The sequence below is a fragment of the Phalaenopsis equestris genome, unplaced genomic scaffold, assembly GCF_001263595.1.
Source record: "Phalaenopsis equestris unplaced genomic scaffold, ASM126359v1 Scaffold000006, whole genome shotgun sequence".
In the NCBI taxonomy this organism is placed as follows: Eukaryota; Viridiplantae; Streptophyta; class Magnoliopsida; order Asparagales; family Orchidaceae; genus Phalaenopsis; species Phalaenopsis equestris.
Window position 1 is genome coordinate 1,141,650 of NW_018164448.1, and position 67,497 is coordinate 1,209,146.

The window sequence follows — 67,497 nt, forward strand, 5'->3', positions numbered from 1 at the left end:
TTTATCCAAGCCTCCACGAGGCCAAGAACGATTTCTCTCGTACAAAAACATATTTTTTATAGTTAAGTTTATATTAAAGATCCAAAATAGACATCGAAGCTCTCCAAATTCATTTTTATGTTCAAAACTGACAAGAAATTCCACAAAATATGAGTCTAGACGTCCGACAGGTGTGGTCACGTTAGACCCCGACGTAGTCACACCTAAAACTGGCATGGTCACATTCAGATTTGGCGTGATCATGCTCAGATCAGACATGGTCATATTGGACAACATTATATGGCGTGTTTTGACCTCGTTTTGTATGTTTTACACTTGTAACATTCATAACATCGAGAAAAACATTTCTCAAGTGTAAATCTGTGATAAAATAGAGAAAAAAAATGTAAAATGTATAAAAAATGCAAGTAAAATCATGTAAAATGAATACATGCAACTTGAGGGCATAGTTTTCTATCGTGAAGTCATTGGTTTTAATCATGCATATTACCTCACGTTTTAAAAATCAGACCGAAAAATCGGTTCAACTGGTTTGATGTGAACTAATTAGTGAGCCAATTCTAGTTATGTTGAAAACCAGCTACGTATCGAACAAGAAAGAACTGATTGCAACTGGCGGTCGAATTGGCCAATTGGCTCGGACTGATGGTTGAACAGATCAACCAATTAAAGTATAATTTTTTATCTTCTCCCACATTTTTATTGGAAATCATGAATAATGGTTTGAATATTTCGATATCATGAAAAATGTGTCTCGCTCTAATCATTCATATCTTCACCTTTCGTGAAATATGCATGACTATTAGTCTATCGTCTTTTCTTTTTTGCGTTTTTTAATTTTCTTGGTTATATTCCCCTCTTGTTGACATTTCATACTAAATTCCATAATTTTTATGTTATTTAAGTTATATTTAATATTTTTTATATTTATGACGTCACTGAACTATTGAACTTTGAACTTTGAACATTCTCTTCTACCAGTCCAAATCACAAAATATTTGCCAGCATTTTGAATTATGGTCAAAAGTATTAAAAAAAAGGTTGAGTGCAAGCATTATTAGGAACATATTTCAAAATATAATGTCACTATTTGTTAATTTCAGCAGCAAAATTTAAAAAGGCGTCAATATTGCTTGTTGCATTAATAAAAATAAGAGCTTTCAATGGGCTTATTGTTGCATAATATTCTCTCAATTTTCCAAGCAAGATGCTGGCCCATGATATAGTTTAACTGGCCGCCTTGCAATTTTAAACTCTATTGGGCTTCCTCTTAGCCCAGGCAATTATAAACGCCCAAATTAATGAATAAAAGCACAGGGCAGAACTTGGAAGGACTTGTTTGATAAAATTAAGGGGCAAAAGTATACATCTTATATTATTTAGATAAAATTAAGGAGATTGCAAATATATCATCATAGTTGAGGAACTCCATTTTTGTCATCAGAGTCCCTCTCTGCCTCTCTCATTCTCAACAGTTGTTACAATGATAGAAATGCGCTAAATAGTATTAAAAAAGAATGAAAACTAAACTATGTAATAAGGCAATAATTTCTAACCCTTAAGTAAATTCTTCTATCATAAATGTAACCACAATTAATTTACTCTAGAATAGTCATTATCTTTCTTTTCATTGCAAGGCCATAAGAAAGGGACTATGATTGGTAACATGAGCATTTGCCATAATCATAATTCTTTGAGAGTGAATCAAATTACTATGTCGCTTGGTGAATCTCTCAATGAAAAATTCATCTTTTCTTAAGAAACATAGATATGATGTGTTTAAGCAATACAAAAATTACATTAAGAATGACTACATCCAATTGACACTATCCATCAGCCTACATTAATGTCCTAAAGTGTTATAATTGATGCTAGTTGCCTATCAACAATGATGCTTGTCGTGACCATCTTATGACTTTAAGATTTATTACATTCTACACTTGCTTTACCAATTATTCAATCTGTCATTTTATCATGATAATGACTAAATTGACTGCTAAACATTACACAATTTATGACTTTCTTGACAGATTATCATTTGATGCATGAAGAATTTCAATGATTAATGTATCTTGGCCACCCATGTTCAACCCCCATCTCTTTAGTCATTGCATTTTTGAACTTACGAAAATAATGATTGTGTCAACCATTAATTTTCACCGAGCTTCCAACTCTTCCTATTAACTTTCATCGAATTATTGCCAAAGAAAGATTAATGCTATACATATACTAACCATCAATGCTCAATGTTTGTCTTCCTAACTGATCCGTCTTCTTTTTATTTGTAGAAAAATAATGCTAATTTTCTACCTTGTTCAGACTTTCGATAAATTTCATGAAGTTTTCCAATGTATATTAATGGCAAACGCGAACTTTTGATTTGGCTATATCAAAACTCTTTCGTTATTGTGCACTTTATGTTTCTCTCTTTCTCTTTCTCTTTCACTTTCTGTTTCTCTCGCATGCACATGACAAATCTGGATTCAACAACATTTAAATACCCAAATTTTGAAGGGTATGTACGTAAATCTCCCAAAATAACATATACCTATATATAAATTATTGAAGGAAAGGTTTAATATAATTTACTAATGAATCACCGCCATCCAAAGCATTGAATACACCATTTTAACCACCCAAATTTTAAATTTAATATTTAAACCACCCAAAACATTCACTTATTGCCCGCACTAATGCTAAAAGAGGGTGATTATATTGAAGAAAATGGCTAAAATATTATACTTAATATTTGGTAGTTGAAATGTTATATTCAATATTTGAGACGGTTAGTCTGTAAAAACCTCTTGATTATAATGTCATTCTTCAAAGAACATTAGATTCATATTCATATTATTATTATTATTATTATTCATGCATAAAGTGGCATGTATATAAAAATTGAAATTATGGTGTTAGATATGTAAATTCGTTGGAATTGAGGGTCATGTACTTGAATCTTCACAAAAATTTAAAGCATTATTGATTCTTCCTTGATTTTTTTTTATCATTTAAGTCCAATCATTATGAACAAATTGTTGTCATTGTTAGCTACCTTTAACTTTTCTTCGCTTAAAAAGCCAAAAATGACCGGTCAATATTTTGCTATGCAACAAATTATTGTGGCAGCATCGCTCATTGTTTTTTAGCTTGACGGAAAATATATTAGCCAAAGTTAGTCTAAACAACCAAAACTTTTCCATCGAAACATTAAATAATAATAATAATAATAATAATAATAAATGAATAGATGGATAGAAAAATAAAAAATTTTAATAATAGGATTTAAATAAATACGACTATGAATAGAAAATAAGAATTACAATTCAATTGATATTTTTGTTGGACAATTTCTATTATAATGATAAGCAAAAGTTTATAATTTTATAATCTCTTCTTCTCTGATTCGGAGGAAGAAGAACATAAATTCTATAAATTCAATAAAATGGTGAGCTACTTCGAGTGAGCAAAATATCGTAGGCTATCTTCTTGATTTGTCATCGAGGGATTTCTGTCATTTGACATAAATCTCGAGGTAAAATTTCAAACTAGAAATATTTCAGTTCAAATTAAAGATCATCATGATTTCATTAAATTTATATGCAAACAGATTATCGAGAAGACGAATCTAATGATGATAAAATTGGTTCAATTTGAATCTAAGCAAGTCTTGATCAAGCCATTAAAGTACTTTTGGAGGCTTCGAAGAATTAATTAAAGTATTAAAATATTAAAAAAATTACGTAATATGAACAATTAAATGGATTTGCGACGACAAGAGCTTTAAAAATGATTTCAAAGGTATGATTTTTTTTTTATATATTTAGACCAATTTAATAGCAATTGTGTGTACACGAAATATATAATATTTTAATCTGAGAACATGTTGACATGTGAATACTTAAGAGTTGAGTATGTATGTAAATACAAAAAATAAATAAATAAATAAATAAATCATATATACTACTTATCTTTTTCTATTTAATTACATATCTAACACCTCAACTTCAATTTTTTTATATTTGTCATCTTTTTTATGAATGAAATTTGATTTAATTTTTAAAAGTCTTAAAAAGTGATTATTTTTATGCCATCTTATATATGTTTATCGTGAGTAGAGCTTATTAGACTTAAATTAAGTCAAAGTGAGCTCGAGCCATGGCAAGCCCACTAACTTTCTATTTTTTTTCATAGTCAAGCCCGCCCATTCTAAGTTAGCGGGTTTATGGTGAAGTCGTATGATCACCTGCCCAATGGTTAGGTCTACCTGTAACCGTCATTCTCAAAATCAGACTCCTGAAGTGTTTTGATTGTGCACGGAAAAGTGTTTTTCTCTGTGTCGAATTCTTACATTTTTTTTTCTTAATTGGGGGATATTCAGACTGGACTAGACCCCATAATTTTTTACATTTCTGATTTTCTTAACCAAAAAATATTCGTGCCTTCCCGTGCTACTCTTCAATCATCTATATGCATATTACATTTTTGTGCAATATCAAGACGTTAAATTATTACTCTATCACTGTGAATCTTTTAGCACACAACACTGAATTTTATATTTTCCACATAAAAATCTTATTATCTCTCCTCATTTTCATTATAGTTCGTGCATTAGATTATCTTGTTAAGACCTTTTTTTTTTGCCATTGAAAATTTGTTAGCTTGCAATAATATTAAAGTTAGATTGAATTTGCAAGATCACTTTGACTTTTAAACACTTATAATTAGAAAAAAAATTTAAATGCAAAATGCCATGAAAAAAGATAAGGGTTTAGGACAGTCAATTAAAAACTCATTAACTACTTAAATTATACCATTGACCCTATGACACACAACCTCTCTCTCCATAACGGACCGTTAGAGTTCGTTAGATCTTTCATCTCTCCCCAAATATATAATACAATATAAAATAAATAAATAAATAAAGTAAATACAATGCCGAATTATTTCATATTAATTAGTGAATATAAAAATTTCCCCAACTAGTCTGAAAGTGAAAGGACTGAATATATACAAACCGACACGATGTATGAACAAACAAATGCACTAAAATTTAATGAAGCAAAACCAATTCAAACCAAATAACAAATAAAATAAAGCTTGAATATGAAATGCTCAATAATGTTGAGTACTTAATGAAGATTCAATCATGGACTACCTAATTATCAATTCCTTAATCTGAATGATTGGCATTTTATTGGACTATGTGGGTGGGGGGAACACGCGTACAATGATAGTGGCATTTAAGTTGGCTCAAGCCTGTACTTGGTTGACACGTTATTTTCTTAATTTATAAAAAAATAGCAACATGAAATGGATTGAAAGTTATGGGAATGGAGCTCCCATTTAGTAAATATTATGAGCTTGGAAGTTCCTCAATGTATGGCTGATCAAATTTCTGCTCGAGCTTGAGCTTCTTACAAAGCAAAGTTCAGGCCAGCTCATAAATTGGCTCGGCTCATTCGCAACCTATTTTTTCATTGTACATTGATGTAGTAAGATTTATGAATAAGTTAAAAATAATAAAAATAAATAAAGGAATTTAATTTTAGCTATGTCTATTCAAAACATATTTTGAACACTACAAATTTATTTCATAATTTTGAGAAAAATTGATCTAATTTTCTATCTTAATCACAATTATTTGTTACAAATTTATTAGATCAAGAATTTCAATTTTTTTTTGGTTAAATATTATAAAACTTAAAAATTATTAAGAAATAAGAATTTATGCTTCCTTTGTGATGTAATGATTAATTAAATAATTATTTTAAACATAATAAATTAGAGTTTAAGTTATAACCTGGATAAATTTATTTATTTTATGTTCAAAATAATATAATATTATTATACATATTATATAAATTTACTTTGTTTATTCTTATAATATCGATGTCAAGACTCATTTTGGTATAATTCGACTGTCATTTGTGAAATTTTGAAAGAATATGATGTGATGGAGAAGATATTGCAACAAAGCAAATTAGACTTTTACAAAAATTGTTTATTATTGAAATTTTTTTCTTGAGTAATTTTAGGTGAATTTTTAGAACTTAACTTTCTTTTCTCATTATTTTGCAAACATATATAACATGTAATGAATTAAAAAGAAAAAATCAAAGGGATAATTTAAGTCCTTTCGCTTATTTTATTGTTTGGAGGTAGAATTTGAAGGGGCTGTTTGGCTTCAAGTGGAATTTAGCTTAAATAGGATTTAGTAGCTTTTGCAAATTTTGGATTTATCAAATCATGAAGGGGTTAAATTCTGAAAACAATTTAGCATGCTGGTAAATCTTGATAAATAACGAGAAACTATTTGGTAGCCTTTAATAAGATTTAGCAGGATTTAGTTAAAAAAGCAGTTTTTCACATGCAACCCTTCTTTTAATTTTTTAAGTTCTATAAAATCCGTTGAGCTGCTAGATTTACTAAATCCTAGATTTACGGTGAATCGGCATCATATTGGGATTTACTAAATCTTATGATTTACGGAGGTACATTTTGTTGTTTGGCGGGATTTAACCAAATTACTGCATAAATCCTGCTTAAAACTGACTACCAAATGACCTCCAAGTATTGTTCAAAGTTAAAAGTGCCTATAAAGTTCATTTTGAAGATGTGAATATTAGCCATATCTTTGGCACTTCAAAATTTTAGAATATAATATATTAAAAGAATATTTATATATGATGTGTCATCAAGAAATTGGTATAACCAGGCACGAATCTTGATGCATTTTGAGCGAAAAATATGTTAAATTTAAATTTATGATCATTCGAGCCCTATTTTTATTATGTTTATAATCAAATTGACCGATTCGATGAAAGGAATAGAAAGAGCCCAATATCATCTAGTTATGGGGCATTAAGACACTTATATATTAAAAGAATTACTTGTGATCAATGGAATGAATGTGAACTATCAGATGGAATATTTTGAGATATTAAGTAGTCTTATAAAAAAAACCACTCTAAAAAACTATAAATAGTCCCTCATTATTCACTTTAAAGGGAAGGACAAGGGTAGAATGGGCTTATTATTAAAAATTTATCTATAGAGGTCCTGGAGATTATCAACAATGACTTGAGATCGTGGCCGGCCACCAAAGGTCATCGTCTACCACCAAAGATCACTGCCTACCACAAAAAGGAACAATAAACAATTAGTCATTGTCTAGCAATTATTGCAGTTAATTATGACAATTATAAGTATTACTACAATTGTTGTTACTCAACTATAGCTTTAGAAACCCTAAAATGACTGCTATTATGCGCCTCTAATTACTTCTTTAGTAGTCAACTACAACTTTTATAGCCTCCAACTACGATTTCTATAGCTAACTACGTATTCTATAGTTAACAGACTTTTATAACCACAGACAAATTTCTTAGTCAACTACTACTATTATAACCACCAAATAGGACTGTTGTCATTCAATTATAATTGTTGTGGTCCTAACTACCTTTATACAATTGTACTTAGTAGGTTATCTCATAGTAGTTGTGATTTTAACATAAGCTTGATTACATTGTTGATTGTTTTAGTCGGGCTATGCTCATTGGTTTATTTACTTTTCAAATATTTTCCACGTAAAGTATCAGATTGCTTTATACACTTTTATCTATGTGTGTGTTGGGAAATTATATGAACTTAAGCATACGATTTTTCTACTATTGAGAATTTTCTAGCACACAATAATATACTAAAAACCATATAATTCACATGTACTTTTATATCTAACGTCTAAACTTTCATATGCATGCATAACACTCAAATCTTTAAGGTCGCCACAAAAATAATATCATTAATAACTTTTTAAAAGTGAAATGTATCTTTTCATGCCGAGGTTTATGACACCAAAGCATCATGAATATAAATATCAAATTTTAGGTATTTGCTATACTATATATATATATATATATATCGTGCGCTTTTGGGTGACAAGTTAGTAGACAACTGTCAGTCGTGTTGAACTCTATCAAGCGTAAAAAAAATAAGTTTTAATATTCTGATAGCCATTTAAACAAACTACATATATTATTAAGTTTCTTGTACATAACAATTTTAAAAAAAATTCAATTTTTCTTCTGAATTGACACTGAAATTTCTCATGACAAGGTACAAGTAGGGCTATCAAAAAAACTTGTTGTTTGCCAATAACTCATATTCGGCTCGTGTTTGAATCGTTTGTTAAGTAAACAAGCTGAAAATGAACAATCCTTTTGTCGATTGTGTTTGGCTTGTTTTAGCGTGAAATAAAGAAATAATATATATTATTTATATATGTGTGAGTCAAAATCATCTATGCTCGGGTGGTCATGTAGTTTTTCAATTTTTATTACATAGAAATAGTGCAGATTCGAGTTCAATATTCTACATCTAATTTTCTAATTAATTTAAACAAGTCAAACACGAAGAAAAAATATACAAATTGAGTTGAACACGAACACACTATTACGAGTAGATTCAAACATGAGCCAATTTTGAATAAAATTAATTTTGAACGAGCTAAAGATAAGCCCGGTCAGGCTCAAATCCTTTAGAACCTTAGGTACAACTGCTTGTCATTTAGCAAGAAAACTTGTCAATTTGATATGTCTAGAGGCATTGCCTAAATAGTACCAACGGGGAGGGAATATCAGTTTAATAGGCCCATATCACGCGTGACATAGTAGGTTCGCTAAAACAATAAAGATGAGTGTAGATCAAATGCCGACAAAAATAGGTATCGATAAAGTGCAACTCCCTAGGGACAAGCCACAAAGAGTTTTCAACATCACATGAAAAAAGAATGAAAATCAAGAACAATTTAAGAGTTGATTGAAAGTGGATGCTTCTAAGAGGCAACTAGCAAAGAGGTATGTCTTCTAAGGGAATTATGACATTCAACTATTATTTATTTCTTTCAAATATAAAATATTTTAATACATATATTTATATTAGTGCATTTACATAATTATTATATTAACTCTTTTGCATTTATATATCTAGCACTTAGCCTTTCATATTACCATACGTAACACTCAAATTTTTAATATTACATAAGAAAATACTATTATTACTAATTTTTCAAAAACATTTTTCTCTTCATATATAGGTTTATGACACTAAAGTGTAATGAATATACAAAATTTGATATAAGATATAGAAATATAGATAAATTGGGTGATATATATATATATATATATATATATATATATATAAAATTTTTAATTACATTTTATTCGTTAAGAGAAACTTTCTCGTTAAATATGCAAATTTTCTTTTTTGTTAGGAAATTCTTGCTTTCAATTTACAACGTGAACGTTTACTTTGCCTTCACGGCAAAAGGACGGCGTAAAGGGTGAAACAAACGTGGCTTCCAAAGTTTGATTCATAATAAACTATATTATAAAAACTTAATTATTAATATAAAGAAAAATTTACATATATAGCACACAATTCTTATGTATTTATATATCTCACACCTATATATTTGCGTTGTGTGTAAATATGAAAGTTTAGATGAGAGACCCATAAATACATAAGAATTGTGTGCTTTATATGTAAATGTTTTTATTAAAAAAAAACAAATAATTTTTTTATTTTTTATTTCCCTCAAATTATAATAATATATTTTGGCCTGATTGGCCGGTTTCGCACTCACAATAGGCGACCATGACAATGTAGCAGCAAGAATGAACGTGTCAAAGACTTAAAACATTTGGGGACATTTACATATATACCATATAATTTTTATTTATTTACATATCTAATACCTATATTTTAATATTCACATTTATAACAATCAAATTTTTAATATCATATAAAAAAATATCACTTTTATTGGTTTTGTAAAAATCAAATGCACATTTTTATAAAAATAAATATATATGAATTGTGTGGTATTTATGTAAATTTCCCAAAAATATTATTGAAAATTGCATAATAATATTTTAGTTGACTTCATCTTTTAAGTAAATAAAATATGTTTTCTACTTTATTTTTAAGATCACTTAATTGTTGGTATTAGTATGCAAATATTCCTAATAAAAATACAAGACATTCCAAAACATTCCTATTTATAAAACTAAAAATTAAATAATTTTTTTTAAATTGTCAAACTAGCGCATTTATGCGTGCCAATTATTGAAATTTTGATAAAAAATAAAAATAATAATATATTAGAATTTTACATAAAATTTGATATTTTACATAAAAAAGTTAGATTTGTAAATAATAATTTTAGAGTGTTTTGAATGGAATTATTTAAAAAAAATATTTTTTTAATTAAAATTGAATTAAGAATACTCATAGAATTGTTATGAAAAAATATAAAATGGTAGCAGGCATCATGATTTGCTTAAGAGACATTTACATACATGCCACTTAATTTCAATGAATTTATATATCTAACATCTAAATTTTCCTTTTTTGCATTATCACCGCAAAATCTCTCTTATTATTTTAACTCTAAAACAATAAAATATAGGTACGTAGATAATAAGATGGCATATATGTAAAAAAAATAAAGTTTAAATGTTAGATTTCTATTGATGTGTCCGAGGAAATTTGTGGCGATAGAGTAACGAATAATTACATTAGTATTGTGCGAGAGTTCAACACACACACACTTAAATGAAAAAAGATAATAAGTAGGAAATCCATAAGTTTTTATGTGGAAAATTTGGAATGAGAAAGAATCATGAGGCATTGCTCAATTGAAATATTTTAGTGTGAGTTTAGTGATTACATGCACAATTTGTTATCTCCTAGGCAGAAAAGGGTTACACAGTTTCATAGATTATAATGTTTGTGCGAAGAAAAACTTGTTGTCTCACGGTAGAGAACGGGCGGTGGCTGAAAGTGGTCAATGGTGGTCAACGGGTGGTAGTCTGAGTGGCTGAAGCGTTGGCTATTCGAGTTGGCGACGACTAGAGTTGGCTGGAGGTAGAAATGACGGCGACTAGAGGTGGCAACAACAAGAGTTGGTTGAAGGCGGTGGTGACGACGTCCGAAAGTATTTTGTAGGTGTTAGATATGTAGGTGGTGACGACCAGAGTTGGTCAAAGGCGGCTGCGGACGAGGTTGGTTGGAGGTGACGACGTCCGAAAGTAGCGGCCACAGAAAGCAATGGTGGCTGGAGTTGGCCGGATTTGCAGTGTATGATGTTGTACTATATCTCCCTCATCTGCAAGCTCTGATCTCTTGCCTTGTTCTAGGTTCCCATTCATGAGGGGCTTATAGTTCTATTTATAGAGTGCAGTTAGCAAATAAGGAGTGAATTCATACTACTCTTGATCATATGTCCTACAGAGACCCCTTGATCAAAAGGTGATCGATGAACATTTTAATGTCGTAATGATATCAGCATAGAGAGATATTCGGCTTGTTCGATTCGTTTTGTCAGAACGCTTGATTTGACTATAAACATGTCATATTCAAAATTTGTTTAATCTCTCATTTATGTTTGGAAAGCTTCCAAAAGAGATTTATCAGCTTGATTTGAACTTCATTTGACTCAGATTGGACCGATTTTGGTACAATTGGGTTCATCTGTCAAGCTGATCAATTTGATTATAAGTTCTCTAAAATCAGAGTTTTGGATGCCTTTAATCAAAATTTAAAGGTCTCTTGCTCGAAAAACTCTCGATATTCATGTCATATGTCGAGATTCGTGTAGGATGACAGATGCTGACAACTTGGAATTGAGTGCTATATAAATATTTAAACTAGTTAATATATTACTAAATCTGATGGTGAGGCGGATTTTTTTTGTGATGTTGCATAATGAGACCCATAATCCAATGTTGCATTTTTTAATATATTTGCTTATTGGCTGTCCATTTAATGCGATTTTGTTTGTCTATGTAGCAGTTCTAGAAGTATTATTAAAATATAAATTTTGAATATTTGACATAGATATTCAAAACTGTTTTTTTTTTAATTGACTAATATTTTTTTAAATATTTAATTATAATTTTTTCATCATAATATATTTTAAAAATGTATTTATTATATTACCAATATTCACTTAATAATTTTTTCATCATAATAATTTTTTTTTTCTTTTGGATAAAATATTATCATTTTCTCTACAAAATACTTAATTAAATTAGTCAGAATTAATATTTATATTCTTAAGATAAATGAACAAGATGTGGATCATATTTTTAAAATTTGTAAATATATTTTAATTCCGCTTGAATCATATTTGAATGCTCATTAAGAGATAATTTTGAATAGAGTATGTATAAGGTTCAAACAAGACTCCAACCTAGTTCAATATGATGAGACTACAAACTTTTTTTATTGCTATAGGTAGAGCACATCATGTGCAATTATAATAGGGAGTCCATTAGAATTCATAACTTGTTAAATGACAAATATTATGATATAACATAAGTAAATTGATGCTTAATTTACATGAAAAACATCATGATTGAAAAAAGATAACAATTCCATGATCAATTTGGTTTGAAGGCATACTTAGACGTTTAGTTAGACTGTAAAGTAAGAAAAACATGTGCATAAATTATATTCGTACTTTGTTTGAATTACAATCAAATAAAATTTAAACATGATTCAAGCAATAATTATACAACATAATATATGATATTCTCAATTTATATTTGATCATAATTTGAACAAGACTTCAAACATGTATGTTTTAACGAGTATCAAAACACACTCTTTTCTAGCTTTATATTTGATCAATGTCAGAATAATATAATCTATGGTACACAATAAAAAAATAAAGAAATAATACCTATGAATGCTTAAATGGTCGATGAATAAGAAAATATTCAAATTTTACCTGCGTGATCTCTACTGAAAGAGGAAACTCAAGTGAAGGTACAATAATGACATTAATGGAGAAAGCTTTAGTGAGAAAGGCATGAACATTGGTGATTGAAGGTGAACTCAGGTGACCAATGATAGCTGTAGTGACTTCAACAGTTGAGTTTTAGTAGTTAGCTCAGTATCTTCTCATCTTTTTCCCATTTCAAATGAAGAATGATAGTTTATTTATAATTTTGAGAGGAAGATTTTGTTGAATTTGACAATTCTCCCAAAACACTCAATCTGACATTCCACATGACTGTTTTTTCAATATTTTAGTCTTTAATGATAACAGAATTGAAAGATCTTAGGCTCATTGGATTCCTCTCATCGAGACCCTTGATTTGACTATAAGCATTCTAAAATTTGAGATTATTTAGTCTTCCAATTAACACACTAAAATCTTTAACAATACTTCTAGTATTCGATGGGCTTTTATTTGGACTCAAAATGAATCCATTTCGGCATCACTGCTTCGTATTGTCAAGATACCCAACTTGATTATAAATTTATTGATGTGAATTCAAAAAATTTCTTACTCAAAATGCATCAAGATTCATGTCTGTAACAAAAATTTGTTGATGACACGCAGATCACTCTAATATATCAATATATAAATGTTTCAATAATTATTTTTGCTTCTAAGCGAACTTTTGATCATATTTTGTGAATAAATAAACATATGGACATAATTCTCCAATTTCAAAAGTATACTTGCCACAAATCTTGGCCTAAGCAAAAACTTTAACCGGAAATATCTACTTACTATTAGCCTTTGATGATCAAGATTGTGATGAAATAATGTTATGGTATGACTCATATAACATATCGGGACAGACGCTGAATCGAAGCGGAGCAGAGCGGAAGAATCTGTTCAAATTGGGAAGTTACGTGGGTTGGGGTGCTGGGGCAAAACCCCGCGGTATGGTACAGAGGTAATGTTGTAATTATGTATTGTGCCTAGTTTTACTCCTGGGGTTATAAATAGGCATGTTAGTAACCCCATGAGGTATTTCTGATTTCTGTAAACACTTTTCTGATTATTGAAAGGAACTCGCCGCTCTGCTCCCGAGGACGTAGGCATCTTTGCCGAACCTCGTTAAATCTCTGTGTTCTTCTAGATTTGTGTCGATTACTGTTTTTCTTCGCCCCTATTTTTTACAAATAACATGATGTTATTCTTATTGCGTAGTATTTTTGCATTATCCCCTAAAGATTTTTCGTGCAATATTATCTTTCTACTTGTATACTAATGAATGCATATGGAATAATGGAACGTAAATGATGCACAAATTCAAATAAAATTTCATAGTCCAGCTTCATATCCCCACGACATGAACGACAACATCAATTAAGACAGTACTGCACTCCTTATAGCCCTTTTTATAACCTCTGCTGGAGATCAGTCATCCTCAATTCTATACATATACAGATAGAAGAATCCTTTCATCATCACTTTCCCATTCGTTTCTTTTTCTACAAAAACAGGCCCTGCCATGCCACTACAATATCATTGGGAACAAGCACTAGCCTTTATAGAAGCTACTGGATTAATATTGTTGGGCACATCCATGGCTTGTTATTTTTTGAAATGTGCTAAAGCCATGCCACTAAAATAAATCTATGCTAGTCATGTGCTTTAATTCTTCGTAGATCATGTTATATTGATTAAAAGCTAAAAAGATGTCTTACAATATGGAGTAAAGTGTGAAAGTAGTTCTCGATTGTTTACGCGGGGCCTTTTATTGTTTATAGAAGTTTCAAAATAGTCATCAACTATTTTAAAATTGACCTCTAGTAGTTCTCAATGGAACTATTTCAGTGGTAAATAGTAGGGGATTATTTTTGACACTTTACTCTTACAGTATGAGTAAGAGGAAAGGAAATTGAATGTGGGCCATGATGAGATTCTTGCCTCCTCTAAAATTGTAATATTTTTATATATCATATATTTTTATTTGAATAAACATATTTTTTTAAAGGTGTCATTTATATACATTCCACCCCATTCATAATGTATTATCATATCTAATGCCTAAGCATTGATTTTTATATTTATACCGCCCAATTCATTCATATCACTAATACACTTTTTCATTCATAAAAATGGGACATATATATAGATAAATTTAAGTTCAGGAGTTAGATCTGTAAATACATAAGAATTAGATGATATGAATGTTAATTTTCCTTTTTTTTAAAAGACATTTACTTTATCTCTTCTTAAATTTTAGAATTTAAAATTATAAATATTTAATAAATATTGTTCATTTTCTTATAAAAATTGATTTATGTCCCCATAATTTTGTTTTAAGTGGTATGTAAATACCTTATAAACATATACCACACAGTTCTTAGATATTTACATATCTAACTCCAAAGCATTTATACATAAATACATCCATTCATACATACATTTTTAATAGTAATGTTATAAATATAGATGTTAAATTTTCTATATCAGTTATATAAATACGTAAGAATTTTGTGATATGCGCGTAAATTTCACATTTTTTTTTCTCTGCTGCCGCTGGATTCGAGGATTAAAAAATTCTCTCTGAATTGTAAAATATCATAAATCTTTAGGTTAAAGTGGAATAATATAATGCTTTCCCCTTTTTTATACGAAAAAGAATGAATTTTTATCGCGAACAGTGCCCAAAAACAGAGGACGGGAAGGGAGGAGAGGGAGAGGGAGAGCTGGAGAGACGAGTTCGTTTCTTCTTCTCCTCTCTCGGTTCATACTTCTCTTACGCGGCCTACAAATCCTCTCTACCGAGGTTTGATTTTTTTCTTCTTCAGCTTTCGCATCTCTTCTTTCTGCAGAATCTCTTCCTCTTCTCGCAGCGACTCTCTGCTTCTGCAACTCTCATCTTTTTGCTGGTTCTTCTTCTTTTTCTTGCAGTCGGAGATTTTCTTCAGGTTTTCATTTTAAAGACACGAACTATTCGCTGGAGGTTGCTCTTGGGAGCGATTTCTTGCTTCATATAGGCACTTTGTTTTTGAGGCTGAAGTCGATAGCGCTTCTTTTCTGGTGGTTCTGAGTAGGGAAGTGATTGTTCAGAAAAGGCTATTGAACATAAATTCTCTCCAGTTACTGAACTGATCTATTTGCTTCTGTTAGCTAGTATTTCTTTCTTTCTTGAGAATCTTTTTGCTGTATTGGCAGTAGGGAATTGTTCGGATTCCTTATGGGAGGTTTATAATTCATCAGCATTTCTCCTTTTGGATCTACTTCTCCATAACACCTCCATCAAAACCGAGTATATATATCTTGTGCTCTGGTATTTGGTGCTATAAACTGGTGAATTCCTTTGATGATGACGAACTCAGGGATGGAAGTTCTAACTCCTGCTCCTGCTTATTTCTCCAATTACAATTGGTTTGTTGGTGAGAAGAAGTGTGGCAATTGGACTCAGCAAGAGAACAAGCTGTTTGAGAAGGCCCTTGCTCGCTTTGACACAGATACACCTGAGAGGTGGTTAATGGTGGCGAGGATGATTCCTGGGAAGACGGTGGATGATGTCGTGTCTCATTACCAGGATTTGGAGGAAGATGTTAGCTGTATAGAAGCTGGGCTCATCCCTTTCCCCGGTTACAGCTCTTCTTCTCTAACTTTGGATTGGGAGAGTGATCATGGATTTGATGGCTTGAAGCAAGATTACTGTTTTGGTGGGAAGAGATCAGGCGGCAGACTCGCTGATCATGAGAGGAAGAAGGGCATCCCATGGACCGAAGAAGAGCATAAGTATTACTCCATTAAATCCCTCTAATCTTAACTTGTTTTTTTTTTCTACAATAAAAATTGGATTTTTACTTAACCACCATGAATAGGTTATGTTGCATTCTTAGGATGGCAATTTGTATATATTCATTTTTAATAATTACAATTTTTTTTTTTTTTTTTTTTTTTTTTTTTTTGATTTCTACTGGGTCTAAAAAAATATGGCAAAGGGGATTGGAGAAACATTTCTCGCAATTTTGTTGTTACTAGAACTCCAACACAAGTGGCGAGCCATGCGCAGAAGTATTTTCTCAGGCTTAATTCTGGTGGCAAAGATAAGAGGAGAGCTAGCATCCATGATATTACAACCATCAATATGGAAGATAGCAGCCCTTCCTCTCCATCCCAGCCATCAGTAGTTACTGTGCAGTCCTGTTCAGCCATAGCTCCTTCCTCAGAACATTTCTCTGTTGCTGTTGATTCAAAACAGCTCAATGAGGTGGCTAACTTCTTCAGCAAATCGGTAGACAGTAACCCGTATATTCCGTCGCCCTACGGCTTACAACAATATGGAATGATCCAGCAGGCTAGAAATTTGCAACCAAGCAATCTCAGTGGTTCTATTGTTGGCAACAATGGTGTCTTATTTTAGATGCAATGCTATTGAGAATGAATGTAGAGCATTGATGTGGAACAAAAGATGAACTTTTTATGATGAACAGCTGAAAATTGAAGATCAAAGTCGGAGGAGTTGATGTGGAGCTTGGCTGGTGAGCTGAGGGGCAAAACAAAAGCCATCTTTTGAAATGCTTATTTTGTGGTTTAAATAGTCAGCTTTGGGGGAGTTATTTGTAGTTCATATTTGGTATTGTAGAACACAATAATGCATTACCAGTATTGTAATGTGGTGCTGTACTTTATGGTACCTTTAGCCAATTATGTTAATATTTATTATCATAATTTAAAGGTCCTGACTTGTGTCTTGTATCAGAAGATCTTTACTTGTACCATTTTTCTATGGATGGTGTTCTGGTGGTAGCAGCACGGTTTACAGAACTTATTGTCACATTTCTCTGCTCCTGTGTGAATAAAAGGTATGTATTGATTTCTTTTTTTTTTTTGTTTTTGGATTTTTGAGTGAAATATATTGATTGGAAGCTTAAACTCTTAACCAGTAGGTTAAGGTGGAGAATGTGTGGTGATTATCTCTATTAATTTCGATTGAAACTGTAAACTTTTGATGAACTGGAGAATGTATGGTTTGTTAAGCTGCTTAGCTTAGCTTCAAATAATTACTTATTGTAATGTTTACTGCTTATTTCTTTCCTGTAACTGCATTTTTAATATATTCAAATGTATCCGCAGTGATTTTTTACTACTATTCTTATTTCGTGGTGGGCAATAGCTGTGGGAAAAGTACTGCAAAAAGCACAGTTTTGGATATTTTAAATTGCAGCCCTGTCAAAAAGACAATTCAGAAATAATAATAAAGAAAGGATTGAAAAGAAAAGACTTCTCTAGCCTTAATGATCTCTACTCTTCATTGTTTCTTTAGGTCCTGAATTTTTTATCGACCAAGAAAATTTTCAAAGCAGCATCACCGTTATTTGGATTTTAAATGTTTGAAATATGCATTGAAGCAAATGGTAAAGCAACTTTCCACTTAAGTGGGAAGGAACCAATTTGATTCATGAAGTATTAGATGGGTCCATAAATGAGCAAACACACATTCAATGCACAATATTGTAAATACTCAGTTGCTTAATGAACAAGCTTGAATGACTTGTTTGATTCATTTATGTTCATGAACAATATTGTTTAAGGCTCGTGAACAAGTTAGTTAAAAAGGTTGGTTAATGCTCAAGTAAGGCTCAATTATTACTCGAGTAAGGCTCATTTATGAATGGTATTATTTCAATGTGTATTTATTTGGCTCAACAAGCTTTTGTTTGATACGACTCGTTTATTTTTTCAAATAAGCTCCTCATATAAAGCTAAAAAAAAAAGCATAAGGCTCAATTGTGATTCATTTATTTTGTTAAACCAGCTGCTACCAAGCTTGAACAGTGTATTGGTAAATGATCTCGAGCTCGATCACATTTCTAATAGCTCATATTTGGCTCGAATACACTTTTAATAAATGAGTTCGAGCTCAAGCAAACACCTGCTCAACTCAACTCGTTTTGTTTGCTTGACTTCACATCACTCGTTGGCTACGGAGTGTAACCGGTAGTGGTCAAATTGCCATAGCAACGTTTTTGGTAACATTCACCTCTCATAGTCTTCCGACTCAGTTGAACATGTGGACGTGTATAATCAGATTCAAATCAAGCCACATTTTACATCCGTTCAAATTTTGGTCGGACCCATCAAGCCCAAAGTAACACCCCCGAAGAACAAATATTTATATTTATATATGTATATATTCGCTCAGCTCCATCATTGGAATCAAACTTTAACTACTTAAACTGATGCCCCCGATATTTAAAAAGGTTAAAGAAACAAGCATTTATTCTAACTTCCGGCAAGATTTTCTTTCCACATTGGGATGCTTATGCATATTAGAGTCCGGCATGACATCTTTGACTGAGTAATTACATGCAATCAATTGTCCTGCCCAGCTCTGAATTCCATTAGCTGGCATCTCATCCCACTTGCCTTGTACTTTTCTCAGCCCTCTCTTTTGTCCTTTTTCACGAGGTAGGTAAGGCATCTTGTTTAGCCGAATTAACTCCTTCCATGAATTGCAATTTTACAGAACCTACCTTCTACACATAACCCAACTTGCCTTAAAAAGAGTTTCATTTATTTCATATTCCACCATGTTCATACCCACCACCTAATCATGGTTGACTGCCGTATAGTTCATTCCATCTCCTCCTATTCCTTAGAGCTATCATGCTATTTCATTATACAAAAAATAGCCGTTAGCATATTTGATTTACTGTTATTGCTGCTGTGACTTTTTAAAATTTTTAATTATTTTATCTCAAAAGGATTCTGGGTGAGAGACACTTATTGGCTGCAGAAGGTTTATAAAACTCCAAAGTGCCATCTTACTCTGCTTCCAATATCCTCTCAAATTGTCTTACTTTAACTCTTTAAATTGTTCTTTTTACAGTTTTAGATATTTTCATTTTTTTTTATTGGCGGCATTTACATACGTACCCAACAATTCTTTTGTATTTGCATAACACTCAAATGTATAATATTACTTCAAAAATGACATTAATATTAACTTTTCAGAAGTTGAATACGTCTTTTCATGCATAATTTTATGACATCAAAGTATTATGAATGTAAATATCAGACTTTACGTATCAGATATGTAAATACATAAATTTCTTAATTTGTTGTTTGATTTAATTGTTGATGCTTTATGGGATTAATTTATTTTAGTAATCACAATCATCACAGAGCAGGAGCTGATAGTTTATTCCTGATTAGCTGGCTGTCCCACAAATGACAACAGGAATGAAGCCAAAGAATTATTGGCACTGTGGCTCTTTTGTTTTTATTGTTGTTGCTGTTTCAATGAGTGGTTGTTTCTTTCATTTAGAATTGAATATGTCCTCCCCTTCTTTTACCCATTGGCCCTTTTTGTCTGTACCCATTATTGCCATAGTGGCTGCAACTATCAGCAGCAAGTGTGTGGTGTCTGGACATTTCACTTTGCATATTTTTTTTTTTTTTGGGGACATTTACATACATACCCCACCTAATTCCTATGTATTTACATATCTAACTCCACTTTTACTTTTTTACATTTATATCACCCAAACCTTTCACATCATCATTATTTTTAGCTGTGAAATACATCTTTTCATGCATTGGTGAGGTGCCGTGTATGTAAAATTTCAAGTGTAGGTGTTAGATATGTAAATAGGTAAGAGTTTAGTGGTATTTATGTATATCTTTGTGATTTTCTTGAAGGTTCCCAGGCATGCCGCAACAGCTTATTAAACAAAGGAGGAATCAAGGCAGCATGAGCAAAGTGGTCGCCACTGTAAGCTTTTCAGAGGAAAAGAATGACAAAACTCATAAAAGTTTTTTTCTTTTTCTTTTTTTTTATAATTTTGAAAGTTGCAGAAGTTTTTTCTGCAAGTTGCAAGGTTAGTGCTATGTGATTGCATCAGTGGTTGGGATTTTTGCTTTTGTTTTTGCAGTCATTTAATTGAGAGCTTTTGGGCGAAGGAAAGGATGGGAGCCGCTGCTTTGAGATTAGAATTTGGCCTAGTTGTTGTTGGGAGCTTTCTTTTCTGCTCAGATATTTGTATGGATGGATCAACACTTTACTTTAAATAACAGTGCAGTGTCTGCAGATACATCCCACATGCATCTAACAAGTCTAGTTCGTCTGGGGCTGTGAATTTAGCTTCGATATTGTTAATTACTCTAAAATTGATTGGAGTTTTAGTTCGGAAGTAAATAAACAAGCTAAGCCACCAGGCAAAATTTTAGATCCTTTTTTTTTTTTCTAGCCGATTTCGAATCGATTTCAGATCGGCTCGAAATCGGATCGTTAACAGCCATAGTGATGTTATGGTTGTGAGTTCAATGAATTTAGCTTGAAGATCGTTAATTGCTCTAAAATTGTTTTGAATTTTGACTTAGTTCGAGATCCGAGTGAGATAAATGAGCCGAGCAAAGAGCTAAAATTATGGATCAAATTTTTTTAAAACCGGTTTTGAGCGACCCGGGCTCTGCTAGAAATCAGATAATTAACAGTTTTAGTCATGTTAGGAGTGTGAATTTAGCTCGAAGGTTGTTAATTGCTCGAATACTTATTTGAATTTTGGCTCTATTTGAGATTAGATTGAAATAAACAAGTTGAGCTACGAGTCAAAATTTTGGATCAAACTTTTTTTGAGCTGATTTTAAACCAACACTAGCTCGGGTTGAAATTGGATTGTTTACAATCAAATTTGTATTAAAATATTTTCGGACACTTCGGGCCTTAAATTTACATTTGAAGTTTATAAATAATAACAAAATGTTAATCAAAACATTAGATTTTGATAATTTATATTGCTCGAACAACGATTTGTTTTTTTTTTTTTTTGTATGATAGATTATCATACATTATTAATTTTTATTAAATTTTGATTATTTTTATTTTTAATTATATTAAACATTTTTTTATAATTTACTTATTTATTTCTTATTATTATGATTCATGAATAATATAATAGTCATTTTTTTAATTCTTAGATATCATTATTTTTTTCCTCTTTATATTATCAAAATTAATTTTATTTATTTCAAATTTAATTAATTTAGGCATAAATATATATTATTTTAAAAAAATTATGGTATCCTATATTTTTAAAATAAAAATAATACATCATGAATCCAACGCAGTGTAGATCGAACCATACTGTTATACAAACAACATACATTGTTTATATGTTTAATGGTTTGTGTGCATTTATGGGTTAATGGAAATACACAAGTCACTGAAGAGCAGCTATAAGAATTTAATATGCCTGAAATTATTTTTAACAACATAGAAAGGGGTCTTATACCTAACTTCAATATCTTATGTTATGTTGCCAGCTTCTTAAATGATGTTGAGTTTGTTTATTTATTTATTTATTTATTTATTATTATATAAAATTCTTGAAAATAAGTGGCATGAATGGTTATAAAATTTTTTAAATAATTTGGAATCAAATATATGGATTGTTGATGGTGTCTATTTTATATGGAATGATTATAATTAATTAAATAAATAAATTAATTTAGATCATTTTAATATTATTCATATGTTCATCACAAAACTTGATGAAATTCTATTTATAATCTTATGTTGTAGATCACAATTAGAGGTGACATTTCATGTTTGGAGATTATATGAAGTAGTTACATAGAAGCCGATCAATTTCTATGTATTATGTATATAACACCTAAACTTTAGTTTTTACGTATATATGTCAACTTACCTACGTATGAAAAAGGTGTGTTCAAGTGTTTAGAAGTTAAAATGGTGATATTTTTTTTTATGTGATGTGAAATATTTGGGAGGTATAAATATAAAAAAAATAAAGTTTTTTACTATATATGTAAATATCTTGGAATTGGGTGGTATGAAGTAAAAGCATCTAAAATAAAATTAGGATAATATTTATTCTCCTTAGAGGATAAAAGCTCTCTCCCTCTCTAATTACAAATACTAAGGCTTTGTTTGGGGCAGCTGCACTGATTAAGAAGCTGTTGAAGAATAATCTGATATTACAATAAACCGCATTAAATTTTTTTTTTTTTTGAAAAATTCATACCACAGCTAGAAAGCTCCTATCGCACCTAACCAATAGTGGTGGGAAAATGTTAGTTTCAACAACGGCTTTTTGAAAAAAACATGCTAAAATGCAGTTTACCCAAACGGCCAAAACAACGGTGCGGTATCAAAGAGAGCCTAAGATGCAGCTTTTACGCGGATTTTGATGACGCAAATAACACTTGTGTATGTGATTACATTTTTATATTTGAATTTATGAGTTAGGTTAACTTTAGTAAAAGCTAAAATGCATAAACACCTCAAGATTAGATAAAGTGCTAAAGCTAACACACACACACACACACACACATCTATATATATATATATATATATATATATATAATTAGGCCAGTGATGTCAGTACAATTGATTTACAAAACCCTTCATAACTGGATGGTTTGATGCAGCTTTTAGCAATCTATGGATTGAAAAAAAAAAAAATCTCTAATTAACTCAAATTAAGCTGGCAAACAAATTTGAATTTTGAAAGAGGGGGCATTTACATAAATACCACCAAGATCCTATGGATTTACATGACTAGCACCTAAACTTTAATTTTTACATTTAGACCACCCAAATCTTTGATATCACATTAAAAGTACCACCCTTTTAAAGTTTAAATAGTGAAAAACAGCTCTTCATGCAAACTAGGGTGGCATGTTAGTAAAAATTGATGTCCCAAGAAATAGAATGTAAATAAAAAAATAGAGATAAAAAAAAGTGGTATAATACTATTGTTCTTATATTTATAGTAAATAGAAATTCCATTGTTGAAATATTGATAATACCCTTGAAATTCTTTATCACCAACAAGCGGCAACCATCGAGATTATCATTATTGTGATCGAATATTTTCTCATCTGACCAACTTTTTGCTTTCCCCCAGGCTGGCTAGCCGCTATTCGGTCAACAAGCTCGGTTCGATTGATTGGATCATTAATCACGAAGCAACTACAATTCTTTGCACTCGTCAGGATTGATTCCTCGACACATGTTCCGTCCAGAATAATTGGATGTGGTTCAACACATTTTGATCATATATACATACATACATACATATATTAATATTTAACATTACCAAATAATAATAATCTCTCTTTAGGGTTTCTAGATGAATCATTATATTATGTAGTCATTCATTACATCTTGGAATTTGTGCGGCATATTTTATTTATTTATTCGGAATAATTTAAAACATTTAGTTTTGAGCCTTATTATAATTATAAGAAAAAATATAGGCTTCTATGCACATGCCCTGAAGCTACAAATAATTAAGGGGATTCTATTTATAAATAATCAAAAGAAAATTTATATACTATAATATATTTATATGCTATAGTAAATATACTACAAATTTTAGGGGCATATAATAAATTCCGATTCATAGCCACTGGCTTATTTTTAAGCTTCCATTGCTATGATTGCCAGCGGCAAAAAAAATACAGCCTACTTAGCCTAATACATAAAGGTAGATACATACATACCACACACAACTTATTTATTTACATATCTAACACCCAAAATTTGATATTTACATTTATCATACCTTGGCGAAATAAACTGCTAATGAAAAGAAATATTTCATTATTAAAAAGACAGTGATGGTGATATTTCTGATATGAGTGACATGCATGCAAATAAAAATGTTTTAGGCATTAGATATGCAAATTCATAACAACCGAGCAACATGTATGCAAATGCCCCAAAAATAAATAAGTAATAGCACCAAATGAAAGATATATCACCATCAAAACTCAAGGATGCTATCTATCTAGAGCATTAGTGTTGTCATCCGAATTCTTACTACAATAAACAACATGGAACAAGTTTTTATTACAGGTACATCCATAATTAGACTCTTGACAAACTAGCCAAAATATGCACATCGATTCTCTACCCAAAGACAAATGAAGAAGCTAAGACATACAAAACAACAAAAACATTAGAAAAACAATTTAAAAAAAAAAAACAAAAACATGAAAAACATTGGGCAAGAGCCTTACAATGTACACTCATTGTCGATGCATCGGAATCACCGAAGGCGGGCAGTCGATCCGCCTCCCAGCTAGCGAATAGTACGCGAGTATCTGAGCAGGATGAGGAACATTGTTATCATTCGTCTCCCGTCTTGGAGGGATGAATTCAATGTTCCAGTACGGCCTGTCCATGAACAATAGGTCGCGCCCATCCGGAGATGCGTTGTAGCCCTGAACCCATATGTATCTCAAATAGGGCAATTGCAGCACGGCCAAGGCCAAAGCGCGCTCGCTGAAGCAGCAGCCGCGTAATTCTAGCTTCTGCAGCTTGCCGCAACCTCGAGCAAACCTTAAAAGCCCTTCGTCGGATTCCCCAACATGGCCCAAAAGCATCCATCGGATGTTTCCACTGTATTCTCCGAGGTATCCGAGGCCGGTATCCGTCAGACCTCCAGGACGAAGATAAAGGGCAAACCTCCTGAGCTTGGTGCAACCCCTTAATAAAGCTCGGACTCCATTGTCGAGGGGTAACTCCGTTATTCGCTCCTCCCGCTCGAGTAAAACCAGCCGAAAATCACACAGGTTTTTGCAGTATGTGCCCATGGATTCTAGGGCAGAATTCATAATGTCGGAGACGTACACAGCCAGGTATTCCAGGTCTGGACATCCTTGGGCTATAGCAGATAGGCCTCTATGAGAAACCTTGCCCTGTTCATCCTCTAGGCCTGGCTCATCCTCACCTCTTTCTATTCTTAGCCTTTGCAGTCTCGGACATGTCTGAGCAACAACTTCTAGCCCTCTGTCTCCAATAACCTCCCTGACCTGTTAGTTTATTAGAATAGAGGCGAAAATAAGAGTGCAAAATGATTGTAAGAATATTTACATGCATACGACTCAATTCTTTGTATTTACATATCTAAAACCTTACTTCAAATTTTAAAAGATGTATTCCACTTTTTAAAAGTTAAAATAATAGTATATTTGATGTTATAAGAAATACTTGGATAGTATAAATGTAATAATTAAAGTTCAAGTGTTAGATATGTAAATACATAAAGAATTGGGTGTGATTAACAAATTGTGTAAAAGTCCGTATCAAAGATGCTTACCTCAAGAACTTCTATGTTTGGGCAGCACTGAATAAGCTGACAATGATCTTCGGTACTTAACAAACTATATTGCAAGTCCAACTTCCTCAGTGCGGAAGCGACCGGAAATATTATGTGCATCTGGTTCGTCTCAATGTAGTTGAGACCCAATCGACAAAGCTTTGAGGGAAATTGAATGTTATTGTACAGACTATCCTCTCCAGCTTGATCATCAAATGAACCCCCACCAAACTCTTCCAGAGAAGTAGCCATTCGGAAGAACCCCACGAGGTGGGAGACATCACATTCGCTAATCTTTAGGGAAACAAGGGACTTGCAGTTTCTGGCAATTAACTCCAGGTCTTCGCGTGTACACTTGAGATATGTCATATAAAAATTGAGGACCTCAAGAATAGAATCGTTTGCTGCGAGCTGACGTAACCAGCCGCCATCGTTCTGTACGATGGAGCTCTCTTCCAGAAATAATGTTCTGAGTCCTCTGCAAAAGTAAATTATGAATTGTGTGGATTTAAGCTATATCTCCATTGCAATATTTTGAAGAGGACTACGTGTTGAAGTTGCTCTGTAAATAATGATGAAGGTGCTTTCTGTAAATGAATGTAAGAGGTTCATTTCAATGAAAGAGTGAAACAACTAATCTTTTTCCGTGTAAGTTACCAGCTCACACCAACATTATCTGTTGGAAAATAAATAAACAATTATTTTATGTGAGTCAACATATATAAATAAATATGTTATTTATACTGTCTTAAAGTTAAGCCTAATTAGTGTGAACTAATAAAGACTAGGCTTATGAGCATTAAAATTAAAAATATAGTAAAAAAGATGTGAAGAGATGTATTTGCATTTTCAACTTTTATGATGGGTAAAATTGGAAGTATAAATGTATAGGATATAACTATCCATTAGTAGTTATCCTAAAACGTTACAGTCCCCATTTTCATGTGTGTCATGCCACTTTTCAAAAAGAAAAAAATCTTCTCATCTGAAATCCCATCGACATAATAGAATTACGAAAAACATCAATTTGAAAGACGACCCATAACTACAAATAATTATGAATCAAGGTATACTTCCACATTTTAGATTTGTTTCTCTTGATGATTTGATATGAAAGATTCAGTGTTCAATGAATCAATCTTTGGTTGTGCTTCCACCAAGTTGACGATAAGTAATATCAAAGCCGACTCCATGTTAAGCCAAGAAGAACAAATATTTTTTTTTCTTTATTTTAAGTTTAATTTTCTTGGATTTACATATCATTTTATGGTGAAGCACCTTAATATTCGTCCTTGTTATTTCTTGAATGAAGATTTGAAGAATATTCTGTGTTATTGGTTGTGTAAATTCAAGAAAACTTTACTTTTCATAATAATGCAATAAGTTATTATTGCTATGTTATGAGTCCAAAAAAAAGATTAAAGATACAATTTTTTGGGATTAAAATTTGCATATGCCTTTGAATGTGAAATTTTACCCCCAAAATTTAAATTTTAGATTTACGAAATTGTCTTGAAACAATTCTAACAGAATTGTAGAGCTGCCACTGCAGCTTGTTTTCTCTTCCTGAAAATAATGGTTATTTAGATTTTTACTATTTTTATAGTGATTAATTGAAACAATAAGCTATCAAAATAACCTCTTGTGAATATTAATTAAATTAAGATATTTGGAGAGTTATGTAAATTTAATTTATGCAAATATTAATTAACCCAAATGAATATTAATAATTGATCAAATTTAAGTTCACACATGTTGTGATAAATATGTAACAATTATTCAATTTTTTAACATTTAAATAATAAGTGGATCCAATGGCTAGTTTATTATTCAACACGATTTATTGTTAATATTTGATCACTACATCAAGAATATCATTTACAAATTAACATTTTTGTAAAACACTAAATATTAATGGTGTCCACGATTCTTATGAAGGGATTAAATATTATTTAAATCTTGTTTATATTTATTATCAATTCTTATGTGAATATGTAATTTTATTCTATGTATAATTACTATATCTAATACCTCAATATCTAAAAAAGTTAAATCCATTCCTATGTTGAATGACACTAAATTTAAGGATTGGAAAGATAACATATTAATTATTTCCGGTTGCCTTGATCTAGAACTTGAACTAAAGATTGAATATCCTACTGCCGATCAAAATTCTACTGAGAATAAAAATGGAACTTAAGAAATGAGGTTGTTCAAATCACAGGAGTCACTTAATCATCAAGTGAGGCATTCTAGTAGTTATTAGAGGGGTTGTGCATCATGAGGTCGATGCAGCCAAATTTTTTTGAAGCTTTTAAAAATTACTTTGCCAAGAATGACACAACTGAAACAAGCACGTTGTTAGTGAGCTGATTTCAATGAGGTATCGAAGTAAAGAAAGCATGAGGGAATATATCATGAAGATGTCTCATACTGCTTCACTACAAAAGACATTATAGTTGGATATTTCTGAAAATCTTTTAGTGCATCTAGTTATGATTTCTCTTCCTGCACAGTTCAGTCAATTCAATGTCAGTTACAACTGCCAAAAAGAAGACTCTCAATGAGCTCATTTCTTATTGTGTGCAAGAGTAAAAAAGCTGAAGTAAGAAAAAACTTAAAATTTTCATTTGGCTAACACCTCTATGTATAAAAAGAAAAGACAGAAGAACAAAGATGATGCTCAAGGTCCAACACAAAAGAAACAAAATAAAAAAGAAATTAAAAGATATGATTTTTTTTTGTTGTAATTTAGGACAAATAAAAAAAAGGCTTGTACCAAAAATCATGCTTAAAGAGCAAAGAAATGTACACTTCTCAATTTTATTTGTTCTGAAACAAAATAAAGGGGAAATTAAAAATATGATTGTTTCTATTGTTGTAAGTTTATACATATAAAGAAGGTTTGTACCAAATATCATGCTTAACGGGCAAAGAAATGAACACTTCTCAATTTGATTTGTTCTAAAGCTAATTTAGCCTTAATATCAAAACACATTTGGTGGATTGTTTCTATATGTCACTACTCATATATAGTGTCTTACCTAAACTATCGAAAGTCGAATAATTTTGAAAGATTAATCTATGTGTGCAATAGTAAAACGGTTGAAGTTGAAGCTATATGACATTTTAGATTTTTATTATGTATTGATTGTTATTTGGATTTGAAAGATACCTTTGTTGAATTGTCATTAAGATGAAACTTAGTTTCTATTATGCTTTAAACAAATTTGGATACACTTGTTCATTCGAAAATAGTCAATTCAGTCTTTCTTTAAATTCAAATAATATTTGTACTGGTTAGGTTAACAAGATAATCTACACCCGCTCGATACAGTTGCTTCTTATAGTAAATTCTTGCATGTTACTCTCGGCATAAAGCAAAATTAGCTAACAATAATTCCGCTATGTTATGACATAAGCAATTAGATCATATTTCAAGAAAAAGAATGAAAAAGTTTCTGGCAGATGAACTTCTTGATTTCATTGGCTTCACAGACTTTGAATTATATGCTCAATGTATTAAAAGGAAACAAGCCAATAAAAGAGGATGGTGTCAATAGAGTTTTAGATGCCTTTAAATTGATACGTATGGATATTTGTGGAACATTATTTTATGATTTTATGGAATGGTCAACAATATTATCATTCATAGACGATTTCTCTCAATATGGCTCCCTGTATCCATACATGAAAAATCACAATCATTGGACATGGTCAAATCATTTAAGATTGAGGTTTAGCTTCAACTTAACAAAAAATGTTAAATGTATTAGATCTGATTGTGGTGATGAATATTATGACAAATATGACGGTTTAGGTAGATAAAATCTCGAACCATTTGTCAAATACCTGGATGAATGTGGTATAGTCACTCAATATATCATGCAATGGTCACCTAGCATGAATGATGTTATTGAGAGACAAAATCAGACACCTAAGGATATAGTGACTATGATACGTCATTCCACATTAATCGAGTCTCTCGCGTGAAGCACTCAAGACTGCAACTTATATTCTCAAAAGAGTGCTAACTAAGGCAACAACCAAAACACTATATAAATTTTGAACTGATAAAAGATCTAGTCTTAAGTATTTTCTCACTTGGGGTTGACCAGCAAAGGCAAGACATTTCAGACAAAAAAAAAATTAGACTCTACAAGAATGAGTTTCTATTTCATTGGCTACACAAAAAGATCAAAAGGGTATCAATTTTATGAATCTGCTACTATGACAATTTTTTAAGATGGGAAATGAAATATTCTTTGAGGTTGTTAAGTTTGGGTGTGTAAATAGTATTAGAAATTGTCTTTAAAAAAAACTTGGATCAAATGAAATCAATTACTGTCATTGATCAAGTTGCAAATCAAGATCAACAAGACAAAGTTGTTGAACCCACTGAGGTTAAAACTCAACCGTCTCAAAAACAAATGCCACAAGGACTTGAGCCACTAAGGAGATCTAGTAGAGAGAAAAGAAGTGTAATTTCAAATGATTATATAGTATTTCTCCAAGAACATGATAATATTAGATTGATGAAAAATGATCCCGTCAAATGTCCATCAAGCTATGCAAAGTGTAAACTCTCAAAAATAGATTGATGTCATGAATGAAAAAATCAAGTCTATGCAAGACAATAATGTTTGGGATCTTATTCTATTAACAGTGTGAAACAGATTGGTTGTAAATGGTTATTTAAAACCAAGAGAGATTTGAAAAGTGGTGTAGAATAATATAAAACTTGTCTTGTTGCCAATGACTTTACTCAAAAGAAGACATTGATTATAAAGAAACTTTCTCTTCGGTCTCTATAAAAGACTCTTTTAAGATAATTATGAAACTTGTGGTATATTTTGATCTTTAGTTACATCAGAAAGCTATTAAGACAATATTTCTTAATGGTGAAATTAATGAAATAATTTGCATGATGCAAACTGAAAACTTTATGTTGAGAGACACAAAGAATAGTGTTTACAAATAAAATTAATTCATCTATGGGTTAAGCAAGCTTATTGTCAATGGTATTACAAATTTCATCAAGTGATAATCTCATTCGATTTTGAGATGAATGCTATAGATAATTGTGCATACCATGAGTTCAATAGGAGTAGGTGTATTTTCTTGGTATTATATGTCGATGATATACTGCTTGCCACCAATGAAATAGACAAATTGCACGAAATCAATATTTTTCTATCAAAATATTTTGAAATGAAAAATCTCGTTGACGCCTCTTTTGTGTTGGAGATTAAAATATATTGAGATTGTTCTAAGAGTATTCTTAGGCTATCATAAAAAAACTATATAAAAATGTGCTAATGAGATTTGGCATACAAAATGGTAAACAATATCTAAAGAAAATAAATTCCACATGCATTAGTTGTTTGAAGTTTAATGTATGCTTAAGTTTACACACGTCTGGATATAGCATACATTATTAGAATTTTGGGTAGATATTTGAGAAAACCTAGCATTGGATCACTAGTAAGCAGCAAAAAGAGTTATGTGGTATTTATAAAGAACAAAAGATTAGGTTACTTAGATTCATATTATGGAAGAAGCCAAGATGGTTGTCGATTTGCTTGAGACTCAATGTATCTGATGGTTGAATGAGCTATGTCTTGAAAGAGTTTCAAACAATTACTAAGAGCTTCTTCCACTATCATAATAGAGTTTGTAACATGCTATAAAGCATCCAATCATGAAATATGATAGCAAAACTTTATCACTGACTGCAAATTATAAAAAATAAAGAAAGACCACATAAGTTATTTTGTGATAAGTATTCCAATAACAGATCTTCAAAATCAAAATGTATAGAGATTAAGTACCTTGTTAAAGAAAGAGTTCAGATACGTTAAATGTCTATAGAACAAATTGACACAAACTCCAAGATTATGAACCCGCTCGCTGCAGTAATTCCATACAATGTCTATTGTTATTTAGTTACTTGATAATACATGGTTTTAGTGAGAGTTTGTATTTGAATATTAATTTTTTAAAATATATAGACATGGTGTGTTTTCTGCAACAATGAAGAATTCAGTTTAATTTTCAATCTTCTTTTAATTCATTTTTTTATCTCATTAAAGTTTCAGTTTGACTATTTGGAATTATACATGTATAGATTACATTGCATGTGATTTTCATTCTACAAATATAAATTTGGTTTATCTTTTGGTTGTATTGATATACGTGATCATTGATGGGTCTAGTTACATTATACTTGTGATGAAAGTCGCTTTGGTGCTATATTGTTATAATTAATGGACGAAATTGTTAAAGAATGTCCTTGTACATAATAGTAAAATTTGAGCTCACTAAATTAAATACATTTATAATGTAACATATGTGACCAAAGTGTGAGACTGTTAGAATATAAATAAACAATTATTTATGTGGGCTAACATATGTAAATAAATGTGTTATTTATGTTATCTTCAAGTTAATCCTAATTAATGTAATCTAATAAAGTATAGATTTATGGGTATTAAAGTTTTAAAATATGGTAAAAAAAATGAGTAAAAGACTTATTTGTATTTTCAACTTTTATGAAGGGCAAAATTAAAATTACAAATCTTCAGAACATAGCTACCCATCATTAGTTATCTTCAATGGTCAGTGTCAATTTTCATCCAAGTGTCTCTTCTTCTAAGAAAAAGAAGTTTCCCCTTGTCTATAATCCTATCGACATAAAAAAATTAAAGAGTGGACATCGATTTGGAAGATAACCCATAACTACAAGTTATCATGAACTAAGATAAACTTCTGCTATTTAATTTTGTTTATCTTGATGGTTTGAAATAAAAGATCTAGTGTTTTATGAAGCAAATCTTTGGCTTGTAATTCTACCAACTTGACAACAATATCATCTTTTCTAAAGAATTTTGAGTGCTAAAACAAACTGACACAAGCTTGTGTCACACAGTTTCTGTTATTTATTCTAGTAATATTTTAGATAATATCAATTTCTAGCCAAAAGATGGAACGTGCAGAAGCTATTTTCATGCGTCCTTTTTGTACTGGAAACATTTTATGTCAGGGACAAAAATACGTAAACTTCTTTGTAAAAGCAATTTATTTATCATTGTAATAATACCATGAAATTATGGTTTACAGGTAATGACTAAAAGCATTTTACAATTGAGTTAATAATTTGAAAATCTCAAAGAAAGCGTAGCTTTTTAAAATGTCAGAGAAAATATTGCGTAAAGAATCATTCTGAGCAGCTTTACCCACAGGTGCCAATCTATGCATTAGTATCATCTTCCAACTACAAATTATCAGTATTATTAATTTCAACTAAAAATACATGTAGAAACAAGAATCTGCAACAAAGTTATCTAATAAATGGAATCTGCACCTTTCAAGTTTTCAAAATAATGTGCATGGAAATTTTGAAAACTTTGTCATCAAACTACTAACTAAATAATCAAAACTCAACTGGGTTTGATGAGATTTATGACAAATCAATTTTTGAACAATAATACATAGATTCAAAAATAAAATAAAAATTTCAAACAAAATAAAGCTGTTAAGTATATACTAAACACTGACATGCAATCAAACACTCTAGGCTATTGCTACACTTTGCGTCTTATAAATCAAACTTTTCTAGTATTACTAGATTTTCACGTTAGACAACCCAAAAATGCATCATACCACCAAATAAACTAGAAAATTTCTTTGTACAAAATAAAATTTCAACCAAATGAAACCTATTATCATGACTCGAATGCCTTATGGATCTGACACGAGTTGTCTAGTCGTGATCTGAGTTTGTAATCTAACAAATAGTGTTGTACATGTTATGTTAAAGTTCAGTTTTTATGCTTGAATTCTTTATTTTTATATTTTAGTTTTTGTTTTTTGTGTTTTCTATTAGGATGGCAAGCTTGTAATGAGGAGGTCCTTAGAGTTTATAAATAGGTGGCCTTGTGTTATATTAGGGGTCCTTGTGGTTCATTTGAGTGTTGTGAGGGATTTGGCTCCCTTGATGGTTCCCGGATGGAGACAAGTCTCTGGACACAACATTGAGTGGTGGAAATTTTATCCCTCCGTTGTTGATGGTGACATTATGGGTTTTTTTCTTCGTTCATCTTTCGGGTGGTGATTTTTGTATCCCGGGCAATTATGACTAGAACATTCTTAAAATTCTTGTCTCCTATATTTTTCTTTGTTTAATATTCTGTTTGTTTGCTTTTCATGTTTCCGAATTTCTGTTTTTTACATTTTCTCTCTATCTTCTTGTTGAATTCTGCACACATACCCTTTCCGGTATCATTTTGGTATAAGAGTTCTTACGCCCTTCATGTTGTGCTTTGTTCTAAGAAAAATTCAGAATTCTTGGTTCAAGAAATCTGACATTTTGATGTTCCCAAATGTTCTTTGAATTAAGATTCAAGACTCTTGCTTTTCTTCCTTCTGTGATTCGGTTCCAAAAATTGACTTGTGTTTCAGTTTAGAATCCTTCTGAGGTCATATCTCCACCCAATTTATACTTTCTTTCCATTAAAAAAACACATGTGTGGCTATCTCCCCAACTTCCGGCTATAAGCCACAAACAACAGCAAAACAGATTATTTCAGGAGAGCCACGGGACGAGGAGGCCATAGTTGAGTCCAAGACCTTGCCAAGATTGGTTTGCGTAGATTTTTAGCCTTTCCTTGTGGTTGTCGGTGGGTTTAATCACTTCACTTCCTAGTAGTAGAAATTGGAAGTTCATTGCTGCAGGTTTGCTGTCCAACTAGTCTGTTTGGAAGAAGCCTTGATTCTTGATATCACTAGGCATTCAGTAGAAATCAAGGTGAAATACCTAGAGTTTCAATAGAAATCAGTCAAGAAATCTGGAAGGTAGATGAAATAGTTCCTTGCAAATGAACTTTAAATTTTACTCAAATTCATAGACCAAAAGCCAGCTATTTAGGAAAATCAAACGAAGAACGAGCAGTGTTTGGCAATTCTTGCAGTCAAGTTGTCAATCGTATCAGGCTGGCAAGTGTTTTCCCACTACGTGACAAATAATAGCTTATATCAAGGAATCAAAATATATCTTTTTTGCCGGCAAAACAAACAACACAGACAAATTCTCAGCAGCAAGACTCAGTTCCATGACTCGATGGTCAGGGTTATTCATCATTTTCTCGAGATCAGAAAAACCAAAGGCAGATGTTCATCAGAAGATGAAGACAAAACTCCTCCCACCTGAGGACAATGACACAGAATGTTCAGTCGTGATCTGAATTATGTGATCTAGTAAATTGTGTTGTACATTTTATGTTAAAGTTAAGCTATTATATTTGAGTTTTCTATTTTTATATGTTTTCAATTTGAATGACACGCTTGTAATAAGGGGGTTCTTAGTATTCATAAATAGGTGGTCTTCTGTCATATTAGGAGGTCTTTGGGGTTCATTAGAGTGTTGTGAGGGATTTGGCTCCCTTGGAGGTTCCCAGATGGGGACGAGTCTCCGGCTAAAGCATTGGGTGGTGGAAACTGTACCACTCAGTCGTTGGTGGTGACATTTCAAATATTCTTCCTTCGTCGATCTTTCTGGAGGTGATTTTTGTATCCTAATTGATCACGAGTAGAAAACCCTTATATCTTTCTTTTTTAGTGTTTTGTTTCTTTTCTTTCATTATTTCTGAATTTTTGTTCTTTGTATTTTTTTTTTTTTTGTCTTCTTGTTAAATTCTGCACACATATGGTATCAGGATCTTAAACCGACGCCCCCAAAAATGAACTTGTCTTTTACCATTTAAAAGAAGTAAAGTGTCAAAATAGTCCCTGACTATTTATACATGGTCATTTTAATCACAAACTTTATAAAAGTGCTAAATTAATCTCCAGACTCTTTTACTGGTGGGACTAAAATAGTTTTCACTAGAGACTATTTCAACCCATATTAAAAAAAGCTTGGAACTAAATTGATATTTTACAAACTCTGGGACTATAATGCCCACATGCGAAAAGTCAGGGGATCATTTTGACACTTTTCACAATTTAAAAGTTACACCACCCTAACATTTGGTGCAAAATTTCAAATGTGCACTACTCTAGGGCATTGAAATCAAACTTACCATAATTCTATATATCCTTATTTCTGGATTTTACAAATAAGAATCTAATCAAATATACCTATTACTAAGCATGTCCATGTCACAAGTAAATAAACTATACTCATGCATACAAACGAACAAATGCACACATATGACACATAATCAAATGAATGGTGAATAAATATGACCCACAAGAAAGAAAGTAGATAGCGTAAAGAGGAAGCCTTGAGAATACAGGGACAATCTGATTTAATTGCATGTAAGCGTGGTCATATGAAATGATGCATCCTAATTTATGCAAATGCACATGTATTTGTGCATTTGCGTGAAAAAATACAGCCATGCATAGGAATATCTGCTGATGTTGTCACTTGGTTAAATTGGAAAGACTTCATTCTTCAACATTATAACTTTATTACTACAAATATCTCCACAATTAAGGATATTCTCTCCATTATTGGTCATGATTCAATTTTTAATTCGTCTCTTCCATTGTCAATATATATGCATTTGTGAACACTTATGCCTCCTCTCACCACATCCCCATGCAAGCAAGCAACAACATTAGATGCTCAAGCAATCGTGCAGAGTGCGCATTTCATGAGGGCATTCATTCTTAGCTCATTTTGTGATGCACCTTGCTTGTACAATGCCACCCCCTTTATGCGCATTTGCTAGCAACCTCATTTGCTCTTTCTCACACCTTCACTTTACCTTATTTTTAGCCATATTTGAATGTTGCTTCTCCATTTATGATTATTAAATCATTCATGTCATCTACTTAACACTGTAGTATTTGTTGATGACTTCCTACATTCCTCCTTAAAAAAAAAATTCCCAAAATCAAATCATTGTCAAACTAAACAATGCCAACTACCTCTTGTGGTATTGGATTTCTCGTTTTCTTAAAAATCTCATGAGAAACTTCATTCTCTGAACTCTCAGACTCTCAAATCAATGAATGCAAACGGAGAACCCCATGTGATTATCACATGAATGCTCATTTATCTCGAACCTATCATTTGCTCCTTCCACCACATGTTTTAGGAGGCTCTACCAAAGAACTACAAAATTTTCTTCGTAACATTTAGGACATTAAAATACTTACGGTATACAATCAATCTTGACATCTTTGCTTTACAACAAAGTGACAATTTTGTTCACGATAATTATTGTGCCTTGAAGTGAAAATGAGATGAACTTTTTAATATTCCCCTTTGCCATTGATTTCACTACTTAGCAAAAATAACTTGTGGAATTTCTAACATGTCAAGTATCTCTTCGGCGACTATTTGTCTCCACCGTGCTCAAGCTCAGTCAATGATTGACTTTATAGCCCTTAACATTTCCACCACCCTCCATAAACTTATTGCTCCATCTTTTTCTTATTAAGAACATACTACTCTTACTTCCATCACAAGTGGTAAGTGCGGTAATCATGGTTGTGATAATAATCGTGATGGTCAAAACTCTTTCATCTTTTCAACAAAGTTGGAGGACTGATAAATCATTCAAATATTATCAGGGAAAACTGGATGTCATCCAGCATTCTACATGTTGCCGCTACCATTGATTCTACTAGTACTCATCACGGTGGTCAACTTTTCTCTCCCAAGAAGAATAAAATCATCTCTTACAGTAAACCCAACTTAATACCTCTAACTCTCTTGTGGTTTCGCCTCCTCTAGTTTAGATGTAAGTGCACAATATGATACATCTCGAATGTTATTTTTGTTGCTTCTTCCAACATAACAAGTAATCATCATTACTTTCACACATTACCATAAAATCTCTATTGTCATCACTATTGGTTGATCTCTCTTTCTTGTCTCCAGAAAAAAAGATAAAACCATCTCCCCACATTAGGTAGTGAAATTGTCTTATATACACTACATTTTCTTATAAACCTTTTATCTATAAAATGCCTTTCCAAATCATACAATTTCTAGTAGCCTTTTATCCATCCAGTGCATTTTTTCAAGATCATGGCACGAAGAAAATAATTGTCGAAGGTGCCACACTATGAGGCATTTACTTTCTTTGATGTTGCATTCATGGTCTTATTCTTTACCATCAATGGTATTATTGGCTTGGCCACTCCCACCTCACCTTTCGTGGGATTCACATATATTGTGATCTTTGTTTTTATGTTTGAATGCAAAGCATACAAATATGATCAGATTATTGTATCTATTTTCTAATGACTACATCTTCTCATAGTAGTGTTCCTTTTGATCTAATCCATTCAAATAAATTTGACCAATTTTTGTGTCCACTCATTCTCATTTTTTTATCATTTCATTTCTTTTATTGATGACTACAATAAAATTACTTGGGTGTGTTAGTTGAAGGGTAAAAAAAAATCATTATCGTAGTCAGAAATTTTTATAGCTAAAAAAAAGTTTGATTTTTCAATTCTCTTAAAATTTCAATGCCACTAATGTTCTTAATATATTTAATATACATTTCATTCCAATTGTATTGAAAATGCCATTATACACTAAACATTATGTACATAATAACAAAAATAGATGGGATGAACACAACTATCAAAATCTCCTCAATGGTGCTCGCAACATAATGTTTCACATGGATGTTCAATGATAATTTTAGTAAGATGTCATTCTAGTTTCACCCTTAATCAATTATGTATCATCCACAATTCAAAATAGGGCTGCTCCACTTTTTGTTCTTTATCCGCATGCATATACTTTACCTCAAACAAAAGTTTTTGTTTTATTTACACCCACACTCGTTATCTTAAATGTGATAAACTCTCCATTCATGTCATTGGTGTCATCTTTGAGGCACTCCATTTGGCCTTATGCCACCATTGACATTACCTTGCATGAGGCATCTCACTTTGCCTTCCCACCTCATTACCGACTTTTTAAATGGAATTTCACTTCCACACATTGCTTTGGTGCCCGCTTCTTCTCTGCAACAGATCTATACTCAATGGCCTCACTTGCTTCCTTCTAAAATGCCCACTTCAATCTCATCTATCACTGTTAAGAATCCGCCTACACCTACAAACCTCAAATCTGTATCTCCCGAATGCTATCAAAAAAGAGACATGATATTGTACTAAACATCTGAATTACATTATTTCAATCTGCTGTCCCTATTCACATTAGAAGTATGACTCCAGCTTAATGAACATTGAAATGGGGATTTTTCTTGATCATCCCAACTAAGAAATGGAGATTTTTCTTGATATTAATTTTTAAAACTAAGTTACAACCCAATGGAACTATGTACCACTATAATGCTCGCTTGGTGGCCAAATAATTTGTACACGTTTATGGCAATGATTATTCAGACTTTTCTCTAATTGCTCCGCTAAATTTTGTTAACTTCTCTCTAGTCATTAATCAATAGATGAGCTATATATATATATATATATATATAAGCCACGACAGACGACACACTTCGACAGCGGTGACAGAAGTGAAAACGACAGAAATGGTAAAATCGAAAGAGCAAAGCTTGATCGACGAAGAGCTACAGTGGAGTAATATAATATATATATATATATATATAATTTTTTTATAAAGAATGGCCGGAGGCTATTATACGAGCCCCGACTATCCCTCATGTGCCTGAGAATTCGAGTATCACACCCTACACTCGAGGGAAATCGAACCCCAGACCAGAGGGAACTTACAACTGACAAGCAGATGCCCGAACAACTCCTATCGTGGAGGCGAGGGAGATTCTTCAGACTTCGTCTGCCCTAGAACCTATCACTGGTATTACAGATGGAAATATTTATGTTGTTTCACTGCCGCCTCATCAGGTCCAGAAAGATATCAATGTTACTCAGACTCATGGGGATCATGATGTACAACGGCCTACACCTGTGCGACCACATTTGGACCAATCTATTGATCAAATGAGTCAATCCTCGGATGAGGAATGACAAGTCTACACATCCAGAAGGAAGAAGAAAAATGGAGACTTACTTGAGCTCAAAAATCTGATGGACGATACTTTGGTTACTTCGGGTAATAGTACGCACCTTACCAATTTGTTAGTCGACTCCCTTCCGAGTACTAAAGACAGATGGAGGACTAAAGTGCGACATCACTAGCACTTTTGCGCCCATTTATGGCTTTTTAGTTTTTTATCTTTATGTATCTTTGCTTTATTGAATTTTTGCATGTGTTGTATTGTGTGAATTGAACCTTCTTTTAGGCCCTCTCATACAACCTATCTATACATTTTTCTTTTTAATATATTAGCCCTTGGGGTTTTTTTGAATATATATATATATATACACTATGGAGAATTATCGGAAGCTGTTTATGTGGAGCTACGATCATAATGAGCTGTTCAAGAAGAGAATAAAATTGGTAAGTTTTAGAAAATTAAAACATGGACAGGAAAAAATTCCTCTTGCCTGGTCTAATGAACTCTACAGAGTTCACAGTAATACTAGCCATTAAAGTAGCCAGATTGGTCACTCTATCTATATTCATAACTCATCCTCTAGTTCTGTGATTCTCATTTTTTATATTGTTGATGAAAATCTCATTAAAATAATAGTTATGATATGGAAAAAAATAAGCAGTATATTAAAATGTAGTTAATTAAAATTTTGAAACATCCAAAATACTTTCTTAGTATTAAACCTGCTTATTAAAAATAAGATGCTTCTCTCTTAAAGAAGATATGCCACAACCCTGCGTGAAGAAGCTAGGCTACTTAAGTGCAAACCTGCTAATTATTCTATATATACTCTCCAAGCATTTAATAATGATAAAAGTTGTGATGATATTTTTTGATAACTACAGCTACTTGGTACGCTTGTTTATTTTACTATCACCCAATCTGATATATCATTTGTTGTTAGTATGATCAGTTAGCATATGCTAAATCAAAAGAAGAAATATTTGGATGGTTTTTAAAGAATCTTAAGATATATGAATAACTCTCGAAATAAATTTGTTTAATTGGAATTACAACCATTTAAAGATTGAAACATCTTCTGATGTAAACTAGTTTAGTTCCATAAAATAGCAAACTTTTGTCCCTAAACATGGGACAAACCTAGTGTTGAAGTTGAATATAAGACTAGCATATTATGCCTACTAAATGATATGAATAAAAAATCTCACAAAAGATTTAGGTTCCCTATAATTCAACACATCATTCTTAATTGTGATAATCAAATAGCAATCCAATTTATAGCATATCTACCACCATGAAAGAACATTCCTCCTCATGTCTCCAACAAAGATAATAAGCAGAATTTTTTTTACCAAAGCTCTGAGACTAGTCCATATTACAATATTTGTAGTAAAATGAATCTCTTTGATGTATATTCTCTAACTTGAGGAGTGTTGTTATAAAGATTTAAAATATAAGAAAGACTTAATTCTTCAAAATTTTGCCTTTATTATCATAATATATTCTCATAATTGTGATAATCTCTCCTTAATTTTTCTTTTTTTTTTCCTTCTTGTTTTATCTCTGGTATTTGTCTGCATATAAGCACTAGTATTAGTGGGAGAATCAAACAATAATTTTTGGTTATCTAAACAACAGCAAATAGCAATGATTTTGCAGCACTTATATCGGAGTTAATCCAAACCACAATAAGAAAAACAAATATTATTAATGAAAGCCAATAAGTTGTTACAATCAGCACACCTGAAAAGAAAAATACAAGACGACACTCAAAATTTTTTTAAAACAACAAACATGACACACACTCAAACTAGGGTGAATCTCAGGGTGGTGGTGCTGATCGATGAGAGTTTGGAGAGATGGTAGCAAGGGAATAGGTGGGCTGGACAGTAAAGGAACAGCGGCTAGGAGCAGTTCTGGGAGGCAGAAACAATCATGGCAGCTCATGAGAAGTGTTGGAGCAGCTGTGAGGTTGTAGAGATGCAGTTCAGGTGGCTCTAACAATAGTGAACAGCAGGTGGGGAGAGATTGTGTAATGTTTCGTTTCATCTATTGGGAGCAGAATCAAAATGTCAAATAGAGACAGAAAAGAAAAAGAAGAAGCAAAGTAGAGGAAACGAGGAGTCCGATGCCAGAGAATGAATGGTAGCCAAAGAGTTATTTTTCGTGTATAAATCCATGCGTTAGAGAGGAAATGAGAACTTATTTGAATGTCGAGTGGCTTCGCGATGAGTATCTCGGTCGATCGAAGGAAAACAAGAGAAAGGAAGCTCGTCGGACTTGCGAACGCTAAGAAAGAAAAGCATTGTGCGTGAGTTGAAGCCAGAGATGAGCGGCGGAAGGAAGGAGGCTTTGATCGCTGTAGAAGCTTGTGCAGTAGGAAGAGTTGAAGCATTCGAATTGAGCGAGCCGTAGGGAACCTCGCGCCCTAACTGAGCGAGCCGTAGGGAACCTCGCGCCCTGGCCGAACGCCGAAGAAAAAAAATGAAAGGAATCGCGCGCGGGTGCTGAACCTTGCCGAAGTTTTGGTAAAGTATGAATATTAAGTTTTTATTTTAATATTATATATTACTTAAATTACATAATAATAATAATATGAAAGATTTATTTGAAAAATAAAAATAAATTTATAATGATTCATTTAAGTTTGACTGGACGTTTATTGAATATCAAATAGAATAAAAAAATGTTGATTTAGTTGAAGTTTTGATAGTTAAATTAAAGTAATATGAATACTTAAAATAAAACTTCTAATCAACAATTAAGTTACATAAGTAGTTAAAAGATTAATTAAGCATAACTAATGATATGCCTGAGATTATCTTTTTACGATATTGTAGGCAGCTAATTATTAGAGACAAAGATTAAACGTGTTTGAAACAAGTCATACAACTTTGAGGTGTGTACTTTTACTTCTAAATTATGATAATAATGCCGTATTTTCTTCTAAGCAGCTCGCATTAGATTTAGATATATTTTTATTCAAATAGAATAAGATTATTCTAGCTTATTTTTCAATTTGATCATCTAGAAATGAATGTCTAATTTGCAGAGTTATACTTTTCACCTCACATGCATGTTATAAGATATTAAATGATATTTAGAATGTAAACAAAATAATTTATAGAATATTTGTTAGTGCATGACTGACTATGTGAAGCGTCGCTTGATAGTACTAGTGACAAAACACTAATATACTCGTGCATGTAAATGAAAAAGGATATTGATATATCTTAATTGACATTATTTTTTAGACGAGGTCTCCAGTGACAGTTGTATAGATATAAAATGATATTAACATGACAATGATATAGATCATTTGAATAGCATGTCAAAAGTTTATTTTGATTTATAAAAAAAATTAACTAACATGCATATTATTCTTTTTTTTCCTTACAATACTATTGTTTAGAAGTATGAGTATTCACTACTCGTTTAACTCACTCTAATTTAACTGACTTTACAGGTTTAATTAAATTATTAAAAAATGAATGATAAATGAGAAAAAGTTTAAAGAAGGCGCAGACAAGCAACAATAAGGTAAATGGTAGACGAATATAAAAAATTTAGTTCACATGGTCTGACTGTCTGTTTCCTTAGTTAATTTCAAGCCCTGAGCCAGGTCGTGACAGAGAGAATGGCAGGACCGGGCTAGATGGCAGGGGAACGCAGTAAAAACAGTGGTTGTGTTGTTTTCTGGAGATGAAAATAAGGGGACATCGAACTGGATGAAGGGGAAGCGGTATAAAAAGGCACTAAGAAGGATAGAAGAGAATAAATACCACCTCGAAAGTGAGATACAGTCAGAGCAGTACTCGACCCATGAAGGAGAATAACCACCTAAGAATAAGATATAACAGGAACATCACTCACCATTGCATACAACCCTAGAGGGATAAACTAGGATGTCAACAGCTGTGCTGAAAAAAACACAGCAAAAACTCCCTTACAAACTCTAATACAATACATGTATAAGAAATGAACAAAAAGAAAAGAAGGATTAGAGAAAAGATGCGGAAATTTTGAAAGAAAACAGAAGGCGAGCCGCTCTGTGCGATTTGGGGCTGTTCGTGCGACCTATCTCATCTGTTTGGGTCGCAGTAGTATCGCATGTGGGACGTGATCCCACCTTTACTTTGGATGTCCCGCATCAGCGTGAGGGGGACGCCCGTATCAATCTCCTGGGCTAAGGAGATTTTCGATCTCATATGTCGAAGCTTTTGTTTCTTTGTAATCTGGCTTCAGATTGGCCACATTGAAAGTGTTGAAAATGTCATAATCTATTGGTAAGTCAATCATGTATGTGTTGTCATTCCAAAGCACATTTTAATAGAATAAGTATCTATACTCTTTTGGCACAACTTGGGTTGGAGCTGCATATCAACATAAATTTTTATAAAGTAATTCTAAAGGCATTAGATATATAATTTGCATCTTCCACTCTCCATACACGACTTAATGTATCTAATAAACAAATATGTAAGGAGAAATCAATTCTGAGGTGAGCTCCATGGCAGGCTAAGCAACTCTCACTACCAACCACTCCTGAGATGTCGAATCTCCTTCTCTGATAAGACCTGGATCCCATTATAAAATTCTCTTTCCCAATTCCGAAGACGATTTTCAAAGTTGTAGTTCATCTATCATATTGATCATCTGTCAGGGGGTACACTGCTAAACAAATTTTAACACCTAACTGACTTCATATAATCTTCCATAAGTAGCACAAAAAAACCTAATCTCCAACATGTTGGACCTCCCTTAGCAGTGGCAACTCGGAACATAAGCTATATATATGAAAATTTTGAAACCCTCTTTATCTGAGGTTGCCCTGTGTCTGGTATCGGCTCCTTAAACTCATGGCCCATTTGGACATCTAATGCTAGTCCTATTGATGTTCTTCTCGACGCCTGCCAAAAAGTATTTGAGGCACCACAATCTCATACTTTATTTGAATGCCAATACCTCTGAATCACTACCTTCTAGAATAATTATTGTTAACTCAAGTAAAATCTCTCTCCTGGTTCAACTGAAATTGATGGCTAACTGAAAGTTGAGAATCCTCTTGAACTGTGCATCTTCTCCTAAATCACCTTTTATTTTTTCAACTGCTCCATGATCAGTGAAAGAGATGATTCTCCTAATTGTATAATATAATTCAATATGCTCAAGCCCGTGGCACTTAAAACACTTTTTGGCTAGGAAGAATTTGGGAATGTGAATTTGTTTTACCGATTCTACACTCTGAATGAGTTTCCCCTCAGGAGGAGTCAACTTGGATATTCCATTAGGTGTACTCTGACTGTAAGATCATGGGGTTGAACCCTGCCTATAAGATGTGGTGGTCACCCAGTTATGTGGTCTCTCCACTTTTGACATTGGATTCTAAACATCTGGTCTGTAGTGTGCTAGTAGGTACTGACGTTGCACCTCTCATTTCATCTTTGACCAAGTATTGTCTTTTCCCTCACACTAGCATAGGTTCTTCAAATTATCCTACCAAAATAATACACTCTTCTTTAGCTTGTTGACACCTAGTTTCACTATTCTATTCAGTAGGACTTCTTGGTACTTGAAGAAAAGTGCAAAGGACTGAAGCCAGTCGATGAAGTCCTCTAGATTCATGATTTTTTTTTCTTCTTTTTTATAAATAAAAGTTATCTATGGTTTATGAACTGCTAAGCAAAGATTATTATTTCTTTTTTTTTTAATTTTCATTGTTGAGGTATTAATCTTAAATTATTCTTCTCGTTTATGAAATCTGAAATATGCATTAATGCAGTGGTTATAATTTTGTGGAGGATAATAATGAACAGTTGTTAATATGTCACCAATTTAGACAAAGTAGGAGCAAAAGGAGCATAAGAATAGATAGAATTTCAAAACCAATTTTATCAAGTATAAGGAAATATATTTTTAAGTGGGAGCTCACTTGGACATGGAGAGGGAGTTGTTTGATCATGCCCAAAAATAACACCATATTATTTGAGAAGTAAAAAAATTAGATGCAAGCAAAAGATAAAGGATGCCACATTTATGGAGGTTTTTCTTCCTTCTATTTGGCAAAGTGGGTCCAATAAAGTTGAACAATATTCTATTTTATATCCATAAGAGGGAAAAATAGATATACACACTAAAGATAGCTATTAAAATAAGCCTTTAATTAGCAATCTAGAAAGCAATTGTATGAAAGAATTGTTCAAATGTACTATTTATCTGCCCTTACACTTTATTTAGCAAGGAAATCATGCAATATTAGTTTTTTAGTATGCAAGCACTAACACTCTCAGTGGATGCAACCTCTCAAGTTTCTTTTGAGAACAAAACTACAACGGAAGAAAATAGCTGATGTTGATAACCCAATTAAAAAAATTTGAAAAAAAAAGCAGTTACTACTGTTTGTAATGGTAAGACACTTGCATTGATGCTTAAAGAAATCACGGTATTAATTTTATGCAAGTTAAAGAATTTGGCTTATATTTATTATGGCCAACAAATAATGAAGAAGCCCATAAGGAAAAAATTTACAATGCAAAGAACATCCAAAATAATTATGGCGGTTGGTGATTCAAGCAATTACAGGAAATACACAAGTGTCCAGAGCAATGAGAACGCTAATTCAGACATAATAACCTAATATTTTTTTAACACCTTGTGTTGTTCACAGGTTGAATCTTAAATTAATATATCTATATATATATATATATATATATATATATATATAACCAAAAAATGTAAAATGATAATGAAATCACAAATGAAGAATATAATTGAGTCACAAACATTTCAAAACAAGCAAAACTAAAGGAATTTTATCACGAATCGTACAATAACGATTTCCATTTTCAATGAATTTGTGTTTATGCTTACACAGTTCAAAATTATAATAAAACAGTTACAAGATATGAGAAATAGTGAGAGGTAATGCAAATATCAAAAGACAATGTGGATGAGGCCAACTTTCTGAAGTAGAAAATATAGCATGATTTATGGTGGGACAGGACAGATTATACATATATGTATATCTATATATACATGTATATATATCTAAGTTCTCGCGCCTCTCTGCAGTGCGGCTATCTGCGACTCTCTGCGGCTCCCGCTCCTTCCCATCTCAGCTCTCTACGGCTCTCTGCAGTGCAGCTCCAAGTGTTTGCTCTGCGGCTCCTCTGCAATGCGACTCCCGGAGTTTGCTCTTAGGCTCCTTTGCAGTGCGGCTCCCGGTGCTCTCCTTTTTAGCTCCTTCAATCGACGCCACTTTTCAGTGTCTTCTTCTTAACACCACACATTTATTTTGAGGATGGTTTTAAACAGATTGTATGCAGCTGCCCTCACAGATGTCCACGTCTCAGGTACACCTAAATTGTGTTCTTTCCCTTCTTCGTTTGAGTGAGAGGAGGAATCAAGAAACCTGGTAGGAAAAATGGGAAGCATGTCATCTTTTTTACAGAAGCTGAAGGTATCCAACTTGCTTCCTCCTGTCGTCTGAATTTGGTTGAGAAATTTCTATATGGTCATCCCAAAGCTCATCTTATTCACAAAGAATTTGAACTTATGCACCTTGTTGGGGAGTGAAAAATTATGTAAAATCGGTCCCCTTGATGGGAGGCATATTCTCATTCAAATTAATAATGATGAAGATTACACACGTTTATTTGCTAGAAGAATAATCTGAATTGATAACAGAGCAATGAAGATCCTAAAATGGTCTGTGGATTTTGACACACAGACGGAACCACCAATCATTCCGGTTTGGATTTGCCTTTCAGGTCTAAAATTTCACTATTTCACTCAAAAAGTGTTGTACTCTATTGCCTCAGAATTCTATTGACTCAGCTTATGGTAAGCCACTCAAGTCGGACATTCCTACTTTTAATCTTTCTCGTCCATCTAAAACCCGAATAATTGTTGAAAGAGACATTACTTCTTCCGTTTCTGAAAAAATATGGTTGGGCACACAACATCATGGATATTGGCAGAAGGTAAAGATTGAATTTTTTCCTTCTTATTATTCGAACCGTCGTATGTCCGTCCACTTCAGTTCTCCATGTCATCATCTACATCCCCACCTCAGACCAAAAAAAACAGTGTTTCGCTAGAGGCAGTGATTCAAATTCCTCATTATCAGCTCCAAGTTATTGACACTACTGATCATGAAAAAGATACACCTGAAGACGTCACTATTCTCGCAAGCAATATATCAATCATTCAGCCTCCACACATTGTTGGAGCTCCCCCGTCTTCGGAACCTCCTATCGTGGAGGCGAGAGAGATTCTTCACACTCCGTCTGCCCTAGAACCTATCACTGATATTACATGTGAAAATACATCTGTTACTTCACTACCGTCTCATCAGGTTCACACTACCGTCTCATCAGGTCCAAAAAGATGTCAATGCTACTCAGACTCAGAGCATCAAAATGTGCAACATCCTACACCTGTCCGACCATCTTTAGACCAATTCATTGATCAATTGAGTCAACCATCGGATGAGGAATGACAGGTCTACACATTCAGGAGGAAAAAGAAGAATGGAGACATATTCGAGCTCAGAAAATTGATGGATGATACTTTTGTTACTTCGGGTGTTGGTACGCACCTTATCAATTTGTTAGCTGATTCCCTTCCGAGAACTAGAGGCAGAGGAAGAACTAAAATGAGACGTCCCTAGCACCTTTTTTATTTTTTTTTATTTTTATGTATCTTTTTTTCTTTGAATTTTTGTGCGTGTTGTATTGTGTGAGTCGGGTCTTCTTTTAGGTCATCTCATACAACTTTTTTGTACATTTTCCTCTTTAATATATTAGCCCTTAGGTTTTAAATATATATATATATTAAAAGATGGACGGCAACATGGGTCTGTCAACCCCATATGTGCTAATTTGACCCAGATCGATACAAACCTGGGTCAGACAGGACTTACGCCGAAGCTGCCAACCAACAAGCCATAAGTAGCGTGAACACACATACACATATCTACATACATCTATATATATATAAAACAAAATTAATATAGGAGAAGTTAAGAGTAGTTGATATAAAAAGGCCTTAACTCTATCTTATGTGTGACATGTCAGATTCTATAATAAAAAATGTGAAAGGGATGATATATTAACAAAAGAAACAGTGATAATGACTTCCCATTTTATAATGTAACATGCTCTTGCAAAGATAAAATAAAAATAGAACTCTCTTTTTTAATTAATCTTAGTTTAGCCCATTTCACAATTATTAATCTCACCCAAAGAATGTTTTCTTTTCTCAAGTAATTAGCATTTTTAGCAAGATTAAGCTCTAAATCATGTTATACCAAACAAAGACAGAGATATCAAATAACAAAATTATTTTTAAAAAGCTTTCTTAAACTATTGAAGGAAAAGAATAGTTAATTGTAGTTTGGTAACCTCTCGAATTAAGGGCCCGTTTGGGGCAGCTTATTTGAAAACGCCGCCTCACCGTTTGGAAAATACGTTTCGGCAGATTATACAAAATCGCGATTGGGTTTTTACACTAAACGCGAGGTTGCGTTTCAAGATAAATTGTTTATATTGATAAACATAAGCTGCCCCAAACACACCCCTAATGGCGCTATTCTTGACCCTATAGCTTCTAAGGGCATGATAAATGGAAAGCTTCATATATGATTTATGGTGTTGGTTCCTTGCAATTATAAAATCTAACTTAAATTGTTAGTGCGGTCATGTTTCTCTTATTATTTAAAAAAATACAACAATTTATTTTATCAATTCACTCTAAGACAAATAAAATAAGAAAGACAGTGGTAGACCTAGGGTGACTTGGGCATATTGTATCAAAAATGATCTTAATTTTTCAGAAGTAAATGAAAATATGACACTAACTAGGACGCAATGGAGAAAAAATATTCATGTAGCCGACCCCACTTAGTGGGATAAAGGTTTTGTTGTTGTTGTTGCCGTCCTCTGAGAGAAATAAAATCAATCCTCAGCAAGGTGAATATTATGCATTAAAGCATATTGATTTTATTTTTATTTGGAAGAAGCACAGAATATATGAGAAAATACTCAAGAAAATACTAAATTATGAGACATTGGTGAGAATATATAAATTACAATGAAAGATATTAAAATACTTGAAATTTCTTCTCCCTCTTGAAACTATATTTTTTTAGATGAAGATGATTAATCTCCAAGCATCATGGATATACTCATATAGTAATAATTGTTTGATTATTTTAAAGAGGGCATTGGTGTTATTCTATTTAAAAATTTGAGATTTTATAAGCTTGATATGGGCAAAACATGTAACAATTGACAACGAATGCTAATTATAAAATATTGTTAACAAATGATAACTGTCACATATGATAAGCATTTCTTTTGTTATTAATATTACTAGTATTATGCGGGTCATTGCTAAATACACCACTATTTAGCGAAAATACTAAAAATTACATATTTATATTAATAATTTATAAAATATAACATTACATTTCTAGCATGTTACAACCTACTATTTACAGATATACCATTTAGGCTTTATAGAGAGGTCCACTCGAACATCAACAATCTTAATGTGCTTGTGGACTATAACAATAATGTCATCTGTCAATCATGAATCACTAGCACACTCAACCCAACCTATAGTTAAATACATCTATGAAAATGAATTGCACCCATGCTTATACTAAAATTAAACAAATAGGGTGTGCCTAAATTGCACACGAACCAAATGAGAATGTGTGGGAAACAACAATTTAGGCAGCAACTAAGAAAGACTAACATCAACACTGTTAATATCCTTGTGGACTATAACATTAATGTCATTTGTCAATCATGAATCACTAGCACACTCAACCCAACCTAGTTAGATAGGTTTAAGATAATGAATTGCACCTAACCCAAGTAATCATGCTGACAGTATAATTAAACAAAGAAGGCATGCCTAAATTGCACGTGAACCAAACAAGAATGTTTGGGTAGCAACAATGCTAATAAGAAAGACTAACATCAACACTGTTAATGTACTTGTGTAACATTAATGTCATTTGTCAATCATGAATCATTGGCACACTCAATCCGACCTATTTAAATACACCTAAGATAATGAATTGCACCTAACCCAAGTAATCATGCTTATATTATAATTAAGCAAATAGGGCATGCCTAAACTGCACGGAAACCAAATGATAATGTGTGGGTAGAAACAATTTACGCAGCAAGTTGAGCATAACTCGCACTTCTATTTACAAGTTATGTTTCAATCATATATAACAAATTACAAAAATATGAGCACTACAATACAAACTTCAGAAACACGTCCACAGTAACATATAGCATGAGACTCATGCCAATATGAAGTATGAAGCCTGTTGATTGTATCAATTTTACTCTATATGGTAGAAAAGAATTTTCTATGATCTGAACTCATAACCGCTAGATAATATCATTTATATCAAACGATAAACATGATATAAAATTCACAAATAATTTTATTTATTCCAAATCATCCTATTTGACTAGCACATCACATGTATAAAAGTGCAACAAATAGTTAGATAGTTTAAACGACAAATAGAAATGAAAACATAATTTTGTAATCACCTTGCAACAGTAATTCACACATTTGTATAAAAATCAACAATTTATCATAAAGCAATTTTTTAGAACATATAGCACCCAATAGAACCGCATAAAAATTTTGAAGTGAAAAGTATGATAACAAAAGAGAAAAGGCATAAAAGGATACTAGGCAAGCAAGACGAAAACTAAGGGGGTGTATAGTTTATTGCCATCTCAATCATACGCCATGTTATAAAGAGATGTCATTTGTTTTGTGTGTCAATATCTTTAAATAGCATATTCATAACTATTTGTTATGTCTTAATTCAATCACATCAAGTTTTAAATACAAGAGCAACAAACCGAACACAGCATGTGACAGATTGCATTGACATCTAAGAATATTAAGATTTGAATAACACTTATATTTAAATAGCATTAAACCAACACATCCCTAAATACCCAGACAAAGAGCACTAGATCTATTATACCTTACAAATAGTTTATTAGTTAAGACACTGTGCTGAAAGTGTGTTAATATTTTTACATTTATGATGCAAAAGATTTAAATAATGAACAATGTTTAATATTAGGCAATGAGAAATGAGCCAGTGTTCAAGACGGATGAAAAAACCAATGGGGCGCATACCTTATGGGGCCCAGCTGAGGTGTGTGCCCTATTTTTGATGAGGTGCAGCCTCAATTCTATTCGGAAGAGACATAAGCTTCAAATGGCTTTGTTTCTTTTATTTTATAAAACTAAAACTTTAAATTAATTTATAAATCCAATGGTTCATTTTAACCCAAACCTATATCTCTAATATATAAAAAACACTATAACAAAGAGAGCACACTCATGCACCCACAGTAGAAAGCCACACATGAGAGCCATCCCAACCCTCCTACTGCATCGGCACAGCTTCTCCACCATCTCTACTCTTATTGTTGATAAGCCACATCCTAATTTTTTTTCCTTTTAAGGCATTTTCTCTTTCTTTATTCACTATTTTTGTATTATTTGATCATTTGCATCTATTCTTCATCTAAAATGAGGGCTTTTCTATTTTGAATAAAGATTTCAAGTTCTGATTATTTTCAAATGGCTAGAAATACTAAAGGAATTCAATAAATACTAAAAAAGATCATTCATGAAAGTATGATATTCAAATTTAAATTAGATGAAGCTAGAAAACCTACATTTATTTAAAATGCCACTACTATTATAAAGTGGTTAAATATGCTAGAAAAATAATAAAAGCGCATCTTTCTAGTTTTCATAAGAATGTTGCATCACGTAACAAAGTACTTATAAAAGTAAAGAAGAAATTATTGACAACATAAATAAAGTGACAATATCAAAGCTTTTAGCATAGCGACAATTTGAGACAAACTTTAATAGTAGCTCCTATTATGGTTGCAGCCTGGTGGAAAAAAAATACTTCCCTTTGCTGCAAATGCACAAAATATAAAAAGAAGCCCTATAGATCAACAAACAATGAAGGCAAAGGATGAAAAGAACCAAAAAAAAGCAAGAGAAGCTAGCAAACACATTTGTATGGAAATTGAAAGATTCTTCTTTGAGAACGTAATTCCATATGACCTGGCAACTTCCCTACTTATGCCAACATGATCCATTTTTGTTAGAATAGAACCCAAGGCAACACTTATTGATGCTACGAGAGGGTATAAATACCCATTAAAATATATGCTAGCAAGGAAACAAATAAAACCAGAATAATTAAATAAATGAAAGAAAATAAAAGCAAATAAAAGTAATTAATACAGAATTCTATGTTAATAAATAATATAATACGCTAATACTCTTCTTCAAGTTGAAACATAGATGTTAGTCTTGTTCAACATGGATTTGAACTCATCAAACAGTGGCCGAGAAAGATTCTTTGTGAGAATGTATGTCAGTTGGTCACTAGATAACACAATCAAAACACAAATTTCTTGAACTCGAGCTTTTTCTTAATGAAGTGAAAATCAATCTCAACATACTTGGTACGATCATGTTGAACAGGGTTGTGAGCAATGCTTATGACAGTCTTATTATCACAGAACAACTGTAGGGGAGCGAAGACTGTCATACATAGTTCGTGGAGAATGATGTATAACCAGAGAGCTTCACAAATCCCCAGAGACATGGATCGAAATTTGAGTTACGCACTGCTTCTAGCAACTACAGACTGCTTCTTACTTTTCCACGTGACCAGGCTTCCCCACACAAATGAACTATACCCAAAGTTGATCACCAATCATGGACAGACCAAACTCAATCCGCGTCTGTGTAAACTGCAATAGAACGAGAAGAGTAGCCGGAAAAAAAAAACAAACATGAGCCCGGTGTCCCATTTAAATAATGAAGAATTCGGTAGACAACTTGGATGCGGTGCTCAGGGAAATCATGCATGAATTGACTGATTAACCTAATTATGTGGCATATGTTAGGGCGTGTATGAGTAAAGTATATGAGTTTCCCCATAAGACGTTGGTAGTAAGTTTTGTTTACAAGAATTGCATTAAGAACAACAAGAACTTTTTCATTAGAATTCATTAGGACAGCTACTGGTTTGCACATGAGAAGATTGTTATCTGTCAAAAGATCAATCAAATATTGTGACAGACAAATATCCTAAGATGACCGAACAACTTCCATGCCTAAGAAGTACCAGAGAGATCTTAAGTCCTTCATTTCAAAGAAAGCAGCAAGCATGTCTTTCAAAAACTCCAATGTTGATAAATCATCACCTTTTTCAAACAATATTGTCAACATAAACAATAAAGATAGCTACCTAGCCACTAGAGGAATGCCAGAGGAAAAGAGTGTGGTCCGATTAATTCTGAGTAAATCCATGACCTATCACCACCTTTGTAAACTTCCCAAACCATGCCCGTGGCAATTGCTTCAATCCGTGGAGAGATTTTTGCAGTCTACATGCTAGGCCCCGAGAGGTTGTGGAATCAATGCCTAGAGGAAAAACAGTGAATATCTTCTTTGTAAGATCGTCATTCAGGAAGGCATTCATGACATCAAGCCGAAATAATGGTCAATCCATATTCACTACAACGGATAAGAGAACCAGAATTGTGTTTAATTTAGCATTTGGAGCAAATGGCTTCTTATAGTCAACTCCATAAGTAACATTTGGCGACCAACAGTGTCTTGTTGCATTCAAAGGATCCATCAAATTTAAACTTGATACTAAAAATTCATCGGCATCCCAATGTTTTCGTTACCAGAGAAAAACCAACAATGTCCCAAATATGTTTCTGTTGAAGAGCATTCATCTCCTCCCTGACGGCAGCTTTCCATACTGGATTTATTAAGGCAGCAACCTCAATAGTAGATGGAAGTTGTTGATTGGCCAGGGCCATAGCAAATGCTCTGTAGGTTGGTGATAATCTGAAAAGAGAGATATAGTTTGTCATGGGATAGAGAGAGTCATTATGATTGCATACCTTACTAGAGGAGTTGACTTCCTCATTTGGAGTAGGAACAGTGATTGGGATGTTGTCAAGAGGGGATTCAGGGTCCAGTAAGGGGTTAGCATGCTCCAGAGTAGGTGCATCAAAACGAGTAAGACGGGTGTGGACACAGAGAGTGGAAGGATGTGCCATTGAAACCAAAGGGACAGAGGACTCCTTAGTGGTAGGAGAAGTTGGTGGAACCACAGAAACAGAGGGTTCCTCGATAATAGGTGACGTGGGGGGAACATTCATAGGAGTAGAGTAGGGAACAGTGTCCAAGAACTCAAGCTCCTCATCACTAGAGGGGAGTAAGGAAAGTAGGGAACACTTTCAAAAAAATGACATCAGAACTTACATAGACCTTATTTGTGATAGGATCAAAACACGGATACCTCTTATGAGTGACAAAGTATCCGAGGAAAACACATTTTATAGACTTTAGATCAAGTTTACTCCAAGTTGGGACTGTGTTCCGAACAAAGACTGTGCACCAAAAAATTTTGCGATCTAAAGTAAAGAAGACTTGATTGTTAGAAAAACAAGATCTTAAGACAGCTAAAAAGATACGGAAGTTATGAATTTTTTTGGAAACTCTATTTATAAAATAAGTTGCGATAAAAACTACATTCCAGATTGTTTTGAAATATTATAGTGAAATATAATGGAGCGAGAAAATCGAAAAGATGTCGGTTTTTTCTCTTGACTATCCCATTTTGTTGAGAAGTATCGATACACGAGCTATGATGGAGGATGTCCTTACTTACCAAGAATTCTCCTAATATATAATTAAAAAATTCACAACCGTTATCAGCCCGAAAGACTTGAATAGGACTTTTGAATTTGGTCATGTGTGAAAGTTTATTAAAGTGACAGCAGTTTCAGATTTATCTTTTTAAATATAGACTCATATCATTTAAGTGTGGTCATCAATCAAAGTAAGGAACTACCGTTTATTGGTGTAACTAGGAGTGCGAGATGATCCTCATAAAGTGGTGTGAATAAGATAGAAAGTAGCAGAAGGTGTGTAATTATGGGGTGGATAAGAAATACGGTAATGTTAGCTAATTAACAGGTATCATGTTTAAAATTAGAAAGATTTTTATCAGTAAACATCATACAACTATTTTAGATATTGGAAACTAGGATGACCAAAGTGAAAATGTAACAAAATAATAGAGCATTCAGTGAACTGAGATAAACTGTAACTGCTATGTAGTCTCCTTATTCACCATGATTTCCTCATAAAAGAAGTAGAGTCTGTCAACCCACTTAGCAGTTTCAATCATGCTCCCCAAATTAAGATTCTGAAAGACACAAACAATGAAAGAAAAATGAGCAACACAATCAATGTCATATGTGATAGATAAAATGTTATATCTCAAAAGAGGTACATGCAATACAAATTCTAAAGTTAAACATGTTTAAACAACAAATCCTTTACCAACATTGAAACTTTGGGAACCGTCAGCAATTTTAATAGTATCTCTTCCTGAACAAGGATAGTATGTTGAGAAGGCTTGAGAGCTTCCATTCATGTGATATGTGGCACCAAAATCAATGATTCATTGGTACCTTGACGAACGTGAGAAGTCGACAGCCCGACAGAGAGCAGACTTGATCCAAGTAGCTTGATTAAGTGCTCCATTTAACTTTTAGGAGAATTAGAGAAATCTGGATTGTTTTGGGTAGAGGCCAGCAATATTGTGTTGGATTCAGATGTCATAGGAAGACCCTTGGCAGTGGAAGATTTGGTTGAAGGTTTGGAAGAAAATTTTCCATGGAGCTTCCAGCATTTATCACGAGTGTGGTTGGGTTTACAGTATAAATCATAAGTGGAGTGACCAGTCTGGGTTGAGCACAATTAGAGACCCAGGTGAACGATTCGACAAACGGAGTGGAAGTACCGAGCATGATAAGTCTCCGGCTCTCTTCATGACAAATCTCAGTGAAAGCAACGCGAGTAAAAGGAAGAGATGTGCCAAGGATACGACCCCGGACTTTGTCAATATCTTTGTTGAGGCCCGCCAGAAATTGTAACATATGGTCCTTTTATACAATTTTTTGGAAAAGAGGCGGATCAGCCGGAGATTCCCAAGTGTAGTCATAATACAGGTTGCATCCATCCATAACGCAACTAAATCATTGTAGTACTAGGTCATGGTCCTCGATCCTTGTTTTGGTTCACGGATTTTCTTAAATACCTCATAGAGTTGGTTGGAATTCAATATATTTGAGTAGATATCACAGACTGTCGTCCAGAGGGCACTAGCAAAAAGAAGAAACATATATATCAGCCAATAGAAGTTTTCATGGAGTTGATCAGCCACGACATAACCATGAAATTCTCCAATTCCCAGGCTCCATATGCTAGGTCAACATTTGTAGGTTCACAAATCACACAAGTAAGATGACCGAATTTCTCACGTTCTTTGATGAACAAGGACACAGATTGGGATAGGAAAAAGTTATTGTCGTTCAACAAATGAGTTGAGATCAAGAAATTCATGTCGGTCTGCACGAGAGCAAGATTTGTAGTCAATCTTCTGCTGGAGTCAAGAACGCCTTCTGAGGGTGATTCATTGAAGGAATCAGTCATAATTCCGACTGAGCAAAAAAATATGTTGTTGAGGTTCTGAGTAGTCAATCTATTCCGGTAGAATCACGACAAATAGATACAAAACAGATAGCAGTAACTGCAGAAATTGAGGGATCCTTAAGCAGAAGAAGCCTGCAATCTAACGAAACCTCTAGGATTGCGAACAATCTACAAAATAAGAGTGAACAACTACAAACAAGAAGAAACCTGTTGTATGTTCGTAGAAACCTGTTGTTCCTAGCGAAACAGAAAGGAGCGGAATAAAAGCAGACAGGGAAAAACCTATTGTCTGGAATCCCTGTTGTTCCCAGTGGAAAGAGAGTAGGCATGACGAAAACTTTTGGAATTCTTGTTGTTCGCTAGACCTGACATAAGAGGCTACCAGTTAGGTTGTGGTGGCGGCGGCTGCTGAAACCGGACTAGGAGGCCGGGGGCTGCTAGATTTAGGGTTGAACTCTGATCACATGTTAGAATAGAACCCAAGGTAATACTTATTGATGCAAAGAAGGGGTATAAATATCCATTACAGGATACACTAGTCAGGAAACAAATAAAACCAGGATAAAGGAATAAATGAAAGAAAATAAAAGCAAATAATGTCATTAATACAAAATTTTGTATTAATAAATATTCTAATATTCTAATAATTTTATATATTTTTATGGTTGAGGCAATAAACCTCCTTCCATTAATAAGTTGAGGTCTTAGACATTGAAGGGAGACCAAAAAGAAGAACAAAGATGGACATCAAGAAAATCAAGAGAGCCTGGTCATAAACTAAAGTTACAAGCATGTCTAATGATAAAAAATAAAATAAAAGTTAATCGATAGTTTAATAAGCAATCCCTATAACATTATATTTCAGAAATCTATGAAGCATCAAATCAAATGAAGTAGAGCACATTTTCAAACAAATAAGTAAAATTGTAAAGGATATTGGAGAGCATCTAATGATCAAAATGATCACTAACAATGTAAGTGCTTATAACATTGAGAAATAAATTGATGAAGGAAAAAATGTATTTACTAGACTCCATATATCACACATTATATCAATTTAATCCTTAAGAAAATGAATAGTTGCCTTGGCTTAAAAATATCCTGATTAAAGGTAAAAATATTAGTAATTTTAATTATAGTCATAATTGAGTCTCATCAACGACTAAGCTCTCTGAGAAAGAGTTCACTAGAACTACATATACTAGATTTGTTATGGTGTACTTAACTTTTTAAAGTGTATACTATGATAACTCTACTTTCCAAAAATTAGTTGGTAGTAGATTACAACTCTTGAATTACAAAGATTTACAATCAATGAACTCAATCTTACATGCTCATAATCATGGTGTGAGTGAAATTGGATTAAAGGACAATCTCTACAAATACTCATGATTGGACCAACATTCTGTCTTCTCACCATGAAATTCGCTTATTTCACATTCACCTATCAAATTGGCAATGTATCGCAAAATTGCAGCAAAAATTACAAAAAACTAAGCAACGAGAAACAAATCAAAGCAAAGAATTAGAATTTAACCAGGTCTCAAAATTATATTACCAAAAGATATGTTGCATAGCAAGCATAACGATCACATTTTACTGCCACTCAATGATGCGCACCTTGAGAAAAATGATTTTCATAGTAAAATGCAAAACAGAACTTAAAACTATAGGTGCCCTTTTCCCCTGTTTTTCCAATTCACCCACTTGTGTTTTAGGTTAGACACCGTGGGGCAAGCTAAAGAGTGGTTCCAAAATGAGCAAAAAATAAAGACAAAAAATCTAGTCACATAGAAATAGAGAACGAAAAAGAAGCCATCATCCTTCGACTAGAATAATTACGCAGCGTTCAACTGAAATTCTGCTAATGCACACAGACCTCTTTTAGACAAAGAAACCTCCTAAAAATTTTCATTGAAAAAGGACTATCGGAAGACTTTCTCATCAAATGACACCCTAAAGCACCATACTTTTTCTTCACAAATCCACCAGTCTGAAGGTCAGTCTTAAAAAAATATTTGCAACCAGACAGAGAAGAACAAAAAGCTCAAAAAACCAGTATTCAAATATGTCCAGGGATTTGAAAGTGCCGATAACTAGAAGAGCAAAAAAATTGATATTATTAAAAAAAATTTAAATACAATCGTGACGTGCAAGTGGTAAAAAAATGGAACAATTAGCTAATTTGAAGTACCTGCAAGAGCTGGCAATCCTAGTAAGACCATCAGTCGAGAATCCGGAACACTTATCCAATTTCAAAGACTGTAGCACATGGCCGCGAGCACGAACCAGGACATCAATATCCGCATCTGTTACGATCATTCGACGAAGGTGGAGTGCTTTCAGGCACACAAAATCCTCCGAGGCGATTTCATAGATCCAAGGCCCAGCATATCCTCCCCAGTCCTCGGGTATGATATTAAAAAACATGGCCGCCCGGGGCTTCCCCTTGAGCTTGAGCGACTCCAACCTGGGGAACCTCTCCCGAAGCCTCTGCGGAGTAGTTGAGTAACAGATAGCGATCGTCACATGCTTCCTCGTGAGACAATCGCATCGATACCACTTCTTGCAAACCAGCGAGATGGCCCCCCTATCGCAAGCTTCGTCGATGTATCCCATCACGCATTCAAGAGCCAAATCCGATATACCAAAGCTCAAAGCTCTAGGCAGGTGGTTCCGATCCTTCATCTCCGATCCACTCCACTAGAGTGTCTCACAGCCACAGAATTCAAGCAGATTCGCAAACAAAGCTCAGTTCCTACGCCGTAAAACCGACATTAAAACAGAGCCTAACAACTTATCCAATCACCAAATCCATCAAGTGACATGTTGGGGGAAGAGATCCCCGAACTTCAAGTAGTACGACTGCTTTCATTCATATCCGGACGGCGCGAGGAGACGGCGTTTCGGCTGCGCCGTCAAACTGTCCGAAAACCCAGAGAAGAACATCAGATTGCAGCCGACCACAGAGCTCAACGGCTGCAAAGACAAAGGGGAAGTCACAACCGCTAACCCTAGATCGAGCTGCGCAAACCTTTCCCACTTCCTTCGTTTGTTTCTCTAGTTGTCCAGGGATTATATCTTTCACTCTTATTTATTTCTCCCAACACCCATTTCCGAACCTCCTACGTGGCAGTTTTTAAGAGTACGGTGCCTGCAGGTGCATAAGAAAAGCAGTGGGAAAACAGTATCTACTTCACATAAAAGGCGTCAAAGTGTGTGTATTAATATATAGTTTGTTATCTGTTGCAGATTCGAAATTTTACAATGCTTTCTGTTGCTGGAGGATGCCCTGGTTCATGGCCCTGCTGTTATTTGCACCGAAAAGTTGACTACGAATTTGCACTCGTGTGATCGCCTGAAGTGAAGGAGGTCACGGTTTTGTCTTATCAACGGGTAGGACCTGCAGCTGAGGTAATGTTGCAGTACACGTCAGCGAGTACATGTTTTTGGTCGCTTTCGTAGGTGGAATTCCTGCCGTTCAGTGAGTTGAGGATACGGTGCACTCCAGTTGGATTTCAATGAGAAGTTATTCATAGAAGCTTCCATTTATTTTGTTAGTTTTTTTTTCTTAATTATGTTAAAATAGACATTAAATTAAGCAATTTATTTTGAGCGTAATATATTTACATTTTAAATTATTTTATTTATTTTAAATCAAGTACTAAAATTCTTCTAAATAGCATTGAAATTCTAAATACAAGTTCAAAAAAAATACATATATAGAAATAAAATAACAAATAACAAATAAAACAGCTAATATGTCCATATAAGTTTATGTTCATTTGTCTCTTTATTTATCATCATCAAATATTTTAAAATAAATACAGCAAAACAAAAATAACTCATAATATTTTAGATTCACATCGTTTATGTGTCTTTTTTATAACTGATGAGTTAACTGTCGGAAAAGTGACACGTCAGTCGTTTTTTGTGTGATCGTCTTAAGTTGTCGATTATGTGTCGGTAAAATGTCAATCACAATGTCAACAAACAAGTTTAGAACCATCGCAAGACAGACGATAAGCTGTCAAAAGCTTGTAGTATAAGGAAAAAATACTTTTTTTTCTTTAGTATTTATATTACTATGCCTACTATCACAATGTTCAATATACAATTTCAAGCATTTAATGAAATAACATAGTTGTCAAATAGTAAATTATCCAATTAAATAATGAAATAAATAAAATATATTTACTGTAAAAAATGTACATCACTATTCACAGAAAAAATACAAGTTCAAATGTAGATAAATATAAAAAAAAAGAAAAAAGCCCTTCTTAATCAACCTACTCTAACTCCTTAACCTCATTCTCATCGTCTTACGTTGATTCCTCCTCCTCTTCCAATGTTGTCGTTGCCTTGTCAAGTTCCCTCATCCGCTGCCAAAAGGAACCCTATTCAGCCAACTGTTTGGCCTTCATGTTCGCTACAACTCCAACCTCATCAGACTAAAGCGGACCTCCATCTCGACAACTAATGTCGCAACATGTCTGGAAATCTCCTATCCTGTGTGGTAGAGTTAGAGGCAGCAAGTGCACTGATAGTGGGATGAATAGGCAAGCCATAATAACTCGAGCCTGTAAACTCGACTCTTCTTCTTCCCTCCAACGACCTCCCTCTGCAGGTAGTGCTCGGAAGGATCTCACTTGCGGAACTAAAGGTTTTAGGATTAAACTCCCCATGTGAAGTCCAGATCCAATAACCTGACTGCAATCCTCAACAACATAGATCATTTTTCACTTCGTCAGGCGTCAAGTGTGCCTGATTTCTATGTTTCAAACATAGACACCGAAACCTCCTCTCCGATAGGTAAATCTGCAGTAAGAAACAACTACGATAAATTCCTTGACACCACTCAAGAACTCTTGGGTGATCCCTTTTCTATCCAGATAAAGTTTGTTGTACATTCACGATCTCGATGTACGAATATCCATGTGTACGTTCAAGCATGAGAATAATAAATATATTATAAAATGCATTCAGTTGAATACATTGTATTTAATTATTTCAGTATATCTAATGACTGATTCGTAACAAAATATGATGAAACCAGACCATAATCAACACATTTTATAAAGTGTGAATGTTTTAGATAGCTTTGAAGTCAAAATGTGAACACATGTTAAGGTTGTTAGGGCTGTCGAAGACCGATTATTGACGAAATGTCTCCATATTTTTCTTTAATCTTGGTTGTTACTGTATCTACAACAACCCTTTCACGAGTATAATTTTTTCACAGTTTCTCTTTTAGTGTAAAGCCACTTATCCACCTAAGTATTCTCGTTTCAACAACTCTTACTAGACCACTTTCACATGATGTTTTAAGAGTTTTTACTTCATAATGCAATAAGAAATCCAATTTTCTTTCTCAAAATGCAAATACACTTCAAACATTTTTATTTATGACATTGTATAACATATTGTTTTAAGTGAATTTCCACTTTAGGAGTGGAAACTAGATTACTTATTAGATGATGAAGTGAACACTCTAGCTACATCATGTGAAATATTTCCTTATTAAATTTTATTCAAAAGGTGTGAAAGTGATTTTGTTAAAGTTGTGAGGATGATGATGCTTAAGTTTATGATTGGCTCTTTACTCGAAGAAAAATATACAACAGAAATATGTCTGTGTGAAGGTTAGTGTCGCAATAGCCACATACAATATTAGAGAGAGTTGTCCTTATGGATCGTGAATCAATGTTCGCCAATAATGATCTTTGACGGAACTGACAGTCTCTAAAATATCAAATGACACAACTTATAGTAGATCTAATTTTCAAATCTAACATTGTTTGTCACCATGATAACCCAACCGTTGGATGAGTTTATTTATTTCACATTTTATTTTCCAAATGGAAAATAAATCATAGCTCTAAGCATACTCGTCACCATAAAGCCCATACGTGATTAACTGCACGCTTGAAAAAATTTTCTTAGAAAAAATTATTTCATACGATGTAAGAGTTTTCACTGCATCCTCTAGTCAGAAGTCTAATTTTCACTGTCATAATGAAAGTTCACATCGAATTCTAAATTGTCTATTCCAAAATGAAAAGTCATTTTGAAATCTAATTTGCATTGTCAAATAAGAATTGCAACAATGAAATTTAGATTTTGTTGTGAATTTTTATCTTATAACTTACAAATTAGATTACAAAAGTGAATTTTCATTATGGTTGTGGAAATTAGACTTCGCACTTAAGGATGTAGTGAAAACTCTTACATCACATGAAATTTTTTTTTATAAGAACATAGTTTTAGGTATGCAGTCAATCGTGTAAGGGGTTACAACAATGAGAATGTTTAGTTCTATAATTATCTTTACACTTGAGAATAAGATATAAAACAAATATGCCTATGATAGGGTTGTAGTAGCTATAGTTGTTGGTAATATTAGAAAAGACATCATATAGTCCAAATAAACCATCAAAGTTACTTTTTCTTAATAATAAACAACAATTATCACTCCAAAATTGACTAATTTTAATTTTAACTCGGTTTGCCTTAGAGTCAATAATACATGAGCTTGAAATTAGAATGTTAGCTTCATATTGAGACTGTTATGGTTGTCGAAGATCAATAATCGACGATCAATTATTAATATTTTATCTCAAATTTTATCTTCCAATATAGTTATACCAACTCTTTCACGAGTATATTTCTTTCACATTTTCTCTACAGGTGTAAAGCCAGTGATCTACTAAAGTATTCTTGTCTCAATAATGCCTCTTACTATATTACTTTCACACATCTAAACAGATTCTGAGAATGAAGTATTTCATATGATGTAAGAGTTTTCATTTCTTGAGTTTTCATTTCTTCTTCCTCCAATGGGAAATCAAATTTTCTTTGTCAAAGTGAAAATTAAATTTCCCATTTAAGGAAGAAATGAATGCTTTTACAACATATGAAATACTTTCTTCTCATAATCTATTTAAATGTATGTAAATAATCTACTTAAAAGTTGTAGAAATGATAATGCTTGGGTTTATGATTGGAATTTTACTTTGATACAAAGTATGAAAAAAAATATATCTGCGAGATGGCTGGTTTAACTACAGTGACATGCACTATTAGAGGGAGACGCCTTAATCAATTACAAGTCAATATTTCATTGTTCAATGATCTTCGATAAAACAAACATTACTAAAATGTTAAATGATCCAATTTCGAGCCGAGATGATGTAGGCTCCAAATATCTGATCCAAAATTTGACTCGTACCTCAACATGTTTATTTCAACTCAAGTTTCTTGTGCGAGTCGAACTTAGAATAAATTTCCGAGCAATTATCATTTTTCGAACAAATTCCTATTCCTGATTTGACTTGTATCTATGAATTTGATAATTTTGGATTTGCAAGATTTATTCAAACACATTCAAAATAACTCTCACTTTTAACAGAACATCCCTTTAATCTAAAGACCAACAATCTGCGCCACCATCTTATAATTTTTCTTATAAGTCTAAGCAATATTTTCTATCACACAACAGGTCGGATGCATTCCTCCACTTCAACCAACCAACTTGAAATCTACAAATTAATCACATTTCCATCTATATCACCATCACTTTGAACAAGAGACATGAGATATCTAGAACGTTCACACTTTTAAACAAATTTATCAGCAGAGATACTACTACTACTAAAATTACATTTCAAGTATTCAGTTCTAGCTCTAATCAAATTAAGGACTTTGGACTCCAATATTGGTCTCCATAATTTAAGGGTTTCCTAAACTCTTTCTCAAGTCTTATCCACAAGAAGGATATCACCAACGAAAATCATACATTAAGATGCATCCTTCTGCACATGTCTAGTAAGAACATCCACAACTAAAGCAAAAATATATGTGCTTAAAGCCGATCCCTGATGTAATCCAACTGAAATAGGAAAATATTAGGCAAACCTCCTAGTTGCTAAACCCTAAATCCTATATGCATTCTTCATAGCAAATTAAAATAAAAATGAAAATGAAGATAACAAGTTACGATCCTTTATCGTTTCGGGTAGTAGAGGAGTGAAAGAAGGCAAAAAACGAGTATTTCTTGTCATTGTATGCCATGATCTCGCCGCCTTGTTCCCAACTAGCTCCTATTTCAACTTTATCGTGAGGGTTTTAGGTACGAAGGCGATGGTTTTGGACGAAACAAAGAGAAAATGCGAGGGTTTTGGGGAGAGGCAAGGGCTTCAGGTTGTGAAGATGAGAGGCTGAAAGGAGAGATTAGGGCAAGACCAGGAGAGAGGTAATTTCGAGCGGAATATAGTATTAGTTTCAACGGCATATAAACAACTTTTATTATGTTGGTTATTAACATTATTGCCAACAACTGCTTTTGTTGCTTAAAAATAAAACGTGTCGGTTAAAATCCCGCCAGATGGCAGGTTCAAAGAAAATCGATGAACTATTGTCGTCGAATAATATTTGTTTACAATCAACGAGTTATTGCAATGGTTATAATAAAAAATAGTCAGAAAATAAAAGTACTGTTGATAAGCGTGGCCTATGTTATATTTATGTTGTCACAAATAGCCAAGAATATAAATAGTTGCAAAACCATCTATACAAGAACAATTTTTTTAACGTTTAAAATTCTTTTGATTTTTCCGTCGGCTTTAGCGTTTTTCCTGTAGTGTTTCGCTAGTAGGCTCACGATGTTTGCTTGGTTGAGGAAGGAAAAGAAAGCAAGGATGGGCTTCCGGTTCTCTATTATCAGTTAGGTTAAGGAGAACAAGGAAGAAAGGGGGAGAAACAGAAAGGAGTTATTAGGATCGTGGATGTAAAGGGACGAGTGGGATGAGGTGTGATAACTCCCACCATTCGGCCTCAATTTATAAGGATTGAAGTAGTTCAAGAATGAGCAAATTTAGAAAGTCAGTGAAACAAAGAAGGAAAGAAACAAGAAATCTAACGGGAGATCGCACGGGGCTAACATCTAGAAGAAGGCATGGGAAGGTCGTGACATGAAATTCGGGAGAGGCCGCGTGGAAGGAGATCGCAATATCAGTGTGACCGTGTGATTCACACGATCAAAAGAGAAAGGTAGTTCATGCGGAGAGTGGAAGGGGAAAATTCATATTTTATAGTTGATATCGGATCAAATGTTGTATGCAATTGACAACAGCGGATGGTAGTGTAAGTCAATAACTAATATAATGTCGTAGCTGATTTTGTGCATCTATGTTAATCTGTTGGTGTTGACTGAAAGTAGACATTGCTCTAAAATTTTTCATAAATTATAAATTTATCGTTACACCCCGCAAGGTATTGTCTGCTTAGGCCTAGTGGCCTCAGAATTTTGCCCCATTGATGTAACTTCTCAAAAGGCCACCCATCTTATGAGTGTTCTCATATGAGCACGCTTAGTTCTGGAGTTTCTAATGAAATTATACCATTACACCAAAAGACATCTCTATAATTAAGAGTTCAACTTCAGTCTACTTAAGTGGTTTCACATTTTCTATGTTGAAAATACACCACTAAATACGTAAAAGTATAACATATTTGTCAAGTTTTGAAATGTGAATTTGTCTTTCTATTGAATTCTAACAAATTACTCCTTTAATTGAAAATTATACATCCTCCCAAATGTACTTAGATTCAACTAATCTCGTGCTTGTCGGCACTATTTTTGGTGTGGAGTTTGCCCGTAAGAAGCTGTCGGTCATCGGAATTGAAATCCCGTTGCCCGCTTCGGAAGGACGTTTTTTAAAAAAATTTTAATTTTGAAAAAAGATGAAGTCAAACTGACCCCATAATTTTCATAGTTTAAATGAAAGAGCGCTTTACCTCAAATCTTGTATCTATCCCCAAGGATGAACACAAGAATTGAGGGTGAGGCTCGATCAAATAAACTAAAGAACGTTATGACATCTGTTTGGTCTGCGAAACCAATGTATTGGCCGACAAATTCCCCTATTTAATATAAGGAATTAAATAGGGTTTATATTATGCTGGGTTCGGGAAAAGCTTCCTATAAGGGCAAGCCCCTATAATTAATTACATC

At 33.0% G+C, this 67,497-nt stretch overlaps 2 protein-coding genes across 3 annotated transcripts; one reads left to right on the top strand and one right to left on the bottom strand.

The window, feature by feature from the left end:
* The first annotated feature begins 15,464 nt into the window (after window positions 1–15,464).
* On the top strand, window positions 15,465–17,663 carry LOC110018269 (transcription factor DIVARICATA-like). The gene is made up of 3 exons (XM_020715538.1): window positions 15,465–15,599; window positions 15,725–16,569; window positions 16,741–17,663. Coding segments are annotated over exons 2-3 (435 nt in total). The 5' UTR covers window positions 15,465–15,599; window positions 15,725–16,136; the 3' UTR covers window positions 16,743–17,663.
* Window positions 17,664–24,592: 6,929 nt separating this feature from the next.
* Window positions 24,593–60,570, bottom strand: LOC110018270 (coronatine-insensitive protein homolog 1b). Of its 2 annotated transcripts, XM_020715540.1 has the most exons (4): window positions 59,680–60,570; window positions 25,906–26,383; window positions 24,824–25,618; window positions 24,593–24,736 (listed from the first exon to the last, which is right to left on the bottom strand). In XM_020715540.1, the coding sequence occupies exons 1-3, from the start codon at window positions 60,171–60,173 to the stop codon at window positions 24,833–24,835; spliced, it is 1,758 nt and encodes a 585-aa protein (XP_020571199.1). In that variant the 5' UTR covers window positions 60,174–60,570; the 3' UTR covers window positions 24,593–24,736; window positions 24,824–24,832. The 2 variants fall into 2 exon arrangements, with proteins under 2 accessions (XP_020571199.1, XP_020571198.1); XM_020715539.1 differs by having other exon boundaries at window positions 24,593–25,618.
* Window positions 60,571–67,497: the final 6,927 nt, after the last annotated feature.

Coding starts and splice junctions, on each gene's coding strand:
- LOC110018270 (XM_020715540.1), bottom strand. CDS start 60,173: ATGAAGGATCGGAACCACCTGCCTAGAGCTTTGAGCTTTGGTATATCG. Junction 26,384..59,679: donor AGGATTGCCAGCTCTTGCAG/GTACTTCAAATT, acceptor TTACTTTTGCAG/AGGACTCAGAACATTATTTC. Junction 25,619..25,905: donor CAAACATAGAAGTTCTTGAG/GTAAGCATCTTT, acceptor ATAAACTAACAG/GTCAGGGAGGTTATTGGAGA.
- LOC110018269 (XM_020715538.1), top strand. CDS start 16,137: ATGATGACGAACTCAGGGATGGAAGTTCTAACTCCTGCTCCTGCTTAT.